The sequence below is a fragment of the Styela clava genome, chromosome 12 (genome assembly GCF_964204865.1).
Source record: "Styela clava chromosome 12, kaStyClav1.hap1.2, whole genome shotgun sequence".
Classification (NCBI taxonomy): domain Eukaryota; kingdom Metazoa; phylum Chordata; class Ascidiacea; order Stolidobranchia; family Styelidae; genus Styela; species Styela clava.
Genome location: NC_135261.1, coordinates 18,494,791 through 18,548,377, shown reverse-complemented (window position 1 = coordinate 18,548,377; position 53,587 = coordinate 18,494,791). Strand labels below are relative to the sequence as shown.

General features: G+C 35.1%; 4 protein-coding genes and 2 long non-coding RNA genes across 6 annotated transcripts; 2 read left to right on the top strand and 4 right to left on the bottom strand.

The window, feature by feature from the left end:
- The first annotated feature begins 8,748 nt into the window (after window positions 1-8,748).
- On the top strand, window positions 8,749-22,897 carry LOC144430358 (alpha/beta hydrolase domain-containing protein 17B-like). The gene is made up of 5 exons (XM_078118270.1): window positions 8,749-9,063; window positions 10,156-10,436; window positions 12,181-12,360; window positions 13,315-13,448; window positions 18,265-22,897. The coding sequence occupies exons 1-5, from the start codon at window positions 8,854-8,856 to the stop codon at window positions 18,345-18,347; spliced, it is 888 nt and encodes a 295-aa protein (XP_077974396.1). The 5' UTR covers window positions 8,749-8,853; the 3' UTR covers window positions 18,348-22,897.
- Window positions 22,898-29,475: 6,578 nt separating this feature from the next.
- On the bottom strand, window positions 29,476-31,622 carry LOC144430756 (uncharacterized). Its single transcript, XR_013479704.1, has 3 exons — window positions 31,528-31,622; window positions 30,925-30,996; window positions 29,476-30,836 (listed from the first exon to the last, which is right to left on the bottom strand). It is a non-coding gene; the product is annotated as an uncharacterized LOC144430756 (long non-coding RNA).
- Window positions 31,623-37,921: 6,299 nt separating this feature from the next.
- On the top strand, window positions 37,922-39,995 carry LOC120329396 (uncharacterized). The gene is made up of 2 exons (XM_078118435.1): window positions 37,922-38,515; window positions 38,859-39,995. The coding sequence occupies exons 1-2, from the start codon at window positions 38,493-38,495 to the stop codon at window positions 39,694-39,696; spliced, it is 861 nt and encodes a 286-aa protein (XP_077974561.1). The 5' UTR covers window positions 37,922-38,492; the 3' UTR covers window positions 39,697-39,995.
- A 604-nt stretch (window positions 39,996-40,599) lies between these two features.
- On the bottom strand, window positions 40,600-42,748 carry LOC120329350 (neurochondrin-like). Its single transcript, XM_039395952.2, has 2 exons — window positions 41,010-42,748; window positions 40,600-40,931 (listed from the first exon to the last, which is right to left on the bottom strand). The coding sequence occupies exons 1-2, from the start codon at window positions 42,737-42,739 to the stop codon at window positions 40,703-40,705; spliced, it is 1,959 nt and encodes a 652-aa protein (XP_039251886.2). The 5' UTR covers window positions 42,740-42,748; the 3' UTR covers window positions 40,600-40,702.
- LOC120329383 (proteasome assembly chaperone 2-like) lies at window positions 42,748-44,246 on the bottom strand. The gene has a single exon (XM_039395991.2). The coding sequence runs from the start codon at window positions 44,146-44,148 to the stop codon at window positions 43,372-43,374; it is 777 nt and encodes a 258-aa protein (XP_039251925.2). The 5' UTR covers window positions 44,149-44,246; the 3' UTR covers window positions 42,748-43,371.
- Window positions 44,247-49,350: 5,104 nt separating this feature from the next.
- LOC120329941 (uncharacterized) lies at window positions 49,351-51,299 on the bottom strand. The gene is made up of 3 exons (XR_005567787.2): window positions 50,782-51,299; window positions 50,216-50,299; window positions 49,351-49,920 (listed from the first exon to the last, which is right to left on the bottom strand). It is a non-coding gene; the product is annotated as an uncharacterized LOC120329941 (long non-coding RNA).
- Between the last annotated feature and the right edge of the window lie 2,288 nt (window positions 51,300-53,587).

The window sequence follows — 53,587 nt, the reverse complement described above, 5'->3', positions numbered from 1 at the left end:
CGTCACATTGGCGTAACACTATAAAATCTTCGAAAAAATGACCAAAAATGATTATACGTTGTGTGTGTGGTCAAATTTAACGCATTGGATAGTTTTTATGCTTAATATCGTTATATATTTAGATAGCATAAAGTTCAAAACCCACCCTTCGGCTTCATTCTAGCCATTATAACAGCTGACTTATTCGATTCGGTACAACACGACGAAAATTTCCCATAAGACTCCATTGTTTCTCGTTTTCCAAATATGGCACAAGATGGCGTCCATGAACTTGTTTAACATTAGGCAAGTTGGTTGCCGGCCCTTGCCTTGGACCACCCTGAGATAATCAATGAAATGCATATTCAACCAATTTTTTGTTCTAAAAATACATATTGTAGTCTTTATTACATTGTTGCAGATCTAGGGGTAACGTAAGTATATAAACTAACCAATGTAAAGTTGGTTATGTTCAAGCAAATTCTTAATTGTGCCAAAATGAATTTTACTCTTTGAGATTTTATCGTAGATCTTGGAATTTTTCTAAAAACGATTTCTCAACAATAATTACAGGTGGCACAATATTATCAAAACTTGTTATAATCGGGAATTATACCACTCATTTTAAGCTGCAGTATTTTAGGATAGTTATGCTTTTATTTTATCGAGACGACGCAAACTCGAAATACCCTCAGAACAAATAAATCAGGCGCTCTAGAAGTATGAGTACCAATATGAAGGTAACTAATTTTTTTCGACTATTCCACATCAAATTGTGTAAATAGACTAAAACCTATGAGCAGGGGTATATTCACTTGGGTAACACAGAGAGTCACTGAACTCTTAATAGAACTGAAATACGGAAAATCGGAATAAAATTATGGCCTAACCCTAACCTGGTACACATACTACGAAAGTACCATAAATTAATATGTCTCTCAAAATGCTCGCATCCGCGTGGATTGGATATTTTACATATATAGCAGAAAAATTATTATCCAAAAAGTTAAGCTCTTTACACGAGTGGCTTATCGCGGCGAATATTTCAGAATCTGTTACATAAAAATTTTCGAATTCTAATTTTGACCTCCCCGTCCCCTTTGAAAATATTGACTGTGCCACTGGACGCATGCATTTTAACGTAAGTCTAATCGAACCTTCTTTTATGACAGGGGTCGGCAACCTACGGCCCGCAGGCCGGATCCGGAGCACTCTAATCCGGCCCGCGACGCTTCACTAAATTATAGTAACAAAACATCTGTTTTAACGAATATATTCTTTAGACTAAAATATATTATAACCTAACAATTATATATTTCACAATTACTCGTTTAATGAGCATATAACTTAATTATAATTAAGCAAATGGCAACAAAACGCAGCAAAGTTGATGCTAAGTGCAAAGGGTTCAATGGCGCTGAAAATATTCAAATGGAATTTTATGAGATGCAATGAGGAAATAAATCTATATTCTATTCAATAAATGTATCACTGCTTGATTTTTATTATAAAAAGTACCATCCGTTCTGTTTTTCAATTTTTTAAAAATCTGTGCGGCCCGCCAATGACTTGCAACCTTAATTTTGACCCGCGAGCGACAAAAGGTTGCCGACCACTGCTTTATGACATTTTCTGGCGGAATAATATGCAAAACCCTAGGTAATCATGCCAAGATAAGTATTTTGCAAGCCTTCAAATTCGGATAATATGAATGAATCCATTCTCTGAGTATTAATCGATTTTCACAAAGTAGACATCCTTCAAGATCTTTCTATGGCTTAATCATAGAGCAGAAGTTGCAAACTTTCTAATACTTTCAAATTTACAACGTATCGTGGACCTAAACATTACAATTTCACAAAGTAGGGTTGTCCCTTCATCCATTAATTCCTTTGCGTTCGCTGACAAAAAAGGCGTCGGAAGTTCGGAACAGATGATCAGTCGAGCGTTTACTATCTGCATCATAGCAATGGGAATTTTGATCAATTGCCAAAGTATCAATGGTGGATTGCAGTGCGAGAAACGCTTGACTAATGTTTTCCTTAACGACAAATTTAATTCTGCCGACTCTTCGTCTATTGAGTTCCCTCGGGTTGGTGGCCTCGATCGAGAATTCATTCACCCCGGAAGGATTATCTCGGTATGTGAACACCAAAGTAGTCACTTTGGTGAACACGACATACGACACTCACTTTGGACACGACAAAACATTTTCTCATTTGTCGCGGTGGTGTGGCTCAACGGGCGAAGCGTTAGGAATACGCTCGCCACCGCACCTCTAACTACTCTGCGTGGGTTCGCAGGTTCGAATCCCATGCAGGGATGGTTATGTGCGAGAGGATTGCTGGACTCCTCGCCGTCGTTGGGTGGTTCACGTAACCGCTGGTCGGTTACGGCTTCCTCCACCACCAAGTCCATGCTTCCGAAAACAAACAATACAGTAAAACTAATCCCATACCCGACTTGGAATGGTAACCGGACGAGAGGCCGTGGTTCGCCATATGGATAAGCCGTCTTATCGGCTTTCCTCTCCCCCGGGATAAATATGTAAATCCTATCCTTAATAATGCATCCGCTGTGGCCGATCTCGTGTGCAAAACTTGTACCCGAGATTTAGGTCTGGAATTTTGAAGAGGGTCCTTACCCTTGTAAGAAAACCTTGGTTACCATTCCTGAAACCCGACAATTAGCGAGAAATTCGAATTCATATCTTGAGTAACGGCCCATACATTTCGACCAATAAATTAGGGGTAAGAAAAATAGAATGTCCATTATCTTCGTAGTTTTTTTTTTCTCTATCAATCTTGCACATTGCACAAATTATTCTCCTTGTCATGCTATTTCATCCCAATTATTTTTTGGGGGTGATACGAGTTTAACTGAGGTTACCAGGGGTCAAACAGTCACAAAATTCCAACGCGATTCCATTTAACTATGTAATATGCACACTTTTTTCTGGTTTTTGACTTCAGTTAGGGAAAACATGGCGACCAGCAGAAACCCCGTGCATCTGTCTACAGGAGGTGATGACCAGACAGTCCTAGTAGACGATTCAAAATGTATAATCTGCAAAGAGACTTCTCCTGAGAAAATAGTAGGAACCGAAAATGACCGTAAACGGGTATGGGATGCAGGATTAATTAGAGATGACGTTGTAAGCAGGCGACTGGAAGTTGTTGGTCAGAGTAAATTTGTCTATCATATGAGTAACTCATGCTACAAAGCATACACGATGAAATCTCATATTGAAAGGATTTTAAAAAGCATATCAGCTGAGAGAGAGAGTTATCAGAACCGTTCAGGTAGTCTACCACGGCCCAGGTCAAGTTTCAACAGAGCCATTTATGAGAAAAACTGCGTTGTGTGCGGGTATGTTAAACATCAAGGTGTTTATGAAAAATATCGAATATCCGAGTTGAATCGAGCAATGAAATTTCTTCGGGCCACAGTATTTAATCAGGATGACGTTAATACCAGAGCTTGTGATTTGCAAGACATACATGCAGTTTTTGATGCAGATTTATACTGCCATAAACAGTGCATTAATAGGTATCTTATCGAATATGAGCGAGTCGTGTACAGTAAAATTGTACATAAAGAGAGTAACTGTAAGAAGGAAGCATGGAAAAAAGTTGTTACCGACATTGAAAAAGGTTTTGAAAATGGTGAAGGTTACGAACTAAGTTAGGGATCAAATGAACAGCTATTATGCCGAAGGTTGTATTAATAACAGAGAGGTGAAAATTCTCCTACTAAACCACTTTGGAAATAGCGTCAGCTTCACAAGGCCAAGGCAAATAAACAAGTCAGAATTAATCTTTAGCAAAGAAGTTAAAACTGAGGACATGGCAGAAATTATCTGGTCAAGTGATCCTATTCGGGAGTGTGCGCGAATGATCAGACAGTCGTTGTTAAAAATAGACTTTGATCTGCAAGACAGATTCTGCGACGCAAATGACCTGAAAACAGCGTGGGACGACGTACAAGTTCACGAACCACTACTTACATTCTTGGCTACTTTATTTAATTTTAATGCAGCAGAGTTTTCTGCAGGTCTCCAATTTCTAGATGATGAAGATGGTAAGCCAAGTGATGATGACAGAGGCATTTCGGAGTATCGATTTGGACAAATGCATTGTCTGTTCCATGTTATGTATTATGATTTACATCGTGGTAGACGAAGAATTCCAATCCATATTATAAATAGCCAAGCCATATATGATGCTTGTAAAAGTGCAACCCTTCTAACTAGCTTCAATCGAATTGGCTTGTGTAGCAGTTATGATGAGCTTATGCGTCACCAAAACGACATGGCTCCATTCATTGTTGAGAGTAGCTCAGACAAAGTCCCTTTTCCGAGCAACTTTGACAAATGAATGTTTACAATAGCTACTTTTGATAACTTCAACATGATGAAGCGAATCTCTCCGGACTAGGTGGAAGTCATGACACTGTGTCAGTTATGTTTCAGGATGACGGGAAGGATATTGGTCGAAAACCATTTCGGTCGGACACTAGTGTTAAACATGGATCCCGCATCTTTGCATTTGATCTGAAGTTACCAAGCGCTGACAGAATTTTATAAGCCTACAAAAAAAACATCTCTCTTTGCCGACTACCACGTTTCATCCGTCACAACGCTAGATCACGATATGTTCAATGACGTAAAATCAAAAGAAATAGCATGGCACCTGTGTAGAATGGATTTATCAAAAAAAAATCCGTGTCACGTAAATCTCCGACCCGAGAGTCAAAGTATGCCAGTCTAGAGTGCCGCGAACTCTGTGCTCAGTGTCAGTGACATTCCTTTGAAGCGCGTGGGATTTCTTCCAGTGCTTCCCTACCCAGTTACTGAGTATGATTCCGTATACACAGCGATGAAAAATTTTCAGGATGTTCTTTCACATCTAGACCAATCAAAACTCCCTGTCACTTGTGATGAGGGTGTCTATCGTATACCACGAAAAAGACAGATGATCCGTCCACAGGAGTTTAGTAACATCGTGCTATGTCTTGGATCTTTTCACATGGCAAAAGTTGGACTATGTTGTATTGGAAAATACGTAAGAGGAAGTGGTGCAGAGAACATACTGATCGAGAGTTGTGTTTTTGGCATTAATATAGTGCAGTCTATCCGGACTGGAAAAAATTATGTCCGATTGTTGAAAGGAATGCAGATGTTAAAAGAAATGTTTTCAAGGCTTGAGTAGGAAGCATTCTTTAAGCAGAACGGAATGATAGCTGAATATGAGAATGTTCTTAATAGACTTCAACTTTTGAAGGAAAAGGTCGCTTCAAAGTCAGCATCTAGTGTTGCACATCTACGCAAATGCCAAGATGAGATCAGTTTCTCTCTAGCTGATGAATTTCAACAATTTGTTTGCAGATGCAGTGAGGAAAGCGAATCTTTCAAGTGTTGGGATACTTTTCTATAATTGGTTTCTTGTCTTGAAAACCTTATCCGGAGTGATCGAGGAGGTAATTGGAGTTTACAAGTTCAAGCCATCCAAGAACTGTTGCCCATCTTTGCTGCATTTGACTCGATAAACTATCTTAGATGGTGCTCCATATATCTCGAAGATATGCTGCGTCTACCTATAACAGCTCCAGAAGTGTATTCAGCTTTCATGCAGGGACGGTTTGCTATGAAACGAACCAACGGTGGTTTCAAATCGGTTGGAGCAGATCTAGCATTAGAGCAAACGATCAACAGGGCACAGAAGAGTGCTTCAGGAATCATCGGCAGTTGAAGAAAAAAAAACTTTGTGACGAAATGGGAGCTGACATATCATGAAATGCTCGCTATTACCAACCTCCATCGGGAGCTTGCTGGAGTTGGGGGTTCCTCATATGAATCAGAGGTGAACAGAGCATTTAGTAAAGCAGGAACTTTATTCGAGGAAAATAACATTTAATCTATCTTGAGTGTCGTACAGAAAAACGAAAATCCGTTTGAAATGCCACCTAAAGAGAAAAGGCTGCACAACATCCTCCGTAATGAAATTATGCCCATCGAGATCAGAGAACAGCTTCTCAATGTAAAAAAAATTGCTGATGGGGCATACAAAAAACTTCCGAACTGAAAGATTCATAAATAAAACAGTCCTACTTTCTGACACTATTCATCGCACTAACCCGAAAACATTTACTTCAATTCACTGCGAGAAAGGTGTACAGAAACTGAAGGCAAAGTCGGCAATTAAGAAAGAAGATGCCCACATGAGACGGAGCTTGCAAATCGCACAGGAGAGAGGTATTTCTGGAGAGGACGAGCTACTTCAGTATGATGTGTGTACAAAGTCTCCTTTGTTTGACACAGAAAGATTTATGACCAAACCAATAAAGAGTGCCATCGTGCGCGAACTGGAACGATATTTGGCCCCTGATGACTCAAGTAATCCGGATTTTAAAGTTTCAAGTGATACCTACCTTGAATGTCTAATTCACAAAGATGCCCTGGAAAAGAATTCGTTTTCATCTTCGTTGCAAGTCATTGTGAGCCTTTTCTATGGACTTGCTGGAAGCATTTCCATTCCTTGTTGGTCAAGGGCGTCTGATGCAACAGTGCAGTTATCCGACGTGCTGAGTAATGGTCTGGAGAAAGTGATAGGATAAGGCAGAAGCCTATCTAACTCATGTTTTGCACACGAGATCGGCCACAGCTGATACGCTATAAGTACAATAGGGAATTTTTTCTGGGTCAAGGGTCGGGGAACGGTACCGGTATTCGAAATCCGGCCCTTTTTTGGTAAAAAAAATTGTGAATGTTTATTGCCCATAAATTTTTGATTCAGATACTGTCGCAAATACCGGTACAAGTTACATTTTTTTATTAAAAATATTCGTTCTCCAAATATGACGTCACATACGGTAGATTACGGTACCTTCAGTGAGGATTTTTTGTTTCGGGACTGGGATTATTACTGTGTCTTAGATTTCCTTTGTCTCTGTTATTACGGTGATTCGGCAATGCAAGTAAGGTAGGTATGGCACCATCAACGACCTTTTTGTTAAAGGTATGGATGATGGCACGGTGTACGGTACCGGTACCGCACCAGTCTACAAGTGCAGAAGTGGTGGTATCAGATCCTGAGATCTTTATTGTCAGAATGTCTGGACGTCACCATGCCTCTGTACCTGTACGTAGACTACCTAGGCCTACTTCCTTATTTTTGACTTCTCGACTTGTTTAAAATAATTGGATGAAGGCAGAATGACTGAATGATGAGATAAAGTTTTCATATTAATACATTGGGAGATGAAAGCTGATTACCGTATATAGTTTAATCATGTGGTTAGGTACGCAGCATACAAACTTTGCCATGACCAGAAAACTTTGTCCACTTCACATCGCAATAAAATTGTGTTAATTCTATTCAATCAAGTATGATAACTCGCCGGACGAATTTTGCACCAAGAAGGACTTTTAGCATTGTTTGACCCCAGATTCTGAAATTGGTTGAGTCCCAAAGTCGAAGGTTACGTCTTGCTTTTGTGCAGTCAGACAGTGGGAACATTTGCTTCTGACAGTCTGATGCATGGGTATCTTTTGCAACTCTATCAGCGCTAATTTCTAGCTTCGTAGAAATTCATTCCAAAATTATTTTGCATGGTTTCTTTCTGAGTTATGCTGTATTTTTCTGTTCCACGTAGTTTTCCCCTGTTTCAAGCTCTCTTCTCTGTTTTGCACTGTATTCAATAAGTAGTAATACTGTAATACCATTCAATGCAGCCAATGACTGAATGAGAGCATTTGTTTGTGGAGATGAGCAGAATAAATTCTGAAGAAGTAGTATGATCTGAATCTCTTTTCAAATTTTGTGATTATGCAAAGTGTCTATACTACGGTACTAATCTACTTTTTATACTAATCATGACTGTTTAAAACAATATCAATCAATATATCGGTGGATAGTTACTGATAATTATATTTTTAGGTTTATAAACAACTTTTTAGAAGTGGAAAGTTTGTTCTTTTGATCTAAGTTCTAAGTTACGATTAATTTTTTAAAACAGTCATTCAATCACTGTAAACCGAATGTATGCTCAATTTAGACTATATTGATTTCCTATTCTTGGCATATAAAGTCAGAAAGTTTTGGCATGCTCATTCTGTTTTCTACTTGGTATAAAGAAGCGAAATACATATTTCTTTTTGCTCAATATTGCGTTACTTAAATTTTATATGCAAGTTTGAAATACATGTGGGTATATTATAACTGTAAACTTAGCACACAGGCTATGTGTGTCTCTCTGTAACATATTTTCCAAGTCTTACCCATCTGAAATATATGTTGCATTTTTTTTTTCAATTTTGAATATAATAACATCAGTTTTAGGTACTGGTAAATTGGTAATTGTTGATAAATATACCTGTAGACTGTGGTATTTATCGAGTTCTGAGAAAGATACGGCTAGTTCTCTGATATTGTTAATGAATTGATTTTATGTCTCGCTCTTTTCACTCCCGACCTTATTATGTCTCGATGTTTGTGTGTGTGTGTGTGCGTGCGTTAAATGCTTTTGGGTGAGCGAACACGTACTACTACGTGTGTACGTACTTTTATCAATACCTCCCCACTTGAAATATGTACGCTTCGAACCTTGCTTGAGGTTTCGTTTGCTTTCCCGTCCCTATAATCAGTTTTATTTATTTTGTTTTTGTCAATTGCTTTATCGTCTATTGCGGATTATGAAGTCGAAATAAACTTATTATTATATTATTATTATAATTTTAGTTAGAAAATATAATATGAGCAAATCAAATGACATGTATATTATTTCAGTTTTTAGTGATTATATTTATATTTACCTATTATTCATACTATTCATGTCATATATATTCACTACATAAGGACAAACTGGAGATATATTATGTCTGGTATGAACACCCTGACATTCAGGGAAATATGTAGATTATTTTGTTGTCCACCATGTCCCAGTCAAATTGCGTCAAAGCTGGCATTTTTGCCCCCTGATCCCACATATTCAGTAATGTTGGATGAATCTGGAAATAATTATAAACTACATCTCACAGAGAGAGCAGAATGGCAATACACAGATAGAGAGCTGAAGAATATAGAGGTAACGTTATTTTGTATAAAAAGTCTTATTCCTGACAGGGGATTCAAATTTTGCCATTGCTATATGATGCTAGTAAACATGCTGATATAAGTGCAATTCTCTATCAAAATAGACAAAAGTGATTGGCAGAAATATAATTTTTTGTATATTGTGATGCTATGAATTGGAGAACTAGAACTGGGAAACTACAATATGATTCAGTAATGCATACATACGGTATTGGTCATTTAGCAATAGCATTAAACATTGTTTAATTTGATAAAAGTTTAGTTACTTAATAATAATATAGGTAATTATTTTAGTTGCATTTTGGTTTGCGAAAAATTCCATTTGAAACATGCACTGCATTTGTGATATTTTTTCATTCAAGATTGGAACTTCTCTTTTTGTAGTGTGTATAATACAACATTTTATATATAACACACAATCCCTAATTAACTTTCTTGTATGTATGTTTGAACATTATTTCGAACATTATTAGGTATTTTTAAGTATTTCTTATTAATCAAGGAGATTCTCATGTAGACCCTCAGGGCATGTAACTACTTCTTACTTCAGGATGGTATTGTCTCATGTAATTACATATAATGGTATCTCTGAAATAATAAACACTGTTTATAACGCTGTAAAGTAATTGTGCAACATCCAAATGCGATTTACTTAATAACCATTAAATTGCTAATAACATCTTTTTACATTATGCAAATTCATTTTCGCATACTGAATGCATAATGTTGAATGGTAACACCATCTGCCAAGAAATAACAATTTCTGATGTTTTGAGTCATAGGTTGATAAATCATGAAAAACTTCCATAGTTTTAATGCAAATTTCTGTGTTTTGTATGCCTTCAGAGAGATATTTAGTATTAATACAGTATTACATTAGGTTTTTCAAATGCTCATTTTTTTCTTATATTTGGATGAATTGTCTTGATCTTAAAATACCCTATTGGCTATTGTACTTGAACAAAAGCAGTGTAACAACTCTGACATTTAATATAAAATTCAAATTTATTGATTTTTTGATGAGTTTAAGTATGGCTCAATTTGAAATCTATCATATACAGATACTTGTTTCATTCTGTTACAGGTCTTCGTTACACAAACATCCAGAGGAAATCGTATTCCTTGTATGTTTGTAAAATGTCCACACTCAGCTCCTTCACCTCCTCCAAAGTATACCTTATTATTTTCACATGGAAATGCAGTGGACTTGGGTCAAATGAGTTCATTTTATGTCGGTCTTGGAGCAAGATTAGGTGTCAATATTTTTTCATATGACTACTCAGGATACGGTGCTAGCAATGGTTCACCAACAGAAAGAAATGTTTATGCTGATATTGAAGCTGCTTGGCAGGGGCTCAGGCAAAGGTATTTTTTACATTTTTTAATGATTTTCCTTATGCTAATCTATATGTTTTCGGGTCATCATCTTCTATTTTTACTTAATTGTAGATATATTCGAATCGTTCCATTAATTTACTATCAACCAGATAAATCTATGCATCTGATGATTCTGGAACAATAGCAAAACAGTTAGAAATTTGTTCAGTTTTTATTTTATAACATCCTAGTTAACTGGTGACCGTACATTTGAACCCATGCGTATATCCACGGGTTCAATCTATATGCGGGTGCTAAAACCCATGGGTTAGGGTTAGTATGGGTTTAACTATCCGTGAAACAAAAAAAATTCCATAGGTGCAATAGCATACAGGTGCAATTGTCATGGGTTCAAATGTACGTGGGTTCAAATGTAATGGAACCTAGTTAACTATTTTATAGAAGCATCTAAAAGAATTCAGTCAGTTATTAATAATTTATCAATTATTCCAATAGCTTAGGTTAAGAATAAAATAAATGCAATTTCATATTTCACTGAATTTCACTGTTTTGCCATGTTTATGATATTGTATTGAATCAGAATCAGTGGAATATTCGTGTTAACTTATTAACTTCCTATTTTATCTTGTACTTATACTGGTATTATGGGGTTCGTTATTAGACAGAAAATATATTAATTAAATGGATATATGGTCATTAGACTCATGGAACTGAAGTGACATGTGATTCTTTGATCAATTGTCCTGTAGTTGTATAGATTTCATTTGGGTAGCAGAATTTTAATGTTGTTGCATCATTATTTAAATACTGAATATTTATTTTGATCGAATCTATGATTGATTGATGTTTGTATGATTTAATGAGCTAATGTATTCGTAATTAAAAATAAGAATGTTTATATTCATGTTCTTCTCTCTCTTTATCACCCCTATCATGATGTATAATTCAATGTTTTAACAAGCACGTTGATATTTTGGTTTGACAGAATACTGGATAAAAATCAATATTTCTTGTCATCAGTACCAACATTATGCCTCATCTTGTTCATTTAATTATCAATCCAATTAGTATCTGAGATTTTATCATCTCCTCGATTTGATGATAATCTTATGAAGCAGATAGTCCTGTAAAATTTACTGTTTATATTGAAAATATTTCTCCATATTCCAACCTATGTGATTAATGCCTCATTTGACTCGAACGAAAAACCAAATCCGATCCTGATAGAAGTAAAATATCACAATATATACAATTTTGTAAGATGGTGTATTTATTCTTCAACAAAATGTCCCTATGCTCATTAATTCGTTTTCTGAAATCCCCAAGCCCATTTGATAAGCAATTCGATTTACTTCAGGTTTTAATCAAGATTATTATCTATCTGGTGAAAGTCAATTTTCAGTGTTTCCAAATATAGTATAGGCATATTGTGATTCTTATTCATTAGGCTACTAAAATGTTCGAAATTTTGCCACTGAACCTTTTTATTTAATCTGTTTGAAACTACAATTTAATAACTAGACTATATTCAGACTCTCCCATTTGACATAATTTTTTTGTATTTAAATATTACGGTATTTTGGCGATTTCAGTGATTCCTGAATCGTGATAAGCATTAGAATAGCCTTGCATTTGCACTTCAGAGGATCCACAGAATGGTTGTCAATGCACAGACGACATTCGCAATATATTTCATCAAAATATTCTTTTAATTGTATTGAATAAACTCATTACTCTTCATAACAGGCTAAATACATCTTACTTTTTTCAGGTACGGCATCAGCCCGGAACACATCATATTATATGGTCAGAGCATAGGTACAGTACCAACAATTGATCTTGCTAAGAAGTATGAATGTGCTGCCGTTATTCTCCATTCACCATTACTCTCGGGTATGAGGGTTGCTTTTCCTGACACAAAAAGAACATGGTGCTTTGATCCATTTCCTAGGTGAGACTATTTTTATTTACTTTTGCAGTACAAAATAAATAAGTCTCCCAATAAATAACTAATATTAAACTTTTAGGGTTCTTTTTATTATGATTTTTGAAATGTAAAAAATTTAATAAAGATTTATTGGTGTATGAACAAGATTTTTTTATGGGCCAATATCTTTCTCATGATGTGATTATAATTGGCTACTTTTTTTTTTTTTATATAATGTGCTGCTTTTGAGTAAAATCATTAATTAATAACTTCACAGGAATGAGCAGTTTTGTTTCTTGATCCACTACTCTACCAAATCAAAATAAAATTAAATTGTAATATTGTACACAATGTGCTAACAGCCAGCAGAATCGTTAAAATCTAATTAATTGTATTATCATAGTACCCAGCATGGCTGGTATCGATTTCGAGGGTATTGTCAGTTCCGAGTACTTGATCAATAATTGACACCACTTAACACATCCTTTCCTCGCTCTGTCGTTGATAAACCTTCTCATTAAATGTCTTTTAAATGAGTTTGGAGAAAATCACTTCATTGCGTCTTTTTCTTATTTATTGGACACTGAGTGTAGCCTACATGTGGATCGTTTTCATATTCTGTCGTTGTTAGATTTCTTTTTTATGTTCTTGTTGTCAACTACTGGACTAATTGCTTTGAAATTTTCATTAGTTGAGGATTGTGTCTTTCATTTTTGATTTTTTTTTATGTGCTATGAGTCTATGATGTCATCAAAATTATGCAACTTGTGGCGATTTTGTGTCCACGGCCATTGTGTACTGGTGGTCACTCGGAGTCGGGGAAAACTACGGTATCCTACCTACTCGGTAGGATACCGTTTTTTCAGTTCCAAATCCAAGATTTTAAAATTTTTTTTAATTTTTTCAGTCTAAGATTTATCTCAATATTTTTATTATTATTACCGTATATTTATTATTATACACTCATTTATCTTCAAGCATCAACAAAGTTGCAAAAGTCACGTCACCAGTTCTTGTCATACACGGTACCGAAGATGAAGTTATCGATTTTTCTCACGGTCTAGCAATCTATGAAAGATGTCAAAAGGCAGTTGAACCATTATGGGTTGAAGGTGGGTGATTTTCTTAAATTCTTAATATGTTTTTGCAAAGCAACGATTTTTAGAGGAAAATTACTGGAATTCAGCAATGTGTGGGATTTTTGCTAAAAAACTAGTATACGGGTATATGTAATTTCTTTTTTCTTGTGGAATTTTGCCTCCATATATTGGAATTTAGATTTACATTAGATGTACCATAGTTACACTTGATCTACAACATTTTGTTACATCATGAATTAATTTATTATATACAAAATTGGGTGCTTCCTAAGTATGTGTACCAATATGGAGGTACCGTAACTAATTTTATTCCCATATTCCACATTCAAGTTGTGTAAAGGGACTGAAGTCTATGAGCAGGGGTTATATTCACTTGGCTAACACAGACAGTCCCTGAACTCGTAATCGAACTAAAATAAGGAAAAGCGGAATAAAATTATGGCTCAACCCTAACCTGGTACACACAACACGGGAGTACCCAAAATTGAAATGGGTGCATTGGAGATTGATCAATGCAATTTTAATATGATCCTCCTAAGCTACCATATGCTACATTTATGACTCCCAGCTGACTAAACAAAACCTTCTTGACAATTCCTGATTGGGTCTCAATGTTTGTTTTATCATATATTTATTGACCCTGAGGTGGAATTCCATCACTAACATAGGTGTTTACCTTGATGAATCATAAGATCATGTGATTTGGGAAAATCTACCTTAAGCTTATAATTTACGCTCATATTTTTTTTATATTTTTACAAGGCGAATGTGAAATTGAAATATGGGATTAAACTTTCCTCAAACATGTTTATAAGAACTTCACTTCTGGGTTAGCTTTTTCACATCAATCTGTTTCATAGCAGAATTATGGCATTAGCATTCAGAAATAGTATCTCCATTTTGATTATAATATGAAAGAAGATCAGTATATGCCACTGAATTGATACCTTGGTGCCAAAATGTATCTATTGTATTGTTAAAAATATAAATGAATAATAGGTCTGGTGAAATTTCTACATATTACATTCAATACCATTGCCCTTCCTTGCTTACCCTGGATTATTTAGTAGGTCATACGCTATAGAACAAATACTTTAGTAAGCATACAAGTAATAGCACTGGCTATCTCCGGTATTAGTTATGTCCTTTTATGGGCTATTCCAAGTGGCACTACAGGACAATTCCAGAAATTTTGCATGTTGTTGGATGCAATATATTTCCACATTTTCAGCTACATGTTTTGTTTCATTGTCCAATCAGTTGCTTTATTGAATATGTAAAAAATTGCACAAAAGTTACACCCAAGACTTACCTAGTAGATAAAAAAAAATATAGTAAAATATAGCGTGACACTACAGGAGGGCAAATCCACCATGCACTAACAGTACGTTGTGTTGTGCTGTAAATTTAATATAATATTTTATAAATATTATTTTCTGGTGCAGTAGCTGAACCACCCCTCTATGTGTTGCTCAAGTTACTTAATGTAACACTGTAAATCCATGCCAATAATGTGCATATTGTATGTGACACTTCAGGATGTGACACTACGGGACATTTTTCCACTTCGGAATAGCGGCCCCTATCATCTCTTAAAAGTCTGGTAATAAATCGTTAAATGGGTGAAGAAATGTTCTACAGCACTGCAAACATTTAAACTTTATTAACTTAAATCCAGTGCGTCAATTTCATATGGAATAACTGTACCACACAATCAAACACTTTGTGTCAGGAACAATGTTCCCTCTAATTTTTTGTGGTATGTGTGCACAGAAATTTTGGTGTTTGCGCACTTTTTTGGAAATGAATAGTATTTGTGCAAAAACCAATTATGAAATTTTGGCATTCTAACCGGGTAATAAGTGGGCCAACAACAAACTTTCTCAACCTGCCAAACAAGCACATTGTTACATTACATCGAAATGAGTTTGTGCTCAGTAAATCTATGCGTGTGCGCAGCCTCTAAAAGCTGTGTGCACGCGCACACCTTAGAGGAAACACTGGTCAGGAATCATCACAAAATATGTCAATTATACCAAAATTTCCACATTTCAGGCCATTTTGTATAAACCATCAAAAACCTGGGTGAAATTTTAAATTTTTCGATGAAATGAATGCAGTCCAATAAAATTCCAATGTCTTTTGATATCAAAAATAAAATAAAAATTACTTTCACTATACTTTTTAAAAAATTGATGGAATTCAATGGCCCTTATGTGTTTTATGAGTAAATTTCAGGGCTATTCATATTTTGTACTATTTGCATTTTATCCTAATAAAGATAAAATAATTTATTGGGATTGGGACATAGTAATATTAAAATAAACTTAATCATTTATTTATTAAGAAAGACACAAGCTTAATTGAATGCAAAATTATCCAAGATATGAAATAATCTTCATTTTGTATTTCATTAAATCAGTATGGTTGACTAGAATGGTGTAGCCCATTTGTTAATGACCATATACATATTAAATGGGGTTATTATTAGGAGTCTAAGGTCTTCCAAAATCATAATATATTCTATGCCAAAGAAACTGTGCCATTCATCAATAACAACCTGTTTTCCACTAATATAAAAATAGTTACTCTCTGGATTTCATCATTCAACAAAATTATTTGTCCAGAGAAGAACGTAGAAGGCAGAACCTGAGGTGTTCTGACATGGTATTCTTCCAGTTGATGCAGTCCAATTGCACCATTCTCATTAATTATATACTGGTAGCGGTAGTCCTTGTTAGTTTCAATATAAAACATTTTTATATATAGTCTTTATTAAACTAACTTTCTCCATAAAGTTTCAAGACTCTGTTATGCCTCTATAACTGTGGTTTCAGAAGTTGATTGACCGGGGGCAAAAATTAGAAGCGGAAGTATATTTGTGGGCCGGAAAAGGGGAGTGCAGTACCCATACGTATAATTGAGATACCTGTAAAATTGAATTGTTCCGAATATACATATGCTTAAACTGTGATAATGACGTAACAATTAGCGGTATCTAGAACGCAAAGAGGTAAAAACATAACATGTTAAACTATTTCACTTAAGTTCGGCGGGCCATATTAAATCAGGACGTGGGCTGTAATTGGCCTGCGTGCCGCGGTTTGAGAACCACTGCTCTATAAAGTATGTGTACCATGGCCGTATGCAAAGCTTACTTGTGTTGTGTGTCCCATTTAAGAATGCTTTGAAAAGTTATATATTAGGATAATCTCACTGTTTTAATAATATTTATTTATTAGTTAGGACTAGTTCATGAGGAGTCTACTCAGCATCAGGTGTAAACTTAAAATGACAACAGATAGGTCAATAATGATTTCTGATCAATTTTCTGTCACTTGTTGTGACATATACAGTAATAATCAATAAATGTCCAAAATAATGCATTGATTCACCAATACACAATTCCCACCTTAATTAACTTGGTTGGTCAATATTTTCACACTTGCGTGGCTATTTTGTGTGATATATTAAAATTGTATATAACATTTCCCAAGGCATAATTTAAATATTGTCCTATTTGATTTGTCAACCATGATTAATAAAGCATAAATCGAATCTCAGAAAAACTTGAGATGACATCTTTATTATGAACATCTCAGATTTATTGACTGTCTACTATTCAATATGTAATTAAATATCTAGACATCCCCTTTTAAAAACATGAATTGATAGCCTTTCTAGCAGTAAGTCTGGGAAAGTTAGGAGTAATCAAATCATTCAATGTAAAGTGATATCTTAGGTCTGGCGTGGTTAAAGAGTCTGATATGCTGGGCCATGGTGCAGTTTTACTATAATTGTATATCCGAAGGATTGTGGGCTGGTTTGAAATTTAGTTTATCGAATCTCTAAACAATTGTCAATAAATTTTCCTTAATAATGATTTTTTAATCAGATATGGAAACAATACCAGATTATATGATTTTTTTTTTCTTTTTTCTCAACTTTCGTTTGTGTTAAATTTTTTGTAAGTGACGTGAATTCACGTAACCCTTAATTTCCTTACAGAGATGTAACAAAATAAAAACAATAGATGACTTAGACAAAAATTTAATTCCAAAGGTTGTGTGTGTTATGCTGGCAAATTGGCTCACAGATGATGTTTGTGTTTATCAAAGAATTGATATGTACCAAGTCTGTATTAAACAAAGTATAGGATAATGGTTCAGTTCAGAGATTTCTGTACACACGCGTTGAAGCGTATTATTACATTAGAGGCGAGAAGTGGTTTGTTTTGTTAACAGATTTAAGTAGTGCATTAACTCAATCTGTTTTTTCTCCATTTTATCAAATTATAATGAAGATGCTTTCATTCTAAATTTTCCTTCCAGCAAACTAAGTTGGCTACTTTCAAATTTCCAAGATGTGCTTGCATTTACCTGGTCAATTATGTTCCACAATAGTAATGCATAACCTAGGTTTAATATTGATTCATTTATTGATTCAAATTATGGCCATTATTAGCTGTTTGTTTGCTTTTAAAGGCAATAATTATATTTTTGTTCCATATAAAATAGGGGCTTGTTTCAATGAAAAATCAATTTATGTTTTTGCCTAACATTTAAACTATATATACTATGGCGAGCCTTGCAGCAAATCTTGAATATTGTAAAATATTATTTTTACAAATACTGTTTACCTTATTGCTTGTGTTTTTATTTTTGCCTTTTTGCAAATTTCCCAACAATTATTTCTCATTGAGAAATCAATGCATACTCGGTGGTATCTGATTATTTGGTTTGATGAAATTTTTCTGTCCAAATTTTGTATTTTCACTGATGTTAGCTATTCACAAATACCAATATTGAACAGGTTATTAATTTTCTAGGTGCCGGACACAATGACATTGAACTCTACAGTCAGTACATCGACAGGTTACGGCAGTTTGTGACTGTCGAGCTACGTGAATGAACTGTTTCCACAATAAAGCACTTGTGATTGATCTTCTACTCCATTTTCGATAGATATGAAAAGATTCATTATAAAAAGCCTTCTTGCTTTATCTGATCGACCATTTAGCGATTTTTTAATGGGATTTGTGGTATTGTTACATTTTCTGTTTGAAAGAATCACAGAATTGTTCATGAAACTGCCAAGCTGACATATTCCAGTCATATGCAGGTTCTTACTAGCCCAAAGCTGTTAAAAGTCTTCTTATATATCCAACAATAAGCAGCTACCACTACCAGCAAAAAATAGCTTATGGAAGCATTGCATTTGCTCATTGTTATTATTGGGTATTGGTAATTCATTTAGTTAAAAGAACTGAAGTGTTTGCTAAAATCTTTTTTAAATCGTTTAAATTCCGTTCAAATTGAATTTATCTGAAAAATAAAGAAATTCGGCACTATCCAGACTTATAGATAGTAAAGTTTTTGAATTTGTGGTGCTGATAATTTTGTATAGTAATTTTGTTGGAAAGTTCCATTTTGTGAAAGGGATAGATACGGTATTGGCAATAGAATGAGATTTGGCGTTAATCAGGTGCGCTAAATAGTTAATACAAAATACTGCACATGGTATTGTAAAATGAAAAAACAAAGATTGTAACATGATGTGTTGTTGTTGGGCAACGTATACAAATATGTGATGCAATTTAGCTATGAAACTGTTTTGAAGAATGCTGTGTCGCTTTCTGTAGTGTTAGACTTTAAAGGAATTGTTCATGGTTTGTTACGTTTATTATTAAGTTAATTTTCGCACTATCACTGACTGTACCAAACCCATACTAAAAATCGAGTTCAACTTTTGACTGTGGAAATGTACTTTTCGTTTACACTATCCTGACTTGATTTTATAAAACTAATAGTTCCACGCTTTCAATTTTTTTGGAATGCCTTTATTACCTTGAATAAAGCTCTGTTATTTTGGTTTCGGATGGCCCTTTCCCATGAAACAAGAGAATTGGCATATAACTGTGGTTGTTTGTGCAGTTAGAAGATTTTTGTTCCTTTTTTTCCAATTATTCATATGAAAAAAACTGCTCATTTTTGCCAATAATCACAGAATGATAAAAATCGAAATATTATATTTTTTCAGTAGAAACTGAGTAATAAGCGATGTTTGATTAGGAAATGATTTATGAATGAAATATCATATGATTAAGCATTTTTATCTCCCCCTTGTTGAAATATGAAATCATATCCTGTTGTATGTTATTAAATTGTCAATATTTTTTTTTTCGCTTGTCATGGACATTAGATGAAATGACTTCATATAAATAAACTAACACTTTTATTCTTGGAGAAAGGCATGCAGTTTTATTTATAATGAGGTTATCAGGATTTGTAAACTATGAGTGTAAACCTTCTGTTTTTCTGTCGTATTTTGAACAGTTTTGTAACAACACCTGAAACTTTTAATGTCATTTTAATGATAGTGAAAAATTCTTTCTGCTTGGTGTGCTATCGATTTTTCATTTCTCTCTCAATTATAAATTTGAGATATTTTTCTATTATTATTGTATGTATATCATCCCTTATTGTATCTATCTATCTACCTTTATTTTATTGTTGTGATTTTTCCTAAATCATCTCATATTTAATATGCTTATAAGTTTTGTTCGAGAGGCTTGGTTGATTACTTACCACATTAATTACCACTGGCAGTAAAATGAGCACGTAACTGCGAATTTTCAACCTAGAACATTTAATTTTAAGTATGATAATTTTTATTGATGTTATGGAAGTCATTGTTAAAAATTTCACTTTGATATTATGGTGTTTCACTAAAATTCACAGTTTCTATTATGAACTGCCATTCTAGCGTGACCTGGTTCGAATCTACTTTGGGTTGATTTATTGTAGCAACGTTTTGGGCCAGCATGTTGTCTTCAACAATGCCATGTTTCGTCTCTGCACCCTGTACCATGATCAATGATATGTTAAAAATAGTCTAACCAGGTTGGTATCTCTACACATTGGGGATACACTTGGATAAAAATACTCTTATAACTTTCATACATGTATATGAAAGATTAAAAAGTAACTAACTAGCAATCCTGAACTTACAATGAAATCACCAACGCTCTGGCTACAATGCAGAAAATCATTTAATCAGACTTCTATCTTAAAATGAATTTATAAATTGACCTTGTTTTCGCACCTTGCACAGAAATCGATGAAATGTTGAACTAAATTAGTATCATTGCACATGGGTATACAGTTATCAAGCATACTCACACTATTTTTAATATAATTCTTGTTTCAACTTATCCAAATAACGGTTAAGTGCATCCACTTGCATCTGAATGTTAATGAACAGACTGCCTGTATATTGAAAATTGAGCTGAAAAGTTCTCTGAGGACATTTAAGTGCTTGTCATAGTAGTCATTTCTATTGAGTGCTTTAAGTTTTATCAGAATCATTTAATATATTATCAAGATATTTTGTGTGTCATATACATCTGTACAAACTGAGACGATAGGATTTGTACCATTTTTGAAAACAATTTTAGTAAATGTATATGTTTTTTCATTACCTGACACCGGCAAATCATTAGTCAGCCGGGAGTTCAATATATTCTCATAGCGTTATTTTGTGAGTTGCATTATTTAGTGTATGGTTTTAATGTTGCTGATTAGGGCTGTCCAAAATCGAATAATTTTTTTATTCGAATCGAATCGAATATTTTCTCCGAATCGAACCGAATAATCGAATATTATTGCGCAATAGTAAATCTGTCTCTATTATACAATAAACGCCTGCCCTTCGATGTTGTGGTAACGTATGTGCAGTTACATCAAAGGAGATCACACGCTTGTATGACCTGGTCAAAAAAATTGGAGAACTCCAAAATTTGGGTCTCGAAAACTGTTGAGTGTTAAGAGTAAAAACTGCACTATTCAAAAATTGCAATCTCAATTTTGATGGATTCAGTTTTAATAGGACATATAAAGCCTGTAGATGCTATTTTAATCCTATTCACTAGTCTTTATGTTTTTTTGTGTAAATTTCAGCAAAATAATAACATCCATCAATATAGATAAAACTGTTGCTCAAGTTCAAAATTGCATTTAAAAATTCCAAGCTAGTTTGATGACAATGTTATTTGATGACTATAATATTGTTAGTGTACAACAGCCATCAAAATGCAAGAGTGCAATTATTTGTCTTGGTATATAGATGGATAATACAGTAATGCCATCATAAGAAATTACAAATTCCATTTAAAGAAGGTATTGCCATCATAAGGATCCCAAAATCTGTTTCAGCTTTGAGTTGCCTGTACCATGTTCCTATGATAACTAACTCAACAGCTTCAAATCGATTCTATTTATAGAACTATCGTTTTCTAAATTCTCTCCTTTTTCTCCTTGTTCTCTCTCAAAAACGTCACGATCGATTATACCTTGTTATGACGACCATGCATGAAATGGCTAATCACGTGCCACCGGGCGGGCATTAGTAATGACATGTTTATCACAAAATGAAGACGAGAGAAATATCGGGATTAAGCAAGCAAGCCAATTAAGCAAGCCGGGAGCAAGAGTGGTCTGAGCTCGGAGCGCCGCCGCTTGCCCGATGAAAAACATCCCGTAAAAATATTTCCGCTTTATGTACCGATACCTAATTTTAGCGATTCGAAAATTAGCCGAAAAACGATTCGAATAATTTGCGATTCGATTCGATTTCGAATATTTGGTTCGCTTGGACAGCCCTATTGCTGATGATTAATTTCCAAACTCCAAGAACAAATTGTGTTTTGTACAATTTATACTTAACCATATTATTTACTAACCGTATACAGTAAATAGTAATGTATTGTTAAGTACAACAATGCTGCTTTTCTTTGATATTGAAGAGCATTTAGTTTTGCAGATTACTTACTCCTTAGTTAATCTTGAATTACTTCATAACTGTCAAATTCTGGCAATTATTTCAGTATTTAGCACATGTTATCCTTAGTGAGATGTCTTGTGATTTTTGAAGTTAAAATGGTAAATCAATGCACTTGGTGTCTTTGTCCTCTCCCTCAGTTTGCATTGGAACTTACTGTAAATTTCTGGTTACATTTCACAATTAGTTTGAATATTTTGTAAAAATAATAAAACGTTCTTAGTAAAGTGATTTTCAAAAATGATAATAACATAATTAAGACAAACAAAATCAAATCTTCTGATACAAAATGTGGGTTTATTACAGCAAACCAGTATCTTAGCAAAACGTTGATTTTGGTTTGAATATTACCTTTCTCAAAGTCAAAAATTGTTGGAAGGGAAGGCCCTATCACCATCGTATTAAAATGGATTCCTGTATGAAGTTCAGGACGGGAAATATGTTCATCTTTTGGGAGTGATTTGTTGATACATCCTCCTCGTTTGTGTTCTTATTGTAGTACTCCTTACAGAGATATTTACAGCAATATTTATTTTATTCAAAAGGATTTGCTCGTGAATGCTGGGGCACAAGTTATGTCTCCAAATGTTAATATACTGTAATAAAGTCGCCTTTTCAGATTCTTTCATTGTATTTTGAAAATCTTTGTTCAGTGAGTAGTCTAACCCAGTGATTCCCAAACTTTATGTACCATCGCCCCCCTACAGTAGCTTATACAACTTCATCGCCACCCGGCAATGCAAAATAAATTGAAAGTCTGAAACGAATATATTACAGACCAAATGAGGAGACAAATCATAGTTTATAGTTTTTTTAATGAGATGGATGAGCTTGGTGTTCTTCGGCGAGTTTTTCACTGATGGAAAGGCGATTTAGTTGTTTTGATAGCAATAGCGGCACGGTTGAAAACCCCTATTTCACCATATCAGAGGTCGAAAATGAAAAAAATCCAGGGTTCTACCTCCTCAAAAACCGCCGTGTACTCTTGCATTTAACTCTCCAAATTCACCCCATTTCACATTAAAATAATGAAAACAAAATTAATTTTCCAAAACTTATAATAATGATTTTCGTATACATCTCATTCATCCCTACAGCCAGATGACCTTCACCAAAATACATGATATATAAAGGTCTTCGGTAAAATTCATCCCCGATTCCTCATCCTACCACGTCTCCTGTCCAATAGTCCATAGATCTAATCAGCCATTTATTTCGGATTCGTGGACTCGGGTGGCCCAGGGGTCGGCAAATTTTACGTCGCATCGCGGGACAAAATTTCGCATATACGAGGTGCGGCTAAAATGAAACGGGACTGACGTCACAGATTGCGCAACACGATTAACCATCGGCAATCAACACTTTTGCAGTGCGGCGTAATATGTGTTCTTTGTTTAACAGCTGTTTTGACACAATATCGCAATTATTTTTGCTTTTCAGGATCCATAAGTGAATGTGATAAATTTCTTGTTGAAAAAAAATTCTGTGCCAGGTCTGATTGAGTTTTTTGGCGATAGGGGGTTCAATTGCAGAATGACAATTGAGCAAAGAATTAACGTTAAATTTTGTGTTACCAAATATACAAAGTAAAGTTGCCTCATTAGGTGATTGGACTTTCGACAAGTAGGCTATGATATTAATTGATCCGCGATGTCTTGGTCGAGTAAACACTTTTCAGATTTCCATCTCTTGCGAAAGCGATATGTTAATTCTCACACGTGTCTAAAATCTACGCGTACGTGTTTTTGTCCGCATCGTCTCATATGAAAGTGAACAATTTTAGTGTTGTAATATCATCGTATTTAGACATCTAAATAATCTTTCTAAAATAAAAAGCAGAGTATGGAGCGTGTTGTATTTCATACATAATTTCGAAGCGCTTAACACAGTCAAAAACAAAACGACAAACCAAGAAAAATAAAAGACACTTAATTAAGATGACATCCCGTACACGATTTTACCTACTATTTCACTTTCATGTTCTGTTTTACTTTCGAATTAATTATGGAGTAATCTGTAATATATTAACATTGGACTAAACAAAAAAACACTGTTGGAATATACAGGATAGAATTAAAAATTTATCCATATTTAGAAGCAATCTTTCTACTCCCAAAGTATCGTAGGGGCTCACTTTATTAAGTCTGTCCAATGACATTAAACAACATGATAGGCAACTCTGACGTCACTCCATAAGACTGCAGGCGAAAGATTGTATTTCATGATACGCTCCAATTCACATATTTCTCGTCGCCTTTCGCGACCGTTTTCCGCTCGCTCTTGCTACTCGGCGTCTTTCTTACGTGTAGTACCTGCCTTTTTGCGCCTGTAACAAAAGAAAATAATCTCTATATCTAAGAAGTTTGTGAAGAAGAAGTTATCTAAGAAGATTTGTGTGGAACATTTTGCAGATAATGACAAAGTTCAAAGTTAGTAATTTTGATGTTTGCGCTTAAACATTGCATTTTCATTTAAAGAGGGTGTCGTACACAACTGTTTTTACTTCTCTTAACGATGCTGTGATACAATTCTATAACACAAAGTTTGCACCTATCGAACTAGGTGAATTCATTAGACATATTACATATTCAGTTTATCGTAGGTAACATTGCTGGTACATAATGCATCGTAGATAGGTTTGTGTCTAAATTCAGGAATTTAGCTCATAGCCCACTAATTAATATTATCCTCAATGCAGGAGGTTCCAGGGCTGAATTCAACTTGCAGCCTTACCGATCACTTGACGATGCTCATTTAGTTTGGCTCGAGCAAGTCTTCTTGAAATGCTTGTGTGAATGGAAACTACCTATATGTTTTGCCTTCCTCCGATATTAGACAACTTTATTCTGTGGGATTTCGCATATAATTCTCATTGATTGTTGGAAAGAGTTGAAAACTTTTTTACCTAATTTACTGGCACCTTTTTCTTGCCAATACTCCAAGCTGAGGTAATAAACAAGACAATACATTTATGTCATCTGGAAGCAAAATATGCACACTAATTAATAGTTTGACACATTGAGATAATACATCATGACAGAAAATACAAGTTAAAGATAAGTATGACCATCACATGGTAATTAAAATTAGAAAAATGAACAGGGGCTGTGGAGTATGAAAAGTTCAAGACAACGAAAAGAACAAATGTTCATAGCTAATGAACTCTCAATTTTGCCTCCATTACTTTGTGAAGGCCAATATATTTCGAGTGGCTGAATTGGTTTACCTTTATGATAGCAACGATTTTGTATTTAATATAGCTTTTTTTTTTTTTAATTTAATTGAAGTGATATTCTTTCCCAAAGCTATGCTTGAATCCTCTAGAATAGATCAGTGGTGTCAAACTCATGGGTTTTCGAGAGCCGCATTGCATTTTGGAAATTGTAAAAAGGGCCGCAAACAGTTTTTGATAATGTATACTTGAAAGATATTTTTAAGATAGTTTTAGTTTGTGACCTATGTTGTGATGCAGCTAAACAGTTGGATTAAGTTTTATTATTTTCTCCAATTTCAAATGCAATTACATATTAATATTTGCATTCCACTATTATTGCAACATTTGCAAGTTACAGCAATGACATTAAACAACATGATAGGCAACTCTGACGTCACTCCATAAGACTACAGGCGAAAGATTGTATTTCATGATACGCTCCAATGCACATATTTCTCGTCGCCTTTCGCGTCCGTTTTCCGCTCGCTTTTGCTACTCGGCGTCTTTTTTACGAGTAGTACCTGCCTTTTTGCGCCTGTAACGAATCAAAATAATCTCTATATCTAAGAAGTTTTGCTCACTTGGAAAGCTGGAATGGCGGACAAGCTGTAAAGAGCAATTCTGGACATCATAGACGTTTTTTTTTATCAGAGAAGATTACAAACACGATAGCGGAAAGATTTGTGTGGAACATTTTGCGGATAATGACAAAATTCAAAGTTAGTAATTTTAATGTTTGCGCTTAATCATTAAAATTTCCTTTAAAGAGGGTGTCATACAAAACTGTGCTGTGATACAATTCCATAACACAAAGTTTGCACCTATTAAACTTGCTTTTGTAGGTGAATTTATTAGACATAGCCTATTACATATTCATTTAATCGTAGGTAACATTGCTGGTAAACAATGCATCGTAGATAGGTTTGTTTAAATTTAGGAATTTAGCTCATAGCCCACTAATTAATATTATCTTCTATGCAGGAGTTTGCAGGGCTGAATTCTACTTGCAGCCTTACCGATCGACGATGCTCATTTAGTTTGGCTCGAGCAAGTCTTCTTGAAATGCTTGTGTGGATGGAAACTACTTATATTTTTTGCCTTCCTCCGATTTTAGACAAATTTATTCTGAGGGATTCCGCATATAATTCTCATTGATTGTTGGATGTTTATAATTCCTGTTAATACATCATGACAGAAAATACAAGTTAAAGATATGTATGACCATCACATAGTAATTAAAATTAAAAAAAATTAGTAGGGGCTGTGGAGTATGAAAAGTTCAAGACAAAGAAAAGTACAAATGTTCATAGCTCATGAACTCTCAATTTTGCCTCCATTGCTTTGTGAAGGCCAATATATTTCGAGTGGCTGAATTGGTTTACCTTTATGATAGCAACGATTTTGTATTTAATATAGCAAGATTATTTCAATTTAATTGAAGTGATATTATTTCCCAAAGCAATGCTTGAATCGTCTAGAATAGATCAGTGGTGTCAAACTCGTGGGATTTCGAGAGCCGAATTGCATTTTGGAAATTGTAAAAAGAGCAGCAAACAGTTTATGATAATGTATACTTAAAAGATATTTTTAAGATAATTTTAGTTTGTGACATATATTGTGATGCAACTAAACAGTTGGATTAAGTTTTATTATTTTCTTCAATTTCAAATGCAATTACATAATAATATTTGCATTCCACTATTATTGCAACATTTGCAAGTTACTGTATTTATTATAAAAAATCATAAAATTCTATGTACAACCATCAAAATCATTTTTGAACAAGATTTGAATAAGGAAAGAATAATACTTAATTTTAATATATGAACCTAAAATTAACAAAAATACTACAACATAAACTCAATGTTTTAATAATTACATTTGTCCTGACGTTTGGCATCTTTTTTGTGTCACCAGCATACTAAGGCCAGGCTGAAATGATTTTATAGTACCAACTCTAACTAACGAGGCCACATGATCATGGGTTAATCTGGATCTTTGCGAATGTTTAATTAATTCCAGTAATGCAAAAAAGTTACTTTTATCATTTCATGTATAGATCAGTAAAAAAACAAATCACAGATTTTTTCGACAAGACATTTCGCAGTGGCATAGGATTGCTTGAATTATTATTGATATTGATTTTTAGTAACTAAGTCGTTGTATAATTATATTAATATACAAGCACATGGAAATTTTCTGTTCGAAGTTGGTCTTCGAATTTGTCATATTGACTGCTGAGCTTATTGTGTTTTTTCATTGTATTGATGGAAATATGACGAATTAAGCAATGTGCTTCAGAATTTTGTGAAAAGCAGAAATGTTGCAACTCTCATTTTCTTCGAAAATGCCACCTTCTTCATGTACTTTGCGTTTAATTTAATCACTCAAGTGTTTTATTCAAGTATTCTTTTGCTAGCTTGATGTGTATTCTTAATTGGGTCAAAATGTGGACAAAAAAAATGAATATTCCAAAACTACTTTCAGTAAATTGTTTTTTGTGTGAATAATCAATTTCACTTTAAAAGGTTTGAAAAATCTATTACATTTAGATAAAAAAAAATCCAAAATACGATTACAATTATTGTTAAGCGTTCGAGGGACGCACTGGAAGTTTTCTGGGGCCGCGAGTTTGAGATCCCTGGTCTAGATTGAAGTTGTCCAAAAATATATGATAGTATTTTATCATGAATGATGATTATACCCCTTAAGGAATTTCTTCTATAGTACTACCAAAAGTTGATGAACCAAATATAACACAGGTGCAGTGAGTTACCCGTAATTCTCATATTCCAAAGCTGTTTTAAGTATGTCTGGCGTGTTTTGTGCCTTTTTACAAATAAGACCGCTTATGCAATCTTACGCTTTGGAATTTTTAGTTATTTTCCTCAAGTCCTGCAGGATGTGGGGGCCATACACAACTCTACCGGAGGGTCAAATGTCTTTGCATGCCTCCACAGGTTGTTTTTCTATTGCAAACATTTATGGAGTACTCTAATTATATTTATTGGAATCACATTGTCACTGATATGTCGCCAGACTTCTGATATCTCCCCTTCTGCTATAGGTGTCCTGTGAATAAATAATAGGAAATTGAGATTAGACGAATAGTTGAAAGTTTTGATTTATGTCGGCTTAATTTCTTGATTGATATGCCTCTTGTGCTGCAGGAGTCTCACAATGCTTAGACAGGTTTGTCTACAACTTTCACATCTGAAGAAAGACAGGAGATTTATTGTTTTTCGTTAAGAATAAATAAAGCAGTCTATATGATTTAGAATGGAAAAGCTAACAAATCCAATATCTCATGTTTTATGTAAAAAATATTTTACTGAATTTGGTATATAAACCAACTAATAAAAGGGTTTAGTCAGAAAATTACAAGCATTCGTGGCTCCAAATACTTGAGAGATCAGACTATACAATATTGACCGGTATGAGTGAAATGTTAGGAGAACTTGTTAACACTTTGATTCAATACGCAAATAAAAGTGAATGCGCAATAGTATGTTACAATAAGCAGCAATCAACAATGAGTATATATTCTCACTGATTAAAAAAATCTAACTGGAGGTGCATGAACTATTTGAAACTATAAGGGGTAAGTAAATATGTAATTTCGGCAAATGGGCAACTACGTACCGTACTGAATTAATAACTTCGTAGTATTTGACAAAGGCTGGCTTTCCCACATGTACTTAACAGTGCGATGCCCGGGTGTGATATACAACAATAGTATTTACCTTACCTTTTTCCGATTTCTTTTTACCTTAACTTTCCAAAATATCATTAAAATCGACAACAACTGTCAAAGCAGGCACGAACACCATTCGTGCTATGTCTTGAAAGCAGCACACATCCGCTCGTTTTCGTCTCGTCAAGTATGTGCATTGGAGCGTGGTATCGAATACGATCTTCGGACAAAAATACCGGAGTTGCGCATCATGTTGTTTAATGTCATTGGTTACAGTATTTATTATAAAAAATCATAAAATTCCATGTACAACCATCAAAATCATTTTTGAACAAGCTTTGGATAAGGAAAAAATAATACATACACTAAAAATGACTTAATCTAAATATATGAACCTAAAATTAACAAAAATACTACAGTATATACTCAATGTTTTTTTAATTACATTTGTTCTGACGTTTGGCATCTTTTTTGTGTCACCAGCATACTAAGGCCAGGCTGAAATGATTATAGTACCAACTCTAACTAACGAGGTCACATGATCATGGGTTAATCTGGATCTTTGCGAATGTTTAATTAATTCCAGTAATGCAAAAAAGTTACTCATTTCATGTATAGATCAGTAAAAAAACAAATGACAGATTTTTTCGACAAGACATTTCGCACCACATTGCGTGGCATAGGATTGCTTGAATTATTATTGATATTGATTTTTAGTAACTAAGTCGTTGTATAATTATATTAATATACAAACACATGGAAATTTTCTGTTCGAAGTTGGTCTTCGAATTTGTCATATTGACTGCTGAGCTTATTGTGTTTTTTCATTGTATTGATGGAAATATGACAAATTAAACAATGTGCTTCAGAATTTTGTGAAATGCAGAAATATTGCAACTCCCATTTTCTTCGAAAATGCCACCTTCTTCATGTACTTTGCGTTTAATTTAATCACTCAAGTGTTTTATTCAAGTATTCTTTGGCTAGCTTGTTGTGTATTCTTAATTGGGTCAAAATGGGGACAAAAAAAAATTAATATTCCAAAACTACTTTCAGTAAATTGTTTTCTGTGTGAATAATCAATTTCACTTTTAAAGGTTTGAAAAATATATTACATTTAGATAAAAAAAAAACTTCCAAAATACTATTACAATTATTGTTAAGCGTTCTAGGGCCGCACTGGAAGTTCTCTGGGGCCACGAGTTTGACATCCCTGGTCTAGATTGAAGTTGTCCAAAATATATATATAAACAGTATTTTATCATGAATGATGATTATACCCCTTCCGGAATTTCTTCTATAATACTACCAAAAGTTGATGAACCAAATATAACACTGGTGCAGTGAGTTACCCGTAATCCTCATTTTCCAAAGCTGTTTTAAGTATGTCTGGCGTGTTTTGTGCCTTTTTACAAAGAAGACCGCCTATGCAATCCTACGCTTTGGAATTTTTAGTTATTTTCCTCAAGCCCTGCAGGATGTGGGGGCCATACACAAATCTACCGGATGGTCGAATCTCGAATGTCTTTGCATGCTTCCATAGGTTGTTTTCTATTGCAAACATTCATGGAGTACTCTAATTATATTTCTTGGAATCACACTGTCACTGATATGTCGCCAGATTTCTGATATCTCCCCTTCTGGTATAGTTGTCCTGTGAATAAATAATGGGAAATTGAGATTAGGCGAATAGTTGAAAGTTTTGCTTTATGTCGGCTTAATTTCTTGATTGATATACTTACTATTTTTGCTATTGCCTCTTGTGCTGCAGGAGTCTCACAATGCTTAGACGGGTTGGTCCACAACTTTCACATCTAAAGAAAGAGAGGAGATTTATTAATTTTCGTTAAGAATAAATAAAGCAGTCTATATGATTTAGAATGGAAAAGCTAATAAATCCAATATCTCATGTTTTATGTAAAAAATGTTTTACTGAATTTGGTATATAAACCAGCTAATAAAAGGGTTTAGTCAGAAAATTACAAGCATTGGTGGCTCCAAATACTTGAGAGATCAGACTATACAATATAGACCGGTATGAGTGAAATGTTAGGTGAACTTGTCAACACTTTGATTCAATACGCAAATAAAAGTGAATGTGCAATAGTATGTTACAATGGACAGCAATCAGCAATGAGTATATATCCTCACTGATTAAAAAAATCTAAACGGAGGTGCATGAACTATTTGAAACCATAAGGGGTAAGTAAATATGCAATTTCGGCACATGGGCAACTACGTACCGTACTGTAATAACTTCGTAGTATTTGACAAAGGCTGGCTTTCCACATGTACTTAACAGTGCGATGCCCGGGTGTGATATACAACAATAGTATTTATCTTACCTTTTTCCGATTTCTTTTTACCTCAACTTTCCAAAATATCATTAAAATCGACAACAACTGTCAAAGCAGGCGCGAACACTATTCGTGCTATGCCTTGAAAGCAGCACACATCCGCTCGTTTTCGTCTCGCCAAGTATGTGCATTGGAGCGTGCTATCGGATACGATCTTCGGCCCAAAATGCCGGAGTTGCGCATCATGTTGTTTAATGTCATTGGTCTGTCTATGTTTCGTCAAAGAACTGGGCAGGCCGTTAATATTCCGAATCTCGAGATTTCTACACGGTGGCCGTCATACGATGCCATGTGTTATCAAATCTTCTGAGTGTTCCCCATTTATCCGAAGCATCGTCAGACGTGTTCAAATCTTGGGCCAGTGTTCACTGCCCACGTGAATGTGACGGTGATATTTGACTCCAATCGACCGTTTTTCTGTTTCATTCATTTTAATATTTTGTGACCGGTCCCCGAGCTCATTTTTAATGATGTTGCTGGCCCGCTGGTTAGAAGGTTGGGAACCACTGAAGTAAACAGTTACGTACAAAATCGTCACACGAACTTACAGTCGATATACATACAGGCACATTGTTCTCATTAAAATAATTAAATAGAATATACCGATTTTTGAAATTGCTTTACCTTTTTCGTTAGGGGGTCGCGAGGAGGCTAGCCTATATGTAATCTATGATTTTTTCGAAAACTGGGGTAACGGAAAAAAAAGTATTATTTAAAAATTCAAGGTCGAAGTAATAATCTGCGATATAAATATCGTCGCGCTAATAACCGAATTGCGTAAGTCATTTTTGCCGGTTTTGATTTTTTTTATAAAATAGGTATTTATATAATGCTGCGCACCTGTCTGTTAACTCAGATTTTATTTTAAGAATTCCAAAACCCATAAAAATTGAGATTTTGTATGGCATGCAAATTTGTTCAATTGTTTCGTCATAATGAATTATCACTGTTAACGCAGAACTATTGTGACGTCACAAAGGCAAAATAACCTCGGCTAAGGATTTTCGAGTTTTTGCATCTCAGATTCTAGTTTAACGCTTATAAATTTGAATTTATACTACAGTATAGGAAGGTGTGCATTTGTGATATTCACTGTCTGCGTCCAATTCACCTTGGTTGGCTACTATATAAGGGTACATTCTGTTTTATTCTTTATATTTAATCTTAGTCTTATTTCGATGGGTGTGCAGAGCGTGTTATAATGATGAAATATATATTTTTAAACATAAAAAATAATGTAATTGAAACAGATTAGCTATTTTGGGGATTAGACATCGTAGATACTAAGAATTACATTCGTTTTTGGACTGGTGCATATACTGTAGTCAAGTTGCAAAAATGCGTATGTCCCCAAGTCATAGACACATTTCTGCCTAAGTCACAGTGCGCTATTATGACGTCATATGACTGCGACATACAAATTAACTTAAATCCGGCTACGATCAAAAAATTGAACTATGGCAAATTATTGACTCTCAATGGCATAGCAATATCATTAGGAAGTTTTTTACGTTTTTCCCAAAACTGCTAAAAATGGCTTACGCGATTCGGTTATTAGCGTGACGATATATATACGAGTATATCGTCGTCTAAAAAGTGAACTTGCGACAGCGTTTTAATGTAACTTGTGGCGATAAACGGAATAACGTTGTCATATAGTATTTTTGTATCATATTTACTCGACTCAATCTGTGTAGTTGCGATACTTCTAGTGCAGAATGTGGATCCAAAAATGGATTTCACGTTAAACTGGATAAGTTTCATAACTACATGTGCTCTTTTTTGATATTTATGTGGGTAATTAAATAACTTGTGTCTAGAGTTTTTTTTTACTAGTTACTCCATAATTCAGTAACAATACTAATTTATATACGAAAATCAGTGCCGGATTTACCATTAGGCAGGGTAGGCTGCGGACCCCGACATTGAATTTTGAATCATTTATAATTTTTAAATTGGCCTAGATTAAGACCGGTTTAAAATTTTATAACACTGATTTTTGTTTAATTTTTAATCAGGTTAATATTTCTTGTCCCAAATATTTATCGAATTGAATACGATCGAATAAATGAATTTGCTAAATTTGAAAAACCTTACCCTTCTAACCTAGAAAACTTATTCAAATTGATTGAACCGAAAATAAGGCCTACCACGAAAATAAGACCTAGCCTCAATTTGATTCCGTATTTCTCTACTTTTGTTTTTGATAAATGAAAATATAAGACATCCCCCGAAAATAAACCCTAGTATTATTTTTCGGAAGAATATTGAAAAAGACCCAGTCTTATTTTTGGGGAAACACGGTATATACTGATTTAAGCATGTATCGTATCTTGAATACGCACACTCACTTGCTGGATGGATATCAAGATCAAGTTCATGCTTCCGAAAACAAATAACCAACCAATCCCATACCCGACATGGAATGGTAACCCAATGACACTAATTGGGTATCCGGACGAGAGGCCGTGGTTCGTCATATGGTTAAGCCGTCTTATCGGCTTCCCTCTCACCCGGGATAAATATGTAAATCTTATCTTATCCAATATCCAGTCGCGTACAAATTAGTAATGTGTTTTCAACATGTCCATTCAGTTGATATAACTAGAAGAAGAAAAAAAATAACAACATGACAACAACAACAACAACTTCATCACAGAACAGATCCACAAACGTTACATTTCGTGTCCGATAACAAAATTCCTTTATATTCGCCCAGTACCTTTTTAATGAAGCAAAATATCGCTGTACTGAACCTTCTTCTTTTCGTAAATTTTACGTTTCCCCCAAACATCGATTTCTTTGTTTATTTTTGTAACAATTACAACCCAGCAATAAGTTAACAATGACGTAACAATTGGTATTTATTCCGTCGCTCAAACACTTTTTTCGCTCAGACAGATATTCAAGCGTGGTTGTAAACATTGCCTCTTTCGGTAGTTTTGCGTATTATTCGTCAGTATTTAGGTATGTTTCCAAAAAATAGTTGTAAATCAAATAACTTACTTGTCATTATGTTTTTCGGAGACTTTTGGTTTAATTACAGTAATGAAAAAATGATACCGCAAACTCCGCGATAAACAAGCATAAAATAAGCTATCAGTACCTATAAGCGGTACGTGGTTTATTGTTCTAAATAGAAATGAAAGTTTTGAACATGTGAGCTAGTTTGTAATAGTTAACTCCCCAAAACACTCAGCGTTGAAAATTTTGCAATGATAAAGTATAGGGAGAATCTTTCAGGGGTCAAAGATCGGGGAAACGTCCACAGAACCATAGTTAACTTAATATAGTTCGCTCACGTCTTTTCGTCCTTGTTTATTCATGTTACACAGTTCTCTCGCTACGCTTGGATGATGCGTCATGGTATTCTCTCTACGCGATTTCTCGGCTATCTGGCTGTAGCCAATGTCTAAGGAGGATGTAGGTTATCGGACTAATATGATATCGGTATATATTGTTTAAATGTCTTGTGCCTTTGAGACAAAAAACGATTGCTTCTGAGAGCAAAATTCATATAATAACATCTTGAGACAAATTAATTTCTGTTACCCAATTTTAATTTTCAGTTATCATCACAACTTTATTAATTTATCGTCGACTAAAATAGCACCCGACACTCGACCAGGCGTGAATCGCGCTTGGGCGATATGAACGGATTCATCAGCGTCTCGAAATCCAAGATATATGTAATTTATTAGGAGCACAAGATAAATGTGACAAAGCGCATTGTTTTGCGGTGTAACTTCGTATTTTCGGAAACCAGGTGTCATGAAAAGTAAAATTCGATCTAACTTAATCGCAAATAATGTTTTATCATCTAACTTCGGTAGTCACTCGGTACTCATCTTTTTCCGGGAAAACTCGAAATGTCATTCAATATAAAATAAAGAATGTTTAAACGTAAATATATACTACTACGGTTTAACTACTCCGAAAAATTGAGATTATTGCACTCGAAAAAGCGCCTGTAAGATTGCAGTCGGCACCAATGATAATAAATAATACGGTGCAATAACGCCGTCTTCGCGTTCTGAATATTCAAGCTGGGATTACTGTGTTTGATATCTGCCGCAAACGCGTTTGCGGGCTCTTTGCGAGAAAACACAAGTACTGTATAATCACGCGAAACAGATTTCGTCGCGAGAGAATAACGCTCGTCCCTGATTAATAAATAAGAAATCCGTAATACAAAAATTGACGCACGGAGCCGAAAACCGAGTCCTAGGGATTCAAATCCTCCGGATTTGGTACTCCATATCGCCCATCCCTACTTGGGAACATCTGAATTTTTACTTTTGTGCTATAATCCCAGTATAAATCTTTAATTACCATCCAATAAATGCAATCACAGAACAGCAAAAATACTCTGCCCCTACTCCACTTTGATACTTCATAGTACCGACGCAGAGATGATTGGCGGCCATGGCGGATGCCACGACCACCTACTTTATTCTAATGCCTCAGTATATCTTTTCAGTTATTTCAACTAACAAAACCATTCCAAATACGCAAATAAATTCAAACGGAAATCCTTTTCCGTAAGCTTCAAAATATCACCTATGCGTAGCGAACCGGCCGTGAGCGAACTATATTCAGTAAACTATGACAGAACATTGCCTAGAATTGTGGGTAACAGCCTGACAGGTAATGAAATTCAGACTGTTGTTGACGTTTTCGGCTCATTCCGTCATGCTGATTTCATTAGATGAATATCTAGAGTTATCCAAGCAGTTACCGACACAGCATTTACTTCTCTAGCTTATGCCTAACCATTTTGACTCTTGATGAAAGTGAATGGTACGGTACACGGTACTCGAAATAACTGGTTAACTAATCCCATACCCGACCTGGACTGGTAACCGGACGAGAGGGCTGACGGACAACTCGACTACACGGACAACTCACCAGAGACAACTCAACTACCTAGAGGCCTGGTGAGTTGTCCGTCTTTTGGCATTTTCTACGGCGGTGTTTTAGGTCTATAGAAATGCGTTTTTGATATTTTTAGTGCTCAAATGTTGAGAAAAATTCATAAATATGCTCTAGAAAGCATTTTTATTTGTATAAGTAGGTTATTTTGATCATGTTGTATGAATACAAATACAGTCTACAGACGAAATTGGAGTAACGTTAGCGAAGTTAGACTGTTGCCTTTTAGGACTGTGTTCGTTTAATTTTTTGAACTTTATTAGTATTGAATGTTTTGAATGAGAACCTTTAAATATATTAAAATCTTTATACTTCACAGTAACACTTAAAAATTTATGCATGTAAGCTCAGTAGTCTATGGTTGCAATAGTCTAAACTCGCCTACGGCAGTCGCCCGACAGGCCGTCAACTCACCAGTCGAGCAAACGCTCTGCGACATGACGTCATCGATGCTCGAGGTGAAGACAACTCGACTACCGAGCAACGAGAGGCAGACAACTCACCAGTCGAGCAATCGCTCTGCAATATCGATGCTCGGGGAGAAGACATTGCTTTGCAAAACGCAGACTCAAGAGTTGCATAGCATTTACTTAGTGCCGACTGATATTAGTTGTAAGCCAAGTCACCACGGCAAAGTGACGTCATCGATGCTCGAGGTGAAGACAACTCGACTACCGAGCAACGAGAGGCAGACAACTCACCAGTCGAGCAATCGCTCTGCGATATCGATGCTCGAGGAGAAGACATTGCTTTGCAAAACGCAGACTCAAGAGCATATTTATGTATTTTTCTCAACATTTGAGCACTAAAAATATCAAAAACGCATTTCTATAGACCTAAAACACCACCGTAGAAAATGCCAAAAGACGGACAACTCACCAGGCCTCTAGGTAGTCGAGTTGTCTCTGGTGAGTTGTCCGTGTAGTCGAGTTGTCCGCCTCCCGACGAGAGGCCGTGGTTTGCCATATGATTAAGCCGTCCTAACGGGTTTCCTCTCCCCCGGGATAAATATGTAAATCCTAGCCTATGCTACAGTGGTGGGTGGACGCTGGTGCGGCACGTTTCCGTACAGCGTACGGTACCGGTACCGGTACTGTAGCAATCAAAAGTAATAATAGGATAGGATTTACATATTTATCCCGGGGAGAGGAAAGCCGATAAGACGGCTTATCCATATGGCGAACCATGGCCTCTCGTCCGGTTACCATTCCAAGTCGGGTATGGGATTAGTTTTACTGTATTGTTTGTTTTCGGAAGCATGGACTTGGTGGTGGAGGAAGCCCGGAGCCGTAACCGACCAGCGGTTACGTGAACCACCCAACGACGGCGAGGAGTCCAGCAATCCTCTCGCACATAACCATCCCTGCATGGGATTCGAACCTGCGAACCCACGCAGAGTAATTAGAGGTGCGGTGGCGAGCGTATTCCTAACGCTTAGCCCGTTGAGCCACACCGCCGCGCCTAGACAATAACAAAAAGGCCTCGCGTTTCATGAAATAGAAAGGGGCCCATTTATGATTTATAGCTGATTTACGCTAGTTGGTATTCGGACTGGATTTTGGCATATTCGTGGAAGCCGAAAGTGCGTGTTTTCTGTAATCAGTCAGTTTGTGATGTTAGAACGTGTTAGCGCTGTTTATTTGCAGCTGTCCAATTCCAGCTTTCCCACCTAATACAGTAATACTGTCAGATATAAGGGTGACTGATGAGTAATCACAAATTTCCCGCTATGCAAAATGGATTTTCCTCGCATGCATTTTCGAGAGGCACTAAAGTCAGGACGTGCACCTGCCACAGGATCGAGTCTGGGGCATAAGTTGCACGGCGTGCGCCTGCAGTGGTAGGAATATGGAAGCCTATAATAAATATGTCTGTGCGGGGTACATTTTCTGACCTTGTTCTCAAGCGATTCCTAATGAAAATAAATTTGTTCGATTGAATTATAAATATTGACCATGTATCATAATATTAATATGTTTTAAACTACTATATTTGCCTATAACAAATGAAATGGAAATTGAATGATGGATACATGTTCATGCAGGTAATGAAATAGCTTGTATCTTTATTGTTGATTTGCTTCTGTCAGACCGAATATATTGATGACAAATTTGGCATTAGGTGATTCCAATTATAATCAGCTTGACGATACCTCTTGAGGAAGTATTTTTCTATCCACAGTATTTAACTCTTGTTAACTAGTTCGGTATCCAATTTGGCAATCCTCATAAAATTATTAATTTGGTGTGGTAAAAGCATTTGTTCATTTTTTTTATTTGTTTTTATATATTTCTTTTTACTGAGTAATTTAATTGATTTTAAGTCTTGCTTTTTTCTTCTAGGAAAATGTAATACAAGCATTATAGTTTTAATATTATTTTTTCAAGGTATTGGAGAAAATTTGAAAGGACAATGCAACCTTTGACTGAACCAAGCGTGGAACAAAATGGCACGTTGCGCAAATTTCAATCAAAATCAGTTCGTGGTTTGAGCATAGCCGTGATTGTTCTGGGCATTCTGTCGTTTGGTGTTGGTGCAGCCATCCTCACTTTTGCCCTTCTCCAAACATGCTATTGGAATGATTACCAGAGACGATGTGACTATGAAAGCACATATCAATCAGCTGGAATTTGGTCTGGACTTGCTTATATCGCCAGTGGAGTGATTGGATTGTTTTCATCAAGGCGTAAAACAACATGTTTTATAGTTACCTTGATGATCATGTCAGTTGTAACCGCCTGGATTGCCACCTGCAGCATTATGATAAGTGTCATGTCACAAACTGATTCAGACCGGACCGGACCAGATAAATACTCATATCCGTGGACTTTACGCATTTTGGATGGCTGCATCACTCTGCTGTCTTTCATAGTATTCATTATCTCATGGGTGAAATTTGGATTTGCCTGTCACGCTGTTTGCTGCAATGGAAAGGAAGCATATCCCAAGATAAAGCAATATGTTAATAAAGGTTACCAACCACTACAAAGTCAACCTGTGATGTATGCCAATAGTTCTGGCCCGTCTTCGACACCTGCTGTCGGAATGCAGTTTTCTACTCCACCCGTGCCACAACCAATGGAACCAATCTACTTGGTTCAAGGTCGTCAGGTAATTGGAGTGCTTCCCCAAAATATTGGTTCTGTAAACCAATCACAAATGCCTGGAGGAGCAACTAATGATGTCGATAGTAAACCCACCTTTCAAGACCCCCAGCATGTGTAGGCATGTCACTCATCTACTGCTTTTTGCTGAATTTATTTACTTATACACAAATGTATTAATAAGTAAGGTACAAATATTGACAAAAGAAACAGCCACCTTTGCCTAAAGTTCATATAGATTGTATATAACTTCTAAAATGCAATAAGTTTCTTCTTCTACGATAGTTTTTCTTTATCTGTGTGTCTACGTACCAGATTAGTCTTTAAAAACGTTACATTACTGTCTTGTACCATAATGCATATCTTGTCTTCATCATATCCGTTATACACAACTTAAAAATATATAAATTCATGAAGATATATTGCATTATTATCTGTGTCTTACTGAAAAATGTAGTGGAGCCGTCTATTTAATGGCCAAAAAACAATAGCTGCTTATTATAAAGTTGGGGCATTGCACAAGTATGGTGAAACCCTATTTTGCTGTCCCTTTCCAAATTAATATGAAGGCCGTTGAAATTTCTAAAAGCAGTCGCTTTCAGCTGTTGAGCTTTTGATATCTGGTTCCTGTAGAGCATTACTCATCCAATGAATCCGAGATTCAGCAAACGCCTAAAACTATGTAGTCCCCAAGACTGCATAATGACATAGCGCACTCGGCCCCTGAGTTATGAGATACATGGATTTGAACAATGAAACCAAAAAATCTGATCCGTGAGCCTCTTATTATAATGGGCCAATTCAACCACTCTCGCTTCTGAAAGGTTATGATTATATTTACTAAATGTATCAATAAAACAAGTATTAAGTTTGCCCCTGGAGGTACAATTTCAAAATCGTCAAATAGTTGTATTATTGTTAGGTATATTAGTGCATATAAGTAAGTCATGGATGAACTTTAGGAGGGGTGCTGTGTTTCGTTGTTTTATCAGCTTTTGTTACCCAAAATGAATATGATCAGTGATTTTCTGAGTGTTATACATGCAAGACCGCAAAGCCGCCTGTGTGAACTGGAATGAACTCCAAAACAGTCGGTAGATACCAAAGTATGACAATTTATTAAGAACCTATTGTACAAATGTGTTCAGTTTCAAAACTTCTAAAAGATTGAAAAAGATATTTGTTAGTTCTTCATCTTTCCCAGCAGATGCAGCATCAAATAAGTTGCGTAAGAACACTCTATGTTCACATCCAATCAATTTCTTTTTGACTTCAGGTGTACTGGCAATATAGGATGTGATTTCTTCCGCACAGAGTTTCCACAAAGGGCAAATTTCTTGCCAAGATTCTTGGTAACTGTAAACAGAGTTTCAACATGAGACAATCATTCAAATGAATATGTTATAATTATAAATGCAATGAAATATTACTTACTTGGGACTGACTTTTGGGTGACCATCAGTTGGAGATACCTCATATGCATCAAAAAGAAACTTGAATATTTTACATAAAATGTCATCAGATATGGAGCATGATGATTTGTTCAATAAAATTGACGAGAGTGGGTATACGTACCCAAATGTTTGAATTGACAATGGCTTTTGTACTAATATTGTCATTATAGAAAATATTTTACTCAAGTCGTTGTGATAGTCTTGACATTCAACATTAGTCATTGTAGAACAAACACTTATTAGGCTTTGTAACACAATATGAAAAGTAACTAAATTATCCATTTTTCCTGGGTAGTGTAATTTTTTCTCAATTAAATCAATAACGCAGATGAGGGATTGCAAAATACCATTTTTAATTATAGTGTCATGGGTGCTCATAGCACTTGCTGCTTGCATCACTGCAGGCAAGGTGCATTCTAGCAATAACAAGTTTTCATGCTTTACGATATATTTCAAAACCTGCTTCAGTATTGGAAGTGTTTCATTGCCTTGAGCTGAAGTTACATTGTTCTCAATGTTAAGCCATGACCCTAGAAAGCGAATACAAATAGGAAGTAATAAATTCAATAATTCTGTATCTGGGATGCCTGTTTCATCATCAACTGAATAAGATGAAATAAAAATAGACACACTGTTGGCTAAATCAGCCAATGCTGGTTGAGTGAGTCGAATTTGCTCAAAAGATAGAATATCATCCTTCTCACTATCATTTTGTTCAAACTTGGCAACTGCTGAGCAAAATGCTTCCGATATGAAGAAGCAAGACATGATGACCGATAGATTTTCAGAAAAGTTTGACTCTATGTCATTAGAAATGTTTCTTAAAAACAGTCCAATCTCAATGCATGACAGTCTTGTCACGATAACAATAAAATTTGTCTTTTTCGAATTCATTGTGAACCAAGAAATACCAAACAAGCGAAAAATTTCACTGGCAAGTTGTATCGGTGACTTCCTTTGCTCGGTGTTAAGTTTACTACACAAAACATCTTCAAGGCCACACATGATGTCCGTTATGGCTTCATGATATCCAAGCAAATGTTCGCTAGAATATGCAGTTAAAATTTGGAACAGGTGAGTGCAAATAGTGAATTTTTTATTTGTTTGGTCTATCTTGAAAACATTTGCAAGTGATTTGAACCATTTTTGAAACTGTTTGTTTTGCCAAAGATGGGGTTGCTTTGATAACAGCATAGAAATAAAGTGATGGCTTTTGTCAGACTGCTTTTCACATAGACACAATGTATTAAAAGCATCACTTTCAATGATCTCAGAGATGCAGTCATCAAAATATGTAAGAGCAATGAGACAATCCATACAATCTTCAATTACAGATTCATATTTCTCTTCGTTGGAAAACAATTTAACAACTTTAAGAAGATGTGGTACAATAGCTTCCAGGCCTTCATCTCTAAAAAACTCAACATCAGCACAAAATGACCACAAAATTGACATCCCGATCGAAACAAAACTAAATTTGTTTTCTTCTGTTGTTTGTGAGCATGCAGTCTTGACAAGACGCAATGGAAATTGAATTCCAATAGCTTTTAACAATTCCTTTCTGTTTTCTGGCAAAATAGATCCTCCTCTCGTTAATTTTGACACAACAAGCAAGGCAGCAAATCTCTCATTATCAGACTTTGCTTTTTCAACCATAGATAATATTCCTAAAAACTTCTCATTAGAGATTTCAATTATATCTTCTGACATGATTATACTCTAAAAATGTAGCAACAATAAGAATATGTAACTTGATTAAATATGAAATGCAAATCAAATTTCTTATTTTTTTAGGCCATGATAAAAGACATTCTAATACAAATTGCAATCATTAGAAAGTTGCAAAAACTTAATTCTAAATGTTTGACAAACTTCTTCATGACACAGACAATAGTTTTAACATTGGCAGCGAACCAAAATAACAGATACAGTCCAAGGAATTCATATTTTATAGCAAAATCCGATTGTATTTCTATTATAACCACAAGTATTGATATGATTGTGAATTGACAATGGGACTTAATTAAACTTGGTTTGAATTGATTGTATTAAAAATATGGCTTCTAAGTTTTGTTTACTCTTGACATATTTCCAGGTATTTTTTCAATATTACGAACAAGAAAATAAAGTATACTATTGTATCTAGCTATTGAGCATTCAAGTTCAAATAGCCTATTAGACATTATGATTTGGTCATTATTATTTCATACTACTATAACATTTTTTCTATTTGATTACATGCATCTAAGACTGAAAGAATGTTAAAAGTAACAATTTACAGCATTTTCAATAAGCTGGAATGAAGTGACATTTCTGCATTTAGAACATAAAAACGGACAATTTCAGAATATTGACAAAGGTTGTCTTGCACCATATAGATGCTTCCAAGATGCTGGGAAAGACCAAACAGTTTTCCCATTGTCTTCACTAATTTTCCTATAATTTTTCCATGAATTTAATGCATTAGCTAATAAGACAGCCTCTGGTATATTGTCTCCTTCCGAGCAAAATATCATCAAAATTACTGAAAAGAAATTTGGTTCAGAAGTCACACATTCGTCATGGAAATTTTTCGCAAATCCTCCACCAGGAAAAAAATAGTTTTTGTCACCAGAATCCATTAATCGTTTCTGAAGTTCTAAGAATTTTTTATCTGTCAATTCTCTCTTGTTTTTCTTGTCATCTGGATGAACCAAAAAACGCACAGGTGAATTTCGTATTTCATTATCTGTTCTTTCGTATGCATGACAACTTGTCAGCAAAATAACTTCAGAAAATCCTTTGGAATTTATCCATGATACAAAATCTGTAGAATATTGTTTCTGCTTTCCTGCAACAAGTGGAGCTCGCTGCTGTGAAACTGCCAACTTCTTGCTGTCGTCAATAAATAGTTCAAGAGTCAATGTGAGTGAATTATCCGAGTCGTCTTTGCAGAAGGCATTAGATCCGACCACTGGAAGAACACATGAAGTTCGTAAATATCCCACTTTATTTAGTTCCAAGGTGTTAATCAGAAGATCACATGCAAGTTGGCCCACATTTCCCACTGAAACTGCTGGTACTACCAGTGTGTAATTCTCAAAATTTATTTCCTCGTTTAATAAAGCGAAGAATTCCATCTAGGCCCGGCCTAATATACTTAATTTTCGCTGCTTTAATTAGCGCAAACAAAACGCGCGTGAAACGTGAACTTATGAAGGAGCATGTTAGGTAAATCCCCTAAATTTATTTGCTCACATGCGGCGCTAAATTCCTAAAAATATTCTGGACATTCCAGGGATATTCGCAGAGCATATGACGGGCCATTCGCCGTATGCCTATATTTTTAAACATTTCGGCTTCAAAAAAAAATATCCAAAAAAAGTAAAGTAAAAAAGTAGGATAAAAGTAATGTACGAGGATTCCAGAAATTGTGTCATTAGTAATAACTTGTTTTTATTTGTCAAAAAATTTCGTCAAAGAACAAGAAAATCCAATGTCTTCGAAATTATTTTTTTAGTTGTTTTTATTTTGCCTTGAAGTTGTTGCTGCCATGATTAGCGGAAACACTAGAATTAATGGAATTAAGTACAAAAATTATTTTTTTAATTGTTTTTATTGTGCGCTGAAGTTGTTGCTACCATGATTAGCGAAAACACTAGAAACAATGGAATTACGTACAAAAGCCACTATTCAAATTGACAATGTTAGCAGATGATGGTACTGTGTTCATGGAAAAGATGTCAAAAAAGTTTAAATGCTCTGTTCGAAACGTTATCAAAATTTGGAACAATATCTGGACGCTAATTGATGTCAATTGGTAGCGTAAGTATCCTAAAACTTTGCGTTTTGAAAGATGAGAAACCTAACTTTGCATGTCAAAATTTGTATAGTGAAATTTTCGCTAACCAACCACTACTACAAAATAGGGAAATAGTTTATAGAAGAAAGCCTTTTTATTCAATCATAGTATAATGAAGGTGTTGAATTGTTCCGATAGTCGTTGAACATAGTTAATGATAACGATTGGCTTGTTTTGATTTGCGTGAACACTATGGCAGGGCATCGGAATACACCGAATACTATAAAAGGATGTATCACACATGAATGGCTGCAAAATTTTCATAATTTTGATATAGATTCTTTTATAACTGAACGAAGAAATATAACGAAAAACAATTTATTTCACCAATAAAAGTCAAAAGAGTAGACGACTTATTTAAATGAACATTCCATTAATAATTGGAATAAATATTGTACCAATGTTTATTTTTGTACTATATTGAGACAAACCCAAGTTTTTCAACAATATACTATTTTGTAGGGCATTCGTCCTGAATATTTTATATAGCTTTAATTTAGTAGATTCGAACAGTGCATCCGTTGAGAACATCAATCACATTTTCTTTGAATGTGATTACTCATCAATATTCCGGCAGCAATAGAACCAGTAGGCGTTTCTGAAAACCGGTATTAATTTCTCGTTCACCAAGATGAAGTGTTTTTACTTTTTAGGCTATTGTAGGCCTACAAATTTCTTTGGCCAGATTTGTAGTTGTGTCGTGCTTGCCCGTCGATTGGACACGTTAGTGGACATAACGATCGTTTCAATATTATGTTGTTGTTGTTTTATCCTTGTTCTTTGACACGTTGGACACCTAGTGAAAAACCTAAAAAGTCCCCTTTCTCTTTGATTACTTGATCAATTGCTCCGAAATTTTCAGTTGGTAAAGATAAAATTTTTCTTTAGAAGGCTATTACTTTCATTTATTTCAAACGTGCCCATATATTTAAGCATAGCGCTCTTTTGACACTATCAGAGATATTGAAAGACAACTGGCATTGAAAATAGCGAAAATACTCAAATATAACAAAAAATGGTGATCTGCCCGACAACTCGGGTGCGGAGGTAGATGTTTTTGATGCATAAGAGTAAGCACTCTCATGACGTCAAGCAAAAATACTGAAGGCATCGGCTCACATTTTATACGGATATAGTGACTTTAGGTACAGGTTGCCATACCGTCCGGAAAATTCCGGACATGTCCGGAATTTAGGGTTAAATTTTGTCTCCGGGAAAAATTTAAAAAATGCTCAAATGTCCGGAATCCGGAATTTTACGGCATCTGCAATCCTACTGTGCACACTGCTAATAAGGAACATTTTTATTTCGTACCGTGCGCCTAATTTTTACTACGAGGTCATGAAAATAGTCATGCACTGTCCGGAATTTTGCTTTTTCAAATATGGTGACCCTAGTCTAGTATTCCAGACGAAATGCCTTGTCCAGAACTAAGCAAACTAAAATATTTGACTTTTGAATCGTCTAGATCAGGGGTGGGCAACTTCTCTAGTCGGCGGGCCAGATGTGAAAAAATAAAGCCCTCAGCGGACCGGATTATTACAAAAAATACTTCGATATCCAATTTTTGTTAAATGCTCGACACTCTCTGTCAACTTCACGTTTCTTGGGATAATCCATGGTTAATAAAACTTAATATAAAATCTAATTTCTAAAATCTTTTTATATTTAGGTTTCAAATATAACTGATAACAGTAGTGGGGAATGTTTACGACGCTTTCTGCTCTGACCTTATATTGCTTGTTTAACAAGTGTGCTAACGCAATTGTTTGTTCACTAAGGCAATTGTTTATTTCACCAGCTCGCACTGACAGTGCGGTGAGAGTAGAGCGATCGGCAACTTTCACGAATGATGCGTCGGACCACATTACAGAGTGTTGTACAGTCAGCAGGCTGGTCAAAAACTCTCCGTAAATTGCCCACCCCTGGTCTAGATTTTGTAGTCAAAGTTTGACCCGTGACTCGATAATAATTAGAGACTCAGGGTCTTCTGCTTAACACTTCAACTATACATTTTTTTATTATATATATATATATATATATATATAACTCTATTACGGTAGTTAAACGGACCTGCCGTAATTGCAGTACTTAAGCGGACGTCGTTCCTGTGTCCGTATCAATGTTTTTAAATACGTGCTTGGAGAGCGCGAGAGCCGTTGACAACTAGGGAGAAAAAGAGTCAACATAATCCTCTCGAAAACAGATATAAAATTTTTGTCCGCTTAATTCGTCCACTTAATTCAGACCACCAAATGTTTTAGCCTATTTCGGCACTAAGCCGGACCCCTCTTATATGTCGCTCTGGATGTCTACATAAATGATGTTGCTTTTATTTTAATACGCATTTCAAAGCGTATGACCTCGCTTCAATTTCCGATGGATTCGAACGATTTAGCAATATTTATCACAAAAAATAGCATTTCTTTTTCAATGTTCCGTCTTTCGTGCATGGGAGATGCACTGTGTTTGGTTTTGGAAATATTCTTCGATATCAAAAAATACTCAAAATGCAACGTGAAGGTATACAAATCGAAACAAATTGATCCAAACGTGTTATATATTTGAAACTGAGAAATACACAGAGCATATCACAAATGTTCGCCTATTCCAACCCTATGGTGTAACATATGGATTAAACAGATGCTATGTTGTGAGTGTCAAGATATCAATACCAAGTCAAAATTATGACATTCCAATAATATTGATAAACATTACACAAAATATATCTCAAATGTCAACTTATCCGACCACCTAAGGGTGGCATACAACAATTGAAAAAAAAATTCTTAAATCATATTGAGAAACATCTCACAAAATATATCTCAAATGTCCACCTATCCGGCCACCTAAGTGTGGCGTACAAGAATTGAAATGAAAATTCTGAAATCATATTGAGAAACATTACACAAAGTATATCTCAAATGTCCACCTATTCGGCCACCTAAGTGTGGCGTACAAGAATTGAAATGAAAATTCTGAAATCATATTGAGGAACATTACACAAAGTATATCTCAAATGTCCACCTATCCGGCCACCTAAGTGTGGCATTGAACATTAAAATGAAAATTCTTAAATCGTATTGAGAAACGTCATACAAAATATATCTCAAATGTCCACCTATCCGGCCACCTAAGTGTGGCATTAAACATTAAAATGAAAATTCTGAAATCATATTGAGAAACATTACACAAAGTATATCTCAAATGTCCACCTATCCGACCACCTAAGTGTGGCATAAAACAATCAAAATGAAAACTCTTGAAATCTTATTGAGAAACATTACACAAAGTATATCTCAAATGTCCACCTATCCGGCCACCTAAGTGTGGCATGAAACATTAAAATGAAAATTCCGAAATCGTAATGAGAAACATTACACAATGTATATCTCAAATGTCCACCTATCCGGCCACCTAATTGTGGCTTTCAAGAATTAAAATGAAAATTCTGAAATCATATTGAGAAACATTACAAAAAATATATCTCAAATGTCCACCTATCGGGCCACCTAAGTGTGGCATACAAGAATTGAAATGAAAATTCTGAAATCATATTGAGAAACATTACACAAAGTATATCTCAAATGTCCACCTATCCGACCACCTAAGTGTGGCATAAAACAATCACAATGAAAACTCTGAAATCATATTGAGAAACATTACACAAAATATATATCTCAAATGTCCACCTATCCGACCACCTAAGTGTGGCATACAAGAATTGAAATGAAAATTCTGAAATCATATTGAGAAACATTACACAAAGTATATCTCAAATGTCCACCTATCTGACCACCTAAGTGTGGCATAAAACAATCACAATGAAAACTCGGAAATCATATTGAGAAACATTACACAAAGTATATCTCAAATGTCCACCTATCGGACCACCTAAGTGGGGCATACAAAAATTGAAATGAAAATTCTGAAATAATATTGAGAAACATTACACAAAATATATATCTCAAATGTCCGAATATCCGACCACCTAAGTGTGGCATACAACTATTGAAACAAAATTCTGGAATCGTATTGAGAAATCTTACACAAAATATATCTCACACACTTAAGTGTGTGAAATTTACCTGAAATACGAAATTTCGAATACTAATCATATTTTGATGTTGTGGAAAATTGCTCAAAATTTATCTCTAATGTTCACCTATCTGATAACTTGAGAGTGACAAATATTATAAAACAAAATTTTGAAACCATATTGAAAAACAAAACAGAAAATAAATCGCAAATCGTAACTTACTCAGCTACGTAAGTGTGTCATGTAAATGCAAAATGATATTTTGGAATGGCAATAATATTGAGAAGCATTCAAAAAAAATTTCAAGCATCCGACCATTTCAGAGGGTATATAATTAAAACACGAAATTCTGAATAAAATATCGAGAAACATTATACACAACATATCTCAAATGTTCAATTAAGTGACTTTTCAGTGGGGCCTATAAACGCTAAACGAAATTTTGCCATGTCAATTAAAATGAAAAGCATCACACCAATTATAACTCAAATGTCTACCTATCAGGGCGCCTAATTATAGCAGTGATTGATTATACAGTCAACTATACAAGCGATCAAAATGAAATTATTGAACCTCAATATCAATTTAGAATCTTTGCACAATTTATTTAAAATTTTTGCACCAACTCGGAATACAAAAACATGATTGTTATTTTGAATTTATAATTAAATAGTAAAAATGTATGCCAAGTATGTATACGAATGTGGATATGCCCACTAGGTTAAGTTGTTGAGGAGAGACAAGATTATGCTCACTGCCGGTTCATCTTTATGAATTATACAGAGATGTCTTAAAGCTTTACAATAAAATTCTCGCAAGATATACCAATCCGTGCAAATATTTTTCTTTTCGTCGTTTCTTTTCTGGTTCGCGTTTGTTTAAAAGCTTTTTTTTTAATTGATTTACAGCCTTTTTCTTTTCCATATATATGGTTTTATTTGAAATCACTTACATTGCTTATTGAAAGTGATTCTGAAGATGGTGCGGTATAGTCTGTTGACTTATCTGAAACTTTGGTCAAAAATACATGCATAAGTCACAAAACATCATCACAGTGTTTTAGTCCAATTCAGAATTACGCTACTCTTGATTGATCGAACAAACGAAATGTTTGAAATGGATAATTGCATTATTACTCAAATAAACCAGAGTTTCTAAAAGGTGCACTACAATTATTCGTAGATAGCTGCGCTATTTGTGATGGGCTACAAATGATATTATGATTTGGTTTATTACCATTCATTGGTATCAATTTACGATACTGTATTTAATAAAAAAAACAAGCATAGCAAACTCATTTAGTCACCTCCTGGCACAGCTTTCTCCGAATCACTACCCGCATTTCCGTCTGCCAAGTTCTGAAACGTGGGCCATCTCGTTGGAGAGTCACCTAAATGTGAACAAAAAATACAGCCCAGTAAATAACTAGATGAGGATGGTAAAATAACTCAGGGATATGTGCCAAATCACAAAACAAAATTGCTAGCAATGCAATTCTTCAAGACTGTTTTCCGAAGATGAAATATTTTAATCTAATATGGAGCGGTGTATTAGATATTTTTATTTACACCAAACTATACAAACGTCAACCACTCGCTTCTCGTATATCCTTCTTTTTCGACAAAAAATTGAATTCATTGAATTTTCACAATCTTCGTTTGTATTTTCATCTGGATTTGGAATCCTTCTGAATTACACACTCTTACAAACGCAAACCCAGTCGTAGCATTATTTTGATGGTCAGATCAGAACTACGACCAGTAAAAGCATAACAGTATCAGTAGTCTATATTTTGATAATCTGGATTACGTGAAAAATCTCAACACCAAAAATATAGTAACCCTGATATTAAAAATTGTTATGACTAATCACCTTATCCGATGAGTGATGATTTCCAGCAGCATTCCTCGGTGACGTTGAAATCCTTGCTTATTATGACTCGACTTCAACTCACTGGGTAACTGATAACACCTGACACAAAAGACTTGGATCGCTTCTCCAAACACAACTGTTCTATTTTATCTAAATTTCGGCAATCACGCACTCATGAAGATCCCAATCCCCTCACGGCGTCCAGGTTACTTGCGAACAAAACGGCAAACGTGGTAAAGTTCTCGGCGAACCCGACAGTTTCACTATTGCGTCACAAAGCCTCTTTAGTACGGAGTTGTGAATTGAGGTCCTTTTCAGTTTATTGAGCTTATATTGTAAAAAACAGAACGGACGATCTTCATGTTCTGCCTGGTTATTGTATCAAAATTATCAAACCTATTCTCCAAAAATCGTAAAAACATATACCGAAAAATTAAAAGATTTTTGCATAAACAAAATGTCCACTTTATGTACGAAAATTAAACCCGTTGATTATAAACCAGCAGAACCATTGTCCCCTTAAAGTTGGCGAAAATGTGCAGATATTTGAAAAATATTAAAGGAACATATTATTTTTAATACTGTTTTAGGAGAGAAAAAGAGATTTCATCAAAATATCGCAAAACGTTTTAATTACGGAACGTGGAATAATTAAGCGGACAGGAAAATGTCTACCCAATTTTTCCGTCTACATAACTGTCGCTTTTTTAGCGCGGTATGTCTACTTAACTACCGTATTAGATATATATATATATATATATATATATATATATATTGAAAACATGACGCAAAATGGCACTACCATTAGGACATAATTAATTTATGAAAATTAGCAATTTGAATGTCTTTGCAAGAATGCTTACTTTTTTTTATCATTTTAGTTCAAATAGCGATGTTATTCACAAATTGGATTCTTGTTTATGTATTTCGGACATTGCCACGGGGAGCAGCGCGTATGACAGCAGGGATAACAACTATAGAAAAAACTTAATTCCATAAAATAAACGGAACATATTTGAGGATTGAGGGGAGGTATCTAATAAAGTCACTTGGCAAAGTTAAGACTTTTTCATTTTCCTCAGCGTCGTGCAAGAGTGAATTCTTTCCATCCGTCACCATCACGTTGACGACTTCTACAGATCTGTATTGTCGGCAGCACGACATCATGACAAATTGAAAGGTTTCGTCTGTAATTACCCAGTTTGCTTACTGTTGTCGGTAGCACGACACAGTGACAAATTGAAAGGTTTCGTCTGTAATTGCCCAGTTTGCTGACTGTTTGTAGATGTGTTGGATCGGGCGTAACGATAGCTTAGTTCTATTTATCATTAATGTGTAAACAAATTGGTCATATCTGCTGCTCTGTTTTGACACACCTGCTCGTAGGGCATATGCGATTTATTTGTAGATGGGAAGTTTTATTAGTTGTAAATTAGTAGTTCAAATAACAAAACAATGTATTAGGGAGTGGAAGTGGCTTAGAAAAAAGAGATGGCTATGCTGTTTTGTTATTGCAAATGAGTTGTTTTGAGATACTGTTTCATTTTGGTTGTTGTTCATATTGCCCACAAATTAATGACGCGGTCTGTTGTTTCTTGGTTAAGGATAGAATGCCGAATAGCAAATGTATCATCCCCCTTTTCTATATTTTAAAGATGAAATTACTATTGTGAACCCAAGCATCATCCAATATTCTACTAATATTCTTTTCTTGCACTATTTCAGGTATTTTGTTCCTAATTTCAATTGCCCTAAACACAATTTGTTTCAAGCTAATATTTCAATTGCATTACGAAGCTCTGAATATAAATCAAAACATGCGTAATTATGATTATTAACTTTCAGGTGAAAATATTTCGGAAACTACCGAAGGTTATCCGCAAACGCACGAGCAATTAGAAGCAAAATTTCACGCAACATGCCCTGAACAATGCACCTACATGTACGAAAAGACAAGTATAACGGTATTTTATGAACTATGTTTATTAATCATGGGATTACTTACAACGGTATAATAATGGTGTGAGTGTGTGACCACAATGCGTATACCCAAATCTGAATTTACTGTTGATAAAAAATAATCTGCACTTAAATCCAGATTTAGAAAAGGTTTTCAGTTGGTTCCTAGAGCTTATTTTGACTACACATTTATGCAGCACATTGTTATATTGATATTAAATATATCACAATAACAACAATATACTTATTAAGGTCCTGGCGTCTTTCCTGCAGTCTTTTGTATTGGGGTCGGATAAACATATCTTCCAAGTGACATTTCACCTTTAACGAAAAGATTGGCTGTTCAAAAAGTATCTTGAAAACATTTGATCACGCTGTCCGCAGTTAAGGGACTTCGATTTCTGAATCTCGCTGGTACGTCATTTTCATTAATTTTTCTTTTTTGTTATATCACATTCAACAGCTAGCTTGAGGTGCTTGACTCCAATAGTAGATGTAAATTTCGCGACTAATCGTAATACAAACGCAAATGCAACATGTCTAAAATCGTATTATTGCTAGAAACTGGGTTCCTGTAGAAAGGATAGGATATGTATACATATTTATTTCGGGGTTGAGGAAAGCTGATAAGACGACTTAACCATATGGCGAAGCAATGCCCCTGGTCCGGTTACCAATCCATGTCGGGTATGGGATAAATTAGTTATTTGTTTTTGGAGGCTTGGATTTGATGGTGGAGTAAGCCGCAACCGACCAGCGGTAACATGAACCACCCTGCGGCGGCGAGAAGACCAGCAATCCTCTCGCACATAACTCTCCCCGCATGGGATTCGAACCTGCGAACCCA

Coding starts and splice junctions, on each gene's coding strand:
- LOC120329396 (XM_078118435.1), top strand. CDS start 38,493: ATGATGGATACATGTTCATGCAG. Junction 38,516..38,858: donor ATGGATACATGTTCATGCAG/GTAATGAAATAG, acceptor TATTTTTTCAAG/GTATTGGAGAAAATTTGAAA.
- LOC120329350 (XM_039395952.2), bottom strand. CDS start 42,739: ATGTCAGAAGATATAATTGAAATCTCTAATGAGAAGTTTTTAGGAATA. Junction 40,932..41,009: donor CACCCAAAAGTCAGTCCCAA/GTAAGTAATATT, acceptor CTCTGTTTACAG/TTACCAAGAATCTTGGCAAG.
- LOC120329383 (XM_039395991.2), bottom strand. CDS start 44,148: ATGGAATTCTTCGCTTTATTAAACGAGGAAATAAATTTTGAGAATTAC.
- LOC144430358 (XM_078118270.1), top strand. CDS start 8,854: ATGTCTGGTATGAACACCCTGACATTCAGGGAAATATGTAGATTATTT. Junction 9,064..10,155: donor GAGAGCTGAAGAATATAGAG/GTAACGTTATTT, acceptor ATTCTGTTACAG/GTCTTCGTTACACAAACATC. Junction 10,437..12,180: donor TGGCAGGGGCTCAGGCAAAG/GTATTTTTTACA, acceptor TACTTTTTTCAG/GTACGGCATCAGCCCGGAAC.